General features: G+C 42.6%; 1 protein-coding gene and 1 pseudogene across 1 annotated transcript; both read right to left on the bottom strand.

The window, feature by feature from the left end:
* Positions 1-19220: 19220 nt before the first annotated feature.
* On the bottom strand, positions 19221-54197 carry ABCI15 (trigalactosyldiacylglycerol2). Its single transcript, XM_087373100.1, has 4 exons — positions 52987-54197; positions 20663-20992; positions 20274-20480; positions 19221-20014 (listed from the first exon to the last, which is right to left on the bottom strand). The coding sequence occupies exons 1-4, from the start codon at positions 53686-53688 to the stop codon at positions 19916-19918; spliced, it is 1338 nt and encodes a 445-aa protein (XP_087229226.1). The 5' UTR covers positions 53689-54197; the 3' UTR covers positions 19221-19915.
* Positions 54198-63477: 9280 nt separating this feature from the next.
* LOC147903349 (putative fucosyltransferase 8 pseudogene) lies at positions 63478-65654 on the bottom strand (annotated as a pseudogene).
* Between the last annotated feature and the right edge of the window lie 6435 nt (positions 65655-72089).

Below are 72089 nucleotides of genomic sequence, written 5' to 3'. Positions count from 1 at the left end.
ACATCATTTGCCATCTGCTGTGAATGTAGCTTTGCAAGAGCTCTATAATTGAAATGACCCATTCTCTCATGCCAAAGATGAGTTTCAGCAAGCTGTGAATCTGAAATAGCAAATGCTTCAATAGAAAGTGCAGCTGATTGATAAAGCCCTTTTTGCAAAGTGCCAGTGAGAACTATGGCATTGTCATCATGAAGATCATAAACTAGGCATCTGTAGCCATCAAAAATAACTTTGAGACTTGAAGTGGCAATTGCTGAAATTGAAATCAAGTTGACTTCAACTCCAGGCACAAAAAGAACATTTGTCAGAGTGACAGGATGGCTTGAAATGGATGTGAGTTGCACATCTCCAATTACTTTTACAGCATATGAAGCATTATTACCACATGTGACAGTCCCCCCTCGAGGTGCATCAGCTAAAGAATGAAACAACTATCTGCAAGATGTGACATGCTTGGAAGCACCACTATCAAAGTACCGGAACTGACCATCATTAGCAGTAAAGAATGCATCAGCTTTGGAGGGATCAAATGAGCAATGGACAGCCCATGCCCAATCATCTTGAAGAGCATGTGCATGTGAAGCATCTTCCGGCTCATGGGATTCAATAGCATGAGAGGCATTAACTGTCAATCTTTCTTTCTTTTTCTCCGAAGCAATTCGCTTCTTGCATTCTGAAATGTCATGTCCAAGCTTGCGACAATAGTTGCATCTTTTCTTCTTTGACTTATCTGCTGTATTTTTAGATGCATGGGAGGAATTGCAGCTGCTATGCGTAGATTTTGGCTTGCCCATAGGCTTGGAAGCCTTGCTTCTTCTTGTCTGCTGTGAAGCAAATGCATGATCAGGAATAATGGCTTGTCTATTAGCTCTACTTTGCTCTTCCTGCAAAAGCAAAGTAACTAGCTGATCAAAAGAATAGTGGCCTGAATTACCCATGGCCACTAATCGAAGGGTTGTAGCAAACCCTTGATATGTATCTGGCAGTCCATTCAATGTGGTACTGACAACTGTGAATTTGGCACCAGCTCATCAATGTTGGCAAGTCGTTCCAAGAGGTCCTTGACCTTTGTCAGGTATGCATCCATAGAGTCACCTTCATTCATGCTGACTTCCTGTAATTGCCTTCTCAAATATGCAACACGTGCCTCATTGCAAATCTGATAGAGAGAAGCCAATTTATCCCAAGGATCCTTTGCTGTCCTGCAAGACCGAATGTGTGGAATAATGATTCTCTTGCATGATAAAGCAATACATGAATGTGCATTTGCATCTCTTGCATCCCACCTTGTCTGTTCCTGAGTTGGAAGAGTATAGTAAGAGTGTTAGAAGATGAGGCATCAAGAGGAGTACCCCCTACAGAAGGACCAGTAGTAGAGGCAACCACTGTAGCATTGGCTGGCCTCAGATCGACCCCAGAAACAATATTCCACTTCAATCACTAACTCTCTCGTGGAACCTCACGCTCATAATTTACTGTAGAAACACTCTCATAAGAGCTCTCTCTCTCTCTCTCTCTCTCTCTCTCTCTCTCTCTCTCTCTCTCTCTCTACACACACAACTAGGGCCCAGGACAACATGTCGGGCTGGACCCTCCCAAAGGTATTTTATTTCTTGAAGAGAGAATCTGTTACAAGAGTTCAGCATAGAGCTGCCTAATATAAAATCCAACGTGAAATCCATATTAGAAGAGCTTCAAGCTCATTTCAAATTGGCAACATGCCACTTGTCTAAAATCTAGACTAAGTCCTACTGCATGCCACTAAGGGCAACTCTGGAGTCTTCGAAGCACTTGGTCACGCGAACTGCCTCCCAGACTTTGATTAGGCTCCCGTAGCGCTTAGCAAAATAACTCTTCCTAGTACCTGCAATGCTTAATTAAAGCCCACCACCATGGCATCCATTAATTGTTAGCACTTTGCATGCAAACAACACATTGTGGACTAGTTCTAGTCATGGTGAGCGTCCCCACTGAACACGTGTGCACACATAACAAATATAATAAATAAATTTATATATATATATATATATATCTATTCTCTCGTTGACCGAAGTCAATGCCCTTGATCATAATTAAGGGGCTTTGACCAAGGGTCGAGGCGCCTTAATTTAGCCAAGTCTCTCCAACCGAAGTTGGCACAACTCTCCATTCGAAGTTGGCACATCTTGGTTAATCGTGGTTAACCCTCTTGGCGCATGCCAAGTCTCGTTGATCGAAGTCAACACTCTCTGACCGTAGTCAGCTCTGTAGTTCTCTGGTTAACCGTATTTAACCCTCTTGGTAATAAACCAAGTCTCCCCGACCGAAGTCAGGTTTACTTGACTAGAGTCAAGTATCTTTGACTGTAGTCAATTCTTTGACCATTAAAAGAACTCTTTGACCATAATTAACACATATAAAACTCTTTAATTACGATCAAATAAATGGTCAACTATACTTTGACTTAGGATATTTACATTGTGGTGACATCCCCTCGGCTTCTATTCAGTTGACCTCAACTGAAAAGCTTCCTTGTAAACATCCAAAAGTTGTGGATGATCGGATAACATGTCTTCGTCCATCCACTTGGCATCTAATGCCCTATAATTATTGAATTTTATAAGATACCTGTAAAACTCCTTGCCCTGAGGGCCTTTGCGTACAGTATGGTACACAATTTGCTCTGGCTGAAGTACCTCCTCCAGCTCATCCACTGCTGGTGGATCCTCTGATACTGGCTCTGTAGGCTCTGGCCCCTGGAATTTCTTTAGAAGACTCACATGGAATGCATTGTGAATCCTCCAATGCTCTAGCAATGATAACCTGTATGCAACGTCATTTATTCTTTCTGTAACCCTGAAAGGGCCATAGTATCTGGGAGATAACGTTGCATACACTTTGTGTTTGCCTTTAAACTTGCGGAGCCTAGCTTTTTCAAACTTCAAAAGTACCCAATCCCCTTCCTTGAGATCTAACTGTCTTCTATGCTTATCTGCAGCTCTTTTATGTTTCTCTTGAGACCTTTTGATTGCTGTCCCCGGACTTGGCTGTAAGCTATCTGGAGGTCTCTCACAAACTGATCAGTTGCAAATATTTCATCCTTGGTCCTCAGGATAGGTGGCAGAATCACCTTCCCATAAATGACCTTAAAGGGGGCTTTCCCTGTAGAGTTGTGTACTATATTATTGTAAGCAAACTCTACCAATGGTAGGTACTTTTCCCAGTCTGAACCTTGATCACCCACATAGCATTTCAACATATCCAATGCTGTAGAATTTGCTACTTCACTTTGACCAGCCGTTTGGGGATGGAAAGAAGAAGAAAAATTCATATTCGTCCCCATGTTATCAAATAAATCTCTCCAGAATAGACTGATCATTCTGGGATCTCGATCACTAACAATGGACTTAGGCATACCATGATGCTTAAAGATCTGTGCCATGAAAAGCTTAGCCATATGATCTGCCTTTATGGTTTTGCGAACCGGAATGAAATGAGCTTGCTTGTTGAATCTATCAATGATAGTCCAAATCCCAGCATTCCCTGACGTTGATCTTGGAAATAAAAAATAAAGTCCATTGTAATACTTTCCCATGGTGCCTAAGGCACGGGAAGAGGCATAAGCAGGCCAGGTGCCTTTCATCTATCATACTTCACTTTCTGACACGTAAGGCATTTAGTAACAAACTGATGTATATCTTTCCGCATCCCTGGCCAAAAGAAATACCTCTCTAGTGCTAGAGTTGTTGGTGTAATTCCTCTATGTCCAGCATAGGGAGGTGCATGGCATTCCTCCAAAATCTTTTTCCTCATCTCCTGGGTGATGCATAGGCAATCATCATTAGATACCCATCTTTCAGGGAATAGTGACTGGTGGATTTCCCCTCTTGCATTTGCTATAAAATCTCACCAAAATCTGCATCACTAGCATATTGCTCCCTCATGCCTTCTAGGTCCTAATGATATGCAATAGTCACATTATTGACCTGGGGTCTTCGGGACAAGGCATTTGCCACTGTTACGAATTCCTGGGGTATGGACAATCTGAAAATGATACATTGACAGCATGTTTGCCCATTTCATATGCTTCTCGGAAAGCTTGGTCTGAGTCAAAAAGTATCTCAGACTTTGGTGATCTATTTTAATAGTTAAATCTGTACCCAAAAGATAGTGCTTCCATGTATGGATGGCATGAATTACATCCAATAACTCTTTCTCATAGATTCCAAGATATCTTTCTGCATCTCGGAGTCTCTTGCTCTCATAAGTCACTACATGACCATTCTGATGCAATGCAGCCCCAACACATTCCCCACAAGTGTCACAATCCACATCAAATGGTTGATGCAAATCTGGAACGATTAAGATTGGCTCTGTAGTCAGTCTCTTCTTGAGTGTGGTGAAGGCTGTCTTTTGAGGGATTCCCCATCTAAAAGCTGCATTTTTCTTAGTAAGATCATGGAGTGGAGTGGCTATATCCACAAAATGCCTGATAAACCTTATGTAGTAAGAACACAGGCCTAGGAAACTTCGAACTTCATGCATAGTTTTCAGCTCTGGCCATTCCTGAATGGCACGGATCTTTACTGGATCCATCTGTATCCCATTCTTGGATATTATATGCCCCAGATAATGGGTTTCTTCCAGGAAGAATTCACTTTTCTTGCTGTTTGCATAGAGCTAATGATTTCTCAACTCTTAAAACACTATAGCAAGATGTTCCTTGTGCTCTTCTTCGGACTTAGAAAAGACAATTATGTTATCGAAGAAGGTACTAGTGAACTGTTTGTAAGGTCGAAAGATACGATCCATCATCCTATTGAAGGTAGCTGGGGCATTGGTCAATCCAAAAGGCATCACCAGATATTCATACAACCCAAAAGTAGTGCGGAACGCTGTTTTGTGCACATCCTGAGGTTGTATCCTCACTTGGTGATAGCCACTCTTTAAGTCTATCCTACTGAAAACTGAAGCTCCATTTAACCGAACCTACACATCATCAATGCGCGGAATAGGGAATCTATTCTTGATGGTCATTTTGTTCAGTGCGCGGTAATCGACGCACATATGGAATGAACCATCTTTCTTCTATACTAGCGGTACAGGGGAACAAAAAGGAGAAGAATTGGGCTGAATCAACCCCTTGGACAACAAGTCGTGCACCTGAGTCATAATCTCTTCTCGTTGAGTTGCACTGACTCTGTATGGGGGTGTATTAGGTGGCTCGCTTCCAGGAATGAGTTCTACGCCATGATCCTTAGGTCTCTCATTGTATATGCTTTTGTTGCTCATCATTTCACAAGAGCGATTTTGTATCACCCTTTTCGCAAGGGAAATTTTGTTAGGGGTAGCTCCCCTGGCAAAGCGTCAGAAAAACAATCTTTAAAATCTTCAATAAACTGAAATTGATTCTGATCTGCCTCACTTGTTTCAGCATGCATTTCCACATCTCTCCCTCTTACAAAAATCATGTAAGCTGAAACTACAGACTTTATTTCTTTTCCAACAGAACTATTTAATACAATGGGAATAGTTTCCCCTCTATTCCTAGCAACCACACGATATTCTTTGCCCCTATGTACAAACTCCAGCACTCTTTCAAGAAGGGTCAACTTCACTGCCTTGCGGTGAAACCAAGGCATACCCAAGACTACATCATGATGTTTCAGTGGAGAAATGAAGAAGTCTTCCTGATCCACATAACTCTGTATATGAAGACAGAGCTTCCCTATCAAGGGAGTGACTGGCACAGGGTTTCCACAGAACATCTGATTGGCATCCAAAGCCCTGCCCAACTCCTCCGTCTTTATTCCCAGCCTCAGGGATAGGTCCTCTAATATGAAATTATCAGTAGCCCCTGGATCAAATAAAATTAGCGCTTGCTGGTCTCTGACTTTGCCCCATGATAGCAGCAATTCTCGTTCTTCTAGGTTTGAAACATGACCCAGTATGTCAGGAATTCCTCCTGCCATTGGCTTTTGTGGTCCCCATGGCTTCTCTGCCTCTTTTCCCTTCGAAGTTGAAGGCTTTTCTGGGCACTGGGCAGCCACATGCCCCTCTTTCCCAACGTAAAGGATTTCCCATCTCTACGAAACTCAGCTATTTGTTCAGGAGTGAATGGAGATTTGCCTTTATAAGTCTTTGAAAACTGAGTACCCCTCGGATTCTGAGGTTGAAACCCTTTCTTTTCAATCTTGGGGTACTCTCTCTTTTCTGATTTTGAAAAATCAGTTTTCTTTCTTTCAGCACGTCTTGCATGCAAGGATAGTATTGTAGATGGATCTTGTAACGGCACAAGACTAGCTACTGAAGCTGAATGCATAAGGTCTTGAATGTTCTTTGCCCCCAAAGCATTTACTACTGCTTGGATTCTTGGAGTGAGACCTGCTCTATACTTTCTCATTTGGGTTCCTTTGGAGATCTTTTTGAAAGGTGCAACCTGCAAATAAGCATCCCAAAACTTTTGGTTGTACACATCCACTGTATCTCGTGCATCCATATGCAAATGTGATACCCTGAAAGAGACTTGAAAACCCAAAAGCCTCAAAGCTATCACTGCAAAAAAGCTAGCTGTCCAAAAATAACAGCAAATATCTACAAATTTCCAACCCACATCAAAGGGCAAATGTAGATTTGACCCAAATGTGACTATGGCAGGTAATGTTCACTGCAAAAACAGCAAATCTGGCAAATGGCCCAAATTTATTCAGGGCAAATAGGCCAAAAAGAGGGCATAAGCAGAAAAGCCCCAAATTTTGCTGAAATTTTGCAAATGTGACCCAATGTATGTGAATCTGACTTAATGTCTTGCAGAAAAGACTCAATGTCCTGCAAATGTGACTCAATGTCTTGCAAATGCGACTCAATGTTCTCCAATCTGACCAAATGTGTTGCAATCAACCAAATGTGTTGCAATCAAACAATAAATTGCATATCAAATCCCAAAAGAAATAGCCTCAAGGCTTGCAACTGCAAAATTAAGACTTGCTGTCCACAAATTGACTGCAAAAGTATACCTGTCCCAAAGTATGGACCTCAAAATGTAGGCTTTCCAAGCTGTTGAAATGGCTTGAGATGATTTCAAACGGTAGAAGGAAGATAAGGATAACAAAATTCCTCAAGAGCCCCAAATTTTGAGAAGGTCCTGAATATAGCTTTCACATGTGCCAAACCTGTACGGTGCAGGTACGGAGTGCAGTGTACGGAAGCAAGTACATTGTTGTACGGATACAAGTACACTGTATGGAACAGTGAGTAGCGTAGTACGGAGTCCAATGTACAGCACGGGTACAATGCACAGAGACTGTATGAAGCATGTACTTCTACTGTATGGAAGCTTGGTGTACAAAATCACAAGTACGGTTGTACTGATCCAAGTACGAGGCAAGTGACTGTATGGCGGCGCATGTACAGAGCACGATGTACGGGCTGTACAGAGGATGCACGATGACAGTACAGAGCAGGTACGGGATGTTTCGTACGGCGAGTGTCTAATGTATGGACATCTGATGTAGATTGTACGACGCAAGTGAGTACGAAAGCCGCGGGTGGAGGACGTACAGATTCTAATGCAGGATCTGTACGGATGTCCATATGACTTACTATACGAATGAAGGTATAGGAGCAGATGCAAATGCGGGGGCAGGAGACGAGTCGAACATGGCTTTGATACTGTAGGATTGATTGAGAGAGAGAGTACAAGTAGCAAAGCATGGCACAAGTCTTAGCCAGCACGTCAAACTTGGATAATGAAAAAGGAGTACAAGGTACAAGTACCTAGACCTAGGACTAAGTGTCCTAGGTGTCACATAGGACAAAGTGTCCTATGTGGCCTAAAATTCACTAACACTACAAGTGCCTATATTTATGCCTACAAGGCACATACCATGGCCTATAGGGCATCACTAGAACCACCAGGAGATGGCCTACATTTTGGCCAATTGCAAAAGGGACATCCATCCTTTCTAGATCGTCTCTTGCTTGCTGATTCCCACAACCTTGTTTGCTACTAGGAAGGTATCCTAACTTGGCATCTATATATTGTCTCAAATTAGCTCATTCAGTAGATAAATGCTTGGTACTATTATAACAAAATTCAGCAAGTCCCCATTTGCCCTAAGACCTCCGAGCAGTGAATCCCAATAAACCATTTGTGGTTGAAACAAACGCTAATGACTTTTCTATTGTAGTGGTGCTTTTATAGAAGGGTAGACCAGTTGCTTTTAAAAGCAAAAAGTTAGACCGTGCTCAATAGGATTACTTGGCATATGAGAAGGAACTGTTTGATATAATTTATGCTTTAAAGAAATAGAGACACTATTTGTATGATGCTAAGTTTTAGTCTTTACATTAGTTTTAATCAGGAAATTATTAAATGGATTTGCAATCAGCTAGAGCTTAATGGAAGAAAAGCTAGGTGGGCTGAATTAATATAATACTTTGATATCCAATTGACATATTGGTAATGTGGTAACAGATTCTCTAAGCCGAATGCCAATGGTTAATGAATTGAGTTTTACTCGATTCCAATTGAACTTCCTAAAGTCCTTAAAAGAAAAATGTGAGTTTGATTCTCTTTTTTGAAATATGGAAAGCAATTATGAGTAGGGATCCCAATAAGTCGAGGAGCTTATATTGAGGAGTCACATGGAATGGTGACACACCATAGGTTGGTGATAAAGGACTCGAGTGGAAAAAATAAATATGTAAATTCTCATCTGAGGATAAGTGGTGATCTACTCGCTCACAAAAGGGGGAACATTGCGCATAAAGAGACAATGTTTGCTTAGTGACACAGCATTGTTTTCTAAACAAGATGCTCCAAAGTTGAAGAGTAGGAGCTATGATTTAAAGCTACAAGATTTGATTTTAACTTGTCACTAACAGATTGAAATAGAGGATTTGTACTCTTGGGGTGGATAGTTTTCTTCAAGACTAATAATTTATGACTTTAAGGGTGACGGTATTAGAGGTGATCAAATCATTCAAATATATTGTACATACAAATGTGAATTGATGGAAAATGAACGTAGTATAAAAAACTTAGTACGAGATTCTCATATGATGCTATAAAGGTCATAGAGAACACAAGTCCACTATCACTCCCCAATCTCTATCCTTATTCTAGTCTCCCAAGCGATGGCCCAAACGGAAAAGCCCCCTCTCTGTTAAGGGTCCATTTTGCATCTATAGCCTCCTAATTTGTTCGAACCATGTTTCCTCCTCTCCTTTCTAAAGGTTTCAAGAATTTTTAAAAGTATAGAAAGATCCTCCAAAAAGTTGTTCACGGGCTAAAAGCTCTTTAAGGTTGTTTTTAAGTCAAATTTCATAGAACTTTAAAAGTCTGTCTTTAAAAAAAAGTCTCCATTTATTCAAACCATGCTCAAATATGTGATTAAAAGTTCTCTAGGTTATCTAAGACCATTTTCCAGCAAAATGGAGGCAATATTTTGAGGAAAATTGAAGAGTAAATTGAGGTGAAGGCTTAATAGAATGTGATGCGCTTCACATGAATAGCACACGTAGAATTTGTAATGCATACATTGATTTGGTGCAATAAAGAAATGCTAATCACTCAATACAAGCTCTCTTGAGTTGTTTACATATGATTCCATACAGTGAGGAGGTGTGAGGGTGAAACCACCCTTTGACCTCTTAGAAAGGTTAGGGTCTAACCTCTCATGTGGCAATGACAAAGTGTGCGCCCAATGAGATTACACTTACACATTTGCATGGATGCAATACTAACAATTGGTTGGTTATCATAGTGTGTTAGATGTGGTGGGTGCTTGCTTGTGTGAAATGTGGAAAAGCCACATGAACTAGATCAATGATATGGTACCATGTGGCAGCCATCCCCTATATGATGAATGCATGTTAAGGTATGCAACCGCTTGTGGTTCCTTAAAAATCTTAATCCACTTACCAATGACATGAAGTCATAGTGGCCTAACCTAGGACCTACAGTCTAACACCATTCTCTTAGAACCTTTAAGGATCCTAAATGCAAACCATGACAAGAGTGAATTAATGAACTAAACGCATAGTTCATCACTCAATGTTTTTTAGTAAGACCAATATCATTTAAGATTCTCCTTTACAGATAATCTTACAAATGGCATTTATGGTGGCTTTATATTTAGTTTTCATTGATGATAGAGCAATAGTGTATTGTTTCTTGTTAGTCACATGACACCATCCCTAATCCAAAATTGAAGCAATATCTCAAAATAGATCTTTTGTCATCCAGATATCCCTTTTAGTGAATCTTGACAATTCAAAATTATTGCTTCTCTTATAATCTATTCCAAAATTTTGGGTTCCCTTGACATATTTGAGTATTCCCTTAGATTCTTTATGATGTCTTTCTTTCAAATTAGTCATACATTTGGACAATGTATTGGAAAGCAATGTCTAGTTTAGATGAGCTCAGATATAACAAGCTTCCAACTAGTAGACTATATAAAGTTCCATCTACCCTATTACTATCCATATTCTTCAATTTCAAGGATGCCCCTTTTGTTTGAGCCTTTTTTGGGAATTTTCACGACTATGATTTCCCTGATACATCCTTTGGATATCATCTTCTTGTGTTGAAGATGAGGTAGATCACTTATAAAGCCTTTCTTGTTTATAAGAACAAGGCTTTGCAGGGTCAAATGACCAAAATTTTTATATGCCACATGACTTTTTTTATGTTTAATTGAGAGTTGCAAGCTTTAAGATGTTAAGTTGTACAAGCCTTCTTCCTCGACTATTTATTAACAACACTTATATACAAAAGGTTCTAAAGGCCTAGAAGGAGAACAAGACAATGTCTGCATCCAATATGTATTTATTTAGCACTTGTATCAATGCCTTTCATTTAATGAAGTCATGAGTCTCCTAGCCCAACACATCACCAGCAATACCCCTCTTCTCAATGTGGAGAACCACTCTTTATGAGGAGTGAAATAGCTAGAAGGTCGTAAGTCAATGATCCATGACCGCCACCATGGCTAGACTTAATCTTTTTAATACTAGATGTTTTGTGTGTTGTAATGTTTGTAGAGTCTTTATTGTTTTGTATATCTCTTTCATATCCATTTTGCATTTTTTAAATATATTTTGAGGCAAAATGATTGAGTTTCCCATGATAATAACGACGACACTTTTTCTTGGGTTCCTTGTGTTCATGATTCTCCTTGCCACTTATGTTAACATTTTGAACTATCATGTTAATTATTCTTAGCCATCAAGGTTGTATCATCTGATTTTCTAGTTTCTTCATTGTACCTTTTGGCTTCCTCAATAAGGATGTGCTGAGTCAGTATATGTATGAGAGTGTGGTGACAAAATCATCCCATGAGTTAGGTAGACCATGAAGAAGAAGATCAACCACTTGTTGATCTAGTATCTTCTCATTAAGCATAAGCAGATGGCCTAGCAAGTCCTTGAGTTGATTTAAATGGTCATTAACCTTTTGACCTTCTCATGTTCTTAGCTTGCTAAGCTGTCTTTTTAGGCCTTCTACATATTGGCATCCTTGTATGTGCTTTGTAGTGTCTTTCATGATTTAGTTGGACTTTCAAGGTTTCTAACTACATATATAATATAGGTCCTTTGCCAAAATGAAAGAAGGCCTTGCAGTATACAGAAAGCAAAGTTGTAGAAAACGTACTATTGCAAGAACATAACTTCAAAAAAAGCATACATCATTGATATATCATGTCTACATAGCTTCAAAGGAAGCGTACATCATAGATGTATCACATATACATAAGCATCAACAAAGAGTAATGATGTTATGCAAGCATTGAAGCTCAAAATAGACTTGGGTTTAGCAAACATGGATAAGCAGCAACAACAACGACTACTAGACGACACAATAGAAGGATAACTGAAGCCACTTCAATGTAGAAAAGCAAAGCATATCAGATGCCAATGACAAATACCACCAGTGGGATCCTAAGTATAGCATCATGACGATGTTCATTCATAACTAGCAGCCCATCATCAACTATCGGGTGGACATGCAAGATGAAGGTAGTTAGTGCTCAATTTTGACATAATCTCTAGGTGATGTAATGGTGTAGTTGCATTAATGACATCAAAGCGTAGATCTAGCAACAAAACCTAGATGGGAGCACCTCTAAACAACACAACATCTTCCACTCCAAGCTACAAGTGCCACATGGTTGATGTGCAATAGAGTAAACGCAAAAAAAAAAGTCAACACAAAGGGACAAAAGCCCACACAAATTGCAAGGTAAGAATTTGAAGATGATCTACAAAATCTATCAGAATCACAACATAGCACACCACATCTGGTTGGAAAGGATGCTATAGAAGAGATCCCTTACAGAGCTCTAATTGAAGAGCTCATCACCTCTCCATATCTTGATAGGGCTATTTTCAAGAAAGATACCAAAGGCCTTGGGTAGGGATAGGGGAGGTACCTGTAACAAATAGAGGAAGAGTTAGATATTTGGTATATGATTTTGCATTCCTTTGTAATCCACAACTACCAATGAGGGTTTGTCAAGAGTATAATTATTGTGTGCTATCAACTCTACATTGAGGATTGTCCCATAACCTCTCCATGAAGATGTATCATCAATCTTACAATCCGCAAAGCATTGTGAAGAGGACGTGTGTTGTGAGCTACTTATTGCATAATCGAGAAATCTCCAATGTAATCTCTCACCCTTGACATCCTCTCATATTGAGAGAAGAGCATGTGTTTGCCAACAGGTGATTGTGAGATCAAGAGGAAGCATCATCATTACTTGATGGCTTTGCAAAGAGGCAAGAGTTCATGCTTCATTCTCTTTGGTTTTTTGCCTTTGGTGTGATTTAATGGAAATGCATTAATCACTGGCTTAGTTGTTATACTTTCATTATTGGCATGCCCTTGTGAAAGTTCAAAGCACACACATCACCCATATACTTTGTGTGAAACACCATATAAGACAGTACATGTCAGACCAAATTAGTTGGAACCAATTATGGCATCCAAGAAATTCAAGCTTGAGAATATTCTCAAAGATTAGAGGTTATAGAGATAGTAGAAGGAACAAAAAAGAGGGCAAAGGAAAATTTATGATGAGAAGTACTAATAGGTAAAACTCTCATAAACCTATGTATATGTCAATCACCTTTCTAGGTCCCCTTTGTAGATAGTTTCTCCATTGCTTCTTCTCTCTTCTGTCTATCGATCTATTGGTTCTTTTTCCCTCTTTGCTTGTTACAAAGGCCTTTCCAATTATCTCATCTATGTCTCAGACTGTAAGAAATTTCTATCATGCTTTGTGCGTAGCTTTCTTTGCAATCTATGTTCGCTTTGTAAAGATTTTCTTGAGTGTTATAAAGGATCCTTAAGCTGATCAAACCTCATGCTTGTGTTGTGTGCACTCTTCTTGGAATATGAGTTCCCTCTTGGGGTCTTCACAAAGATAGCCTTGATACCATGAAAGAAAATGAAGGTCGAAGCTCACTAGATTGTGATGCCCTTCACACGAATAGCACAGGTAGAATCTAAAAATGCACGCACACTAAATTGTGCAATTAAGAAATACTAATCACTAAATACAAGCTCTCCTATAATGGAGAGATGCACACATGAAAATTGCATCAACTAAACTACCCACTACATAAAAAACTTTGAGTGAGGAGGTGTGATTGATAGCTCAGAATGGTTAGGACCTTCTATGTGGCATTGATAAAGTGTGAATAATCAGATTGCAACACACATTCGTGGATTCAATACTAATATCTAATTGGTTGTCCTAGAGTGTGACATGATTATTGTTTGCTTGTGTGACATATGGCTGAGATACATCAATTACACCAATTATATGGTGCCATGTTGTACCAATCCCCCATGATGAAAACATGTAGAGTTTTGCCACATCACATGGCCCATTAATACCTACCAATCCTAACCCCAAATCCCCCCCAAGGGTGAATTAATGAGCTACATTCATAGTTCATCACTCAATCTTCCAACAAAGGGGGAATTTTTTGAAGTTCTTGTTCAAGCAAGGAAGTTCCTTCTATTTGAATCATATCTGAATAGACTACCATCACTCAACGGTTAAAGATTTTATAGCACCAAGTTTGCTCTACATATGGCATCTTGCAATTTTCAGGTGTTCCAAGAGCAATTATAGCATTATCATTCGAATCGTGTTATAGAAGGCTAGCCTCAACTTTGAAAAAATATAATGTTTATTGGAGCCATGTTTGAGTAACTAACGTGATAAATTGCATGTTGCAACTAGTCGGGTGAAATTTCTCATCTTCAACTATTCACGGAACGAACATGTTAAGGCTGAAATGTCACCCAAATCTAAGCACAAGCAGATTAAGATTTTGATGGAATCGCATCCTCTAGTGAATCATATTGTTGGCTGATTTGATGTGCACCACTCTTCTTGGGAGGAGGTGTCAAATGAACATGAAGAAAACTTATAGGATCATCATGAGATCCATGCTTCCTTCTTTGTCCTTGTTCTTTATCTCTACCAACAAGAGGTGAGTCAATATCCTCAGCCACCTGAAAATTGAGCCCTCTTTTAAGATCTTCCCTTCTTACCAAGAGGTGAATCAAATTCATCATGAGGCTTCCTTCCTTGCAATTGATCTCTCCCCCAATTCGATGAAGGTAGCAAACGAGAAGATGTGTGTTTTACTGCAAATGGGCTTTCAAGTTTTGGTGATTTGATCCTTATCCTTATTTGTGGTAGGATTTTTGAATTTGAACTTAAGAGAAGATTGTTGGTTGCATGAAGAATTAGAAAATCATTAGAAGAAGTCATACCAATATATTAAAAAATCATTACAAGAAGTCATACCAGTATATTCATAAAGAAGTCAAGAAGATTCTTGTAATACATTCATCAAAGGCAACTTGAAAGTGACCTAAAAGAGAGATGATAACTTGAAGAGAAGTGATAATAAGTAGGGAAACCCTTTACACAAACGTATAGACACAAGTCTTTTGCAAATTTTTCATACAACTTATGACAAAAGTCAATGCTATTATAGGTTAGTTTTTCAAGAAAGGGGGCATTTATGGCTCTGGACGCTATTTGAATATCAGTAATCCACAAAAACAACCCCTTGATAGATGTAGAACTTGAGGCAACTGGACTTCTCTTTAAGAAAGGTCTTCAAAGTTGGGATCAACTATGGGACAAAGATAATCTAAGATGGAAGACCTAGCCTACTCTATAAGGAGAGAATTTACCTTGAACAACAATCTACAAGCGTTAGTTATGAGAAAAATAGAGTTGTGGAATGGTGACAGACAGTGGAAAGGGAGAAGTTGTCTTAATTATAGCAAAGAGTTCAGTTGGATAGGTAGCACATAGATCCTTCCTATACCTACATCCTCTCTATCCATAGATGAGTTATTTAGAGTACTGACAAATAGGTGGAACCTTCATGATAGCAGAGAAAAATGGAAAAGCAGGTATGAAAGCTCATGCTACACATGGTAGTCTGGACCAATGCAAGAAGCCTTCAAATAGGCAAAGGAATGGACTTTGCAGAAGATGTAACAGTAAAGAAGATATTTCCATTTTTTTGTGGCATGCCCTTGCTCAAGAGGAGTATGGAAATACATTCAAATTAGTATAGGAGAACCACTCAATTGGAAGGCAAGTCTTTTGGGAGATGCATGCAAAATCAAGTAGGAAGAATGGAAAATGATTAGAGCAAATGCCTTGTGGTGCATTTAGATAGCTAGATATAATTTATAGTTCAACCAAGCGCATTCTAATCCAGACGTGGCTTTTGTATCTTGGTGGTCTAGGAACGGGACTCAGCAATGTGGTAAACATCTTTAACAAATATGTGGACCAACCACAAGATGAGATGGAAGAATTCTCTAGAGATGGATCAATAATCACTGTACCCCCTCCCTTTGTTACTCCTGAGAGAGCAACATGCCCTACTGTTGTAGCTAATGGGAATAATGTGGATATTCCTCCCCCTTCTATACAGATGGATAGATGGGCAGAATACTGAAGTCAACGAAGAACCACTTTGAGCTCATGTTCACTTTATGGTTTCTGCATGTGATCTTGTCACATGAGATGCACCTCCCTCATTCCAACTCATGCCAAACATGCTCTACAAAAACACTTGAGATCCCACGAATGATGACATTACTTTCAAAGCCAAAGGAGGAAGAGGGTTCCATACAGGGAAAGGCAAGAACATCAGTCACCCCAACAATCAAGGCAAAATACATAACCAAGGCAAACAAGCTCAGTCTTCATCACAACAAAATGAAAACTATAAGAATTCTAGAGGAGAAGGAAACTCGAGAAGAGGAGGAAACCAGAGAAGTACTCCTAAAATGGTACCCTAGGCCATTGGGAAGTAGAATGCAAACTCACTCAGCTCATTAAGGTTTTGTTAATTTACATTGTGTATTTACAAGTTTCCAATATGACATTCTGTACCTCTTTCATAGAACGTGTGAGTTGTGTTCAAATCATTCTGATAGATGAGAGCGATAAGAGGGCAATGAGTGAAAGTGTGTCAATTTGAAAGTCTTAGAAGGCATGCGTTTTACATGGTATTGCAAGTGAAGGCTCCTGAGTCTAGTCACTTTAGATTATTGATTTCTCAACACTACCTTGTAACCTCGTTAAGTCGAGGTTCCCCCATTGATAGTTTATCATTCCTAGACATGAGTACAATTGAGACTCAAAAGGATGAAAATTTTTCCACGAGTGACAAAAAAACCCTTTGCCTTTGTAAGAAGTTCTATCAATGGATCTTTAATAAATGCAGAGATATTGACAAACTTCCTACAAAAGATACATAACCCCAAAAAATATCTCAACATGTGTATATTTTAATGTCTCAACCATGTAAGAATACATTCTATTTCCTTTGTATCTACATGAATTCCATAAGAAAATATAATGTGGCCCAAATATTTAATTTGGTCTTTCAAGAAAGTACTATTTTCACAATTAAGATACAATTCTCAAAAGTAGATACAATATGGCCCAAATCTTCTTGGAAGAAACGTCTCTTTAGGATGAAGATAAAGTTGGTCCTCCTTTAAGAGTGTAAAGATTGGTTTTGGGTGTTTCTTGCATTCGTCTATGTCTTTACCAATGACTAGTATGTCATCAAAAAATACTAAAATGCAATCTTGATGTATGAGGAAGTTTTGATTCATCATCTAGTAAAGGTTGTTAAAGAATTGGTCAACCCAAAAGCCATAACTATGAACACATGATGCCTCGATCGAGTCTTAAATGTCTTCCTTTTCCATACCAACTTGGCGATATCCAGATCTAAGTTCAAATTTACTAAATACCTTGTCCCCTCTTAATTTGCCCAGCAAACCATCAACTCTATGGTTGAAGTACTTATTCTTTGCTGTAATTTGATTTAGTGCTCTACAATCAGTGCACATACGATCAATACTATTCTTCTTTTTTACCCAAAAAAAGGGTGCTCCATATGGAGAATCGCTAGGTTGTATCGACCCTCTATCTAATAACTTCTCCACTTGTCTCTATTTCTTTTTTGTTTAATCATGTTTAATCTTAACAATGCTTTGCACGATGGCATGTTACTTAGTAAATTCTCTATCCTACAATCTTTAGGATTTGGATAAGGTGGTATTATTTCTTGAAAAGAAATCAAAAAATTAAAAAAAATTTACCAAAATTAAGAAACTCTCCTCCCTTTTCTTGGTGCTCTCTTAGCCTAACTGTGGTTCAATAGAGCGCTATCCCTAAAATCCACATTTGATGAGAATCATAGTCTTAGGATTGTACTAGTGTCTCCAAGGCATACCCAAAATAATATCAACTCCTTGTAAGGATGCCACTAGGGTATCCCATTTATCCTTCTCTAATTAGCCTTCGTGAATGCATCTTTTAACTTATAATGTAAGGGAGATGACTCTAAGTTCAATAGGTTTAATGCTCTTTTCAAAAAAAAATCATGCATAGTACCACGTAGAGCTACTTTTTAAATTATAAAACCTGTCATTTTCAAAAGCACATGACAATCATATTTACCACCACCATTAAAGATTGATTCTCCTGTTACACTCTTGCTTATTAGCTAATTCGTCCTCAAACATAAGAATTTTTGAACCATGTCTTCCTTTCTGGATAGTTTGCTACTTTGTCACTCCTTGTTGCACCTAAACACTTGATCACAATTTTCTAGGATCCTTCACTATAAACTTTCATAGTATCTATTCTTTTGCTACCAAATCCAAATGTAGGTTTCATAGATAGTTTGCATCCAAACTCTTTGTTTTTGTGAGATAGCACCTCCTCTTATAGACCTTACCCTATTTTGGAATATCATTCTCCCTCTCACAATTCATGGGCAATTCTTAGCTACTGAAATGGCAAAGCTACATGAGTATGGATAAAACATGTTAATTTCTACTCTAATTTTTATTTCAACCTAACTACATATTTTCATTGTGAACAAAATGACTATAAGCCGCAGTACGAATTTTGGGTAGGCTCTTTTATGTGAGCCAAGGTAAACATACTATCTAAGAAAAAAAGCACCACAGTCTTTCCAAATGAAAATTGAAATGCAAAGTACATGTTGAAAATAGCAGACCAACAACAAAAAATGCACCAAAACAAGACAAAAGAAAAAAAAAAGGAAAAATGTGAAGGGAACATGTGGCAAGGGAAAAAGACCCCTCTAAAGAAAGAGAAAAAGACCCTTTGCATTGCAAAAATCTCAAAAGGTGCGAAGTCCACTTACGTTGCGACTTGAACTTGAAGGAGATTTTGGAGCTACAAAACAACTAAGCAAGGGTTAAAAGAGTGTGTAAGCATGAAGGCGAAAGAATGTAGCACATGCTAAAGACAAAAGTCTCCCTGTTTAGTGCAACGCCTATGTGAGATAGAAAATATATTTCTATCTTCCTTTATTCCATAAACTTCAAAACCATTCATCATTCGTCTTCTCATTTTTCTTTACTTTGTCATACATCGAAATATATATATATATATATATAACCATTCATCATTCGTCTTCCCTACTTTGTCATACATTGAAAAAAAAAAAAAAAAATATATATATATATATATATATATATATATATATAGAGAGAGAGAGAGAGAGAGAGAGAGAGAGAGTCAAAGTTCGACGCCAAGAGTGGATTGTTCCATAGATCCGAATGCTTAAGGCTTATCAACAAATAAAGATTGTAAATGATATACTAGACACGGTGAAGCCAGGGCCCAGCATTTAGTTCAGATAAGTAGATTCAATTGAAATTCCACCAACATATACCTAGAGGAGTCCAAGAACATGCCCAAACTGATCCTCTAAAAACATAACCATGCAGTTTCAATCTCATGATAGTCACTCATAAGGTTGAAAACCATAAAATCCATCACATAGCAGGGACTAGCTGCTATGACATCCCCACATACGTCATCAGCACCCAACAGTGGGTGTAGACCATTATAAACATGATAATATATCGACACACCCACACATACTTGAGCATCCATTTATACAAAGTCTCCATACTGAGTTTCTGTCGGCACTCCGGAGGGAAGGGTAGACTCAGCCATGACGAAGGCTAGCACTAAAGGAGAAGGCTAATCAAAACATAATTAAATCTCAGTTGTCCTGCACAGGCACCCCAAGTAAAAAATTGCAATTTGAAACTCCTCTTTATGGACATCAAGACAAGCCATTGAATTGCACGAGGCACTTCCACAACCACGATAACCTCAAACTACATTTGCTTCACAGAGAAATAAACCATAAAACTGTGTCTGCCTTCTAGTTTGAAAGACTGCAAGTGATTCAATCTAACAAATCTGCCATCCAATAATCATGTTGGATGTACAAAGCTCTTCTTCCCAATAATTGTGTCAGTATACTTGTACCTCCTGTTGAGGAAAAAAATCTCAATCCAAGAGCTTATAATGAGTTAGTCTGCCACTAGTCGGCTCAAGGACTCAATTAAATGCTTTAAATTATGTCTAGTGGCTGCATCCCCAGTAAGGCCACTTACATCTCCACTGATGCTCTGCAAGATCATATGACAAAACTTCAGACTGTCTTTACAATTCAAGCAGCAGTGATGCATGAAAATTCGCACACAGCAGGCAGGAACAACAGTACATTCACGCTCTGCAAGTCTTAAGCCCAAAAACAGTAACAAGAAGGTCTTGGGCAGGCAGCAAGCACAATACAACATAGAAGCAGCAATGCAAGTCAAACCTCCTTAAAGCCATTGGTTGTCACACAGAAATCCAAATTACATCTATGACATTAAAGGCATGTACCTCAACATTCTTCAGTGTCTTAGTAAGTGTTGTTACAGACTGGCGGAGCAGCTCTGTGTTCTCTGGAGTCAAAACTGAATCATTTAATCTCTTCAAATCTATGCTTGCATCAGTGAGGGCTTTTGCAAGCTGCTCAACTTCTTTTATGAGGCCACCACCCTGTACCTCTTTAAGTAGAGGCTCAAGCTCTTGTGCCAATGCTTCAACCTACAATGGCAGCTTTAACATTGTAATAAGCAGTATTAACAAGCCACAAAAGATTTCAACAGCAACATATTCACTGTGAGCAGCTGCTTGCTGCTTACGAACTCAGATGATGAGTAGATATCCCAAACCACATTTACGCTTCTTGATTGTGAATTGAAGTCTACAGAGAAGATGATATATACCCTGTTGAGCAGAGGCTTGGCATCTTCCACAGATTTCCCTATACGATCTGCCAAGTTGTAAACTTGACTGATGCCTATTGCATCGACTTCTCTAGCAAGCTTGGTGAATATACCCACCATCTCATCAAGATTCACACCTTGCTCCCCTTTGATTTTTTGCCTGTCACACACGATAAGGCCTTCCTCAGAGCAGCGTGGATCAAGTGGGCCCACTGTGGGCTGTGGGAGGGGACTGCGGGGTGTAATGTCTATGAGTGTTTCCATTAAAAGACCAGACTGATTGACCTCCACCAATGAGTTCCGGGGAATCACAACATTTGCATCTAGTACCTGCACTCATCCACTGAATAAGTTACAAACCGAAGCACCACCTAAGTTTGAACAGTTCATGCATGCCTTACTGTAGCTTCAGTCCCAAACCTCCACTCTTCACACCCACTAAAAATTCTCCTTAAATGATTACTGAGTCTAGAAATTATGCACTGTACATTATCACAATTATCACTGCATTAAAGAGACAATCCCAGCAAACATGCACTGTATATTTTCACAAGCCAAAAGTGTCACCTGAACTTGAAATGGAAAGCTGTCTCATGGTCTGGTCACTCTTGACTGCCTCATTCAGAACTCCTCCCGTTTTTATTCCAATTTCTTGCTCCCACTTCAAACCATCCTTAAAGGTGCTCTCATTTTTGTCTCAGTTTCTAATTTGTCAAGAACAATTATTCAACCTATACTCTTTGTCACATACAAGAAAGCCTTCTAAAGAGATAAAACTACAAAAGGCATAAAGGCCCAGCACCTAGACGTACGTCATAGGGATGAAGTGTGCTTGTGTATGGCCAAAATCCTATCCTCCAAGAGTCCACAAGGTCCAATGCTTGCATTGCAAGCCACATTTTTTTCATCCTTTCAAAAAAGAAGCTTAACGAAAAGTTACTTCTTACAGCACCACGAGATGAAGGCCAAACAAAGATTTCAAAAGAATTGTCCAAAACTCTCACAAAGGAAATTACATCTAGTGCACAATGATGTCTGTGGCCCAATGAAGACAAATGCCATTGGGAGGTACAAATATTTCATGTATTGATGACTTCACAAGATATTGCTGGATATATCCTTTAAAAGCCAAATCTGAAGTTTTCTTATGCTTTCAGAGGTGGCTGAATATGGTTGAGAATGAATCAGGATGCAAGCTTGTCACCCTCAACACAGATAGGGGGGGAGAGTATATGTCTAAGGAGTTTGATGCATTTATGTCTTCACGGGGAATTATTCACTCATGCACTACTCCTTACACTCCTCAGCAGAATCCTGTTTCTGAAAGGAAAAACAGGTCCACAATGGAGATGGCCAGATGCATGCCAGTGAGGTTGTTGAGGTGTCCGGTGGAGCTCTTAAGGCCAAGTCTTTACCCAATAAATTTTGGCTTGATGCAGTGATGTGTGTTAGATATCAATGCTCCACTCTCGTGTAACTACACGGGAACCAGCTAACTCTACTTGTAAGCCCCCCATATGAGGAGAAGGCATTTGAGTAGCTCAGTTATCCGGTAGGTCCTGGTTTGGACACCAGATGGGAGCCATGTGCGGCCTGATGGCTGGACGGCTTCAGATAGAGTTGGCACACTACCAACTAGGCTACATGCAAGTGCGGGAAGGCATCCCATGACTGATCGCACTGAGGGTAGACGGAGCATTTCCCGAGGTAGCCCACTCGGGCTGCGGGGCCCATTTGGAGCCCCAGATGATCTCGGATGGCTCTGGGCCGAACGGTTCTAACGTGTGGTCGGTGGCCTATTTCAGGACTGACCTCCAATCGGCCGTTTTGGGCCAATTGGGTCGGTCTCCCAATTGAGTCTAACCGACTACGACTGGTGGCTATATAAGAGCAAGCCCGTGAAGCTCATCATAATCACTCGCTACAGCAACCTTAATTCCTTAGCATCCAGCCTCCGTCCTCTACTGTTTCCAGCACGCCATCGAAGCTTCTCACACAGAAGCGCACGGCTAGGAGACAACGCCATCTATTGTATCAGTTTTACAGTAATCAAATTTTTTATTCTCCATGCTATCTACTTTTCTCTCTTGCATACGAGATCGTGTTATTTGTTTAGCACAGACATTGTATTGTTTTCTTACATGGTATCAGAGCTTGGGCTCTAGCAAGAAGATTTGGTAGTGTGTTTCTGTTTGTGAGCAGATTGTGAGAGATGGCCCAGCCCGCAAGACTGTGAATCCCACCGTTCGGTGAAAGCGGAAAGTTGGACGGCACTAACTATCCACTCTAGAAGTTCAAGATAAAGACTATCCTAAGCGCATACGAGCTTTGGGATACTACTACTGGGGTGGACGTGAAACCGGTTGCGAGACCGAATCCAGCCAATGCAGGACAATAGATAGTACCAACTGCGAATCAGATTCTCGTGTGGACAAGAAGAAATGCACATTGATCGGTGAAAACTCAATTCAACGTGATTGTATCAGTAGGTGGACGCAGAAGTCCCACGTGCTTGGATGCTTTTGTGGAGGTGGATGTCCTCCGGACCCCAAAAGTTTTGTAGGATGAGAAGGTATTAACGACTGATCTAGCCGTTGAATTGGAACATGGTGGGAAATGCATGAGGCTTCCCCTCCTGCTGTGATCCTCAATCATGTTAATGACAACCAACGTCGTCCTTGCTAGGAGAAGTAGTTGGGCCAACTAGTGTGACTGTCTCCTCAGAAGTTGGGCAATAATGCTTCTTGTGGCTTTGCTCATGATAATAACAGCAATGGTGAGTACAAATGCACAAGACGCCAACATTGTCCATGGGAATTTGTTAGGCATACAAAAAGCACGTCATGGACCTAGCCAAGATTGTGGTACCGATCACCAATTTGTTGGAGCAAAGAACATGTCATCCGCTTCACTCACATTCTTTGACCTACTAAAGAAAGTAATTACAATTCTAAAACTAGTTAGTCATATGGTCTGTGGTTTTTCTTACCGGAATGAAGTGGGCCTGCTTATTGAACCTGTCAATTATTATCCATACCCCATACTTGGATTTGGGAATGTCAAAGATGAAGTCCATAGCAATACTCTCCCATGGTCCCTGCGGAATGGGCAGTGGCATGACAAGTCTTGGGGCCTTGTGTCTGTCGTACTTCATCTTTTGGCAAGTGAGACATTCCGTCACAAACTGGTGTATATCCTTTGCAATTCTAGCCAAAAGAAATATATTTCAATGGCTTGTGTGGTAGATGATATACCCTGATGACTTGATTAAGGAGGGGCATGACATTCTTCTAAAACTTTGGTGCGCATATCTTGAGTCACCCAAAGGGGGTCATCTTTTCACAAGGAAAGCATCCTTCAGTGTATACGGACTGGATGATTGTCCCAGCTGAATATTTCTCGTGATCTCTCCAAACTCTAGATCCTGTAAGTAAAGCTCTTTCAAGGCCTTTAGGTCCCTATGGTGAGCTATGGTAACATTGTTCACATGGGGCCTTTTTGATAAAGCATCTGCTACCCTGTTTTGGTCTTCTGGAGTATAGACAATCTGAAAACAAGAAATGTGCCCATTTCATTCGCTTTTCGGAGATTTTTGTTTGGGTCAAGAAATACATGAGGCTTTTGCGGTCGGTCTTGACTATCAAGTCAGCTCCAAGAAGATAATGCTTCCAAATGGTTAGAGCATGAATGGCAGCCAACATCTCTTTTTCGTAGATATCCATGTATCTCTACGCATCACGTAGCCTGCAGCTCTCATAGGCTCTCACTCGACCATCCTGGTGAAGGGCAGCTCCCACACATTCTCCACACACATCATAGTCTACATCAAATTGCTTGCGTAGATATGGAACAACGAGGATTGGCTCGGCTGTTAACTTTTCTTTGAGGATCTTGAAAGCTGTCCTTTGAGGTTCTCCCCACCTAAAGACTACATATTTCTCAGTTAAATCATGTAATGGGGCTGCTATATCAGCAAAGTGGCTGATGAAGTGTGTGATAAGAACAGAGTCCAAGAAAGCTGCATACTTAATGTACTGACGTGAGTTCTAGCCATTCTCGGATAGCTCTTATCTTGTCGGGGTCCATCCAAATCCCTTCTTTAGGGATGATGTGTTCGAGACGGTGAGGAAAAATTCACTCTTCTTACCATTGGTAAAAAGCTTGTTGTTTTGCAGTTCTTGAAACACAATGGCCAAGTATTCCTTATGTTCTTCCTCCGTCTTTGAAAAGATTAAAATGTCATCAAGGAAGTTACCTGTAGTGCCTATAGGTCCTAAAAATCCGGTCCATCATGTGGTTGAAAGTGGCTGGTGCATTAATTAAGCCAAAAGGCATCACCACAAACTCATAGAGCCCGAAAGTAGTTTGAAAAGCTGTCTTACGAATATTCGAGGATGGATCCTTATTTGATGGTACCCGCTTTTCAAATCAATGTGACTAAGATCGTGGCCCCTTTTAGTTTGTCCAATATATCATCCATGCATGGGATTGGAAACCTGTTCATGACCATCGTTTTGTTAAGGGCTGTATAATCCACACACATATGATAGGAGCCATCTTTTGTTCTTCCCAACATATTTGGGGCTCCTCCCGGCAATGGCTTTGGCAGTTCTATTGGCATTTTTTTCTCTCTCAAACCTAAAGGCTTTTCGGGGCACTAGGCAGCTATATGCCCCTTCTTTTCCAAAATGGAAACATTACCCTCCTTTCGGAAGGCCTTGATCTGTTTTGGTGTAAACTTCGGCCTCCCTTTATAGGGCCTCAATGGACCCCTCGTCTTTTGAAATTGGAGCTGTTTTTTACCTTGAAGTGTCGGGGCCATATTCCTTTTTATGGTGTCCCCATCCTTGCCTTTTGAGGCATCCATCATCCATAGAAAATCTGCCTTAGTTGGCTTCAACCACTGAGGCATCAAATCTCGTAGTTTTGTCTTACGCTCAATGCTTACTTGGGTACGAACACTTGGATGCAGACCAACCCTGTACTTCCAAAGCTTTGACTTTTTTGAGATTACCTTGAAGGGGGTAATCTGGAGACAATCTTAAAAGAAGTAAGTCTCAACCGTATCCGTGGCTGTAATGGACACACTTTCCCAAGCTATATGGACATCATCATAAAAGTTCTTTAGCAAGAATTGCTCAAAAAGCTGCTTCTTGAAGCTTTGCTTGATCTGCTACTAGAAGAGCTCCCCACCATGCACTGGCATTGTTTGTGAGGTAGAGACTCACAATCTTTCCATCAAAAGTAGTAAATTTGATGGATTTGCCTCATTCTTTAAAGTCACTTCTTCTCGATTTGGATTTCCTGCTTTTGTGTCCATGAGATGAATGGTCTCTGGATGTAGAAGAAGAAGAAGAAGAACTGGAAGAGGATGGGTTGGAATTGGGGGATCAGCATCGGTACTTCTCTTATGGGGTTTTGGACTCCTTCCTCTTTTCTTCGAATCCGAATATCTTTGAATTAAAGGGGAGCTTCGAGAACGCTTTCTTGAAGCATGGTGTTGCCTAGTGGATTCTTTAGAAGCGTTAGAAGGCTTACGACCAGTTTCTTCTTTGTGGGGAGAAGAAACTTGCTTAGTCATCATCTCCTCAAACAGGTGCTGAAATCAAGGCATGTGCTTCAGGGATTGGTACTCTTGGATTCTTTCGCTCACAAAATTTTCATTGAGATCTTCATCAAGTCCAACAGGACGTCACTTACTGGGTCGTCTAATAGCTGAAGTGCCTTCCTCCATAGCCATAATTGGGGCTGCTCGTGGATAAACTTGCCTTGTGCTGGATGACTATAACCTTCCTTCGAATAGTTGATTGGATGGGCCTTCCCAAGGAACACAGCAAGCCTAGGCTCCGATACCACTGAAAACCATTCTAGGCACTACCAAAACCTCTCCTTTAATCAAATCGTAGCCAACCAAGGGCTGTGGAGTGAATTGCAGCAGATATTTGAAAACCTGGATCAATTTGCACCAGGTCTAGAACAATTTGGCAGGCTGGAAGTTCAATTCACAGCAAGATCTCTCCTCTTGGTACAATTCACAATTGGGCTAGAGTGTAGGATCGAATGAAAAAAGAGAGAGTGCAAGTTGCGAAGGAGTCCATAGATTAGCCGTTACGTCAACTAGGATCAAATGAAAAAGAGAGTACAAGGTACTTGTACCTAGACCCTACGACTTAGTGTCCTAAGTGACCTAAAAGGCACAAAATAATCTAAGTGCCTAAACTTATGCCTACAAGGCACATACCATGGCCTATAGGGCATCACTAGAACCACCAGAAGATGGCCTACAAACGCCCCTCCATGGGATGGGCTGAAGTATTCTGGAAACGTGTCAGAATACCTGGTATTTTCTGATCATGGTGGCACATGTTCATCCAAAAGGATATAGCCACCTATGAATGTACAAGGGATGTCAGATCATGTAACAAAGGGAACCAAGTGTAAAGCTTGTTGGAAGACTTTGAACTTGGGACGAGGAAGTGCCTTTGTAAACATATCTGCTAGCAAAAAACAATTGCCAGTATGTGACACTCTGGTGTCGAAACATCCTGCCTAGTCACTATCCGTGTAAGCATGCATGGTAAGTGAACCCTGATCACCATAGAAGAGGGCTAAATCCTGAGTGCCTTTGAGATATCTGAAGACTCTCTTCACTGCCTGCCAATGCTATGAACTGGGCATGTGCATGAATCTGCTGAGCTGAGATACTGCATACTGTAAGTTAGGTCTTGTGTGACATAAATAAATAAGGCATCCAACAGCCTGCTGATAAAGAGTGATATCACATGGTGGGCTCCCATCATGAGCTGAGAATTTGAAGCCAGGGTCCACTGGAGTAGAGATTGGCTTGCAATCCTCAAACTGAAAACGATCAAGGAGCTGTCCAATATAATTGGACTGAGACATCATGATACCCCCCTCAACATGAGCAAACTAGATGCCCAAATAATAGTGGAGCTGTCCCATGTCTGACATTTCAAAAACCTGCTGCAAATCAGCCTTGAAAGCTGCAATATGCTGAGTATCTAGGCCCGTGATGAGCATATCATCCACATATAAAATCAGCACTAAAAAATCAGATCCACTCCCACAGGCATAAAGTGGGTTCTGTGTGACTATTCTGAAAACCAAGGGATAGTAAGTGTGCATGAATTTTGGCATACCATGCCTTGGGTGTCTGCTTCAAACCATAAAGGGATTTTCTAAGCCGGCATACCTTATTGCCAATGATGATGGGCTGCAATGGCAATGACACATCTAATGGTGGTAATCCTGGATGTGGGAGCAAAGGTCTCCTCAAAGTCAATGCCTTGTTGTTGGGCATACCCTTTTGCAACAAGACGGGCTTTGTATCGAAAGCATCGTGATGGCACAAAGGCTCTTCATTGCAAGCTGTAGCAAGGAGTGCAAACTCAAGAAAGTGACCATGCGTCTGTCTATTCCCTGATCTTGTCCGCGCAGCAAAAGGCTGATCTTGTTTGTTGTCCCTCAATGTATCAAGAAGCCATCTGGAAACTTGCCTTTGCTGTCTATTGACAGCTCTTTCTTCAATGACTGCATCATGAATAGTGGGATCATTTTGTGTTGGAAGAGAAACCTGCAAATCAGCATGGGGTAGTGGCTGATTATTGCTTGGTGGAGGGCTTGCAGGAGGCTCATGTTGCTGGTCAAAGTCCTCTTCTGAGGATGGCAGAGGTAACCAAGATTCAAAGGCATCAAACATGTCAACATCTGGCTTAGCTTTGCAGTCCACAAGAGGAGAAGCTGAATGTCAAAGATTACATCTCTACTGACAATAATCTTCCCAGTATTTGGTTGGTATAACCGATACCCTCTACTCTCCTGGCTGTAACCAATAAATATGCATTTGATTGCCTTGTCATCAAGCTTATGTTTCAGTTGAGATGGTACATGAACATATGCAAGGGACCCAAAAACTCTCATGTGTGAAAGTGAAGGCTTCCTGCCTTTCCATGCTTCATAAGGTGTAACAGTCTTCAATGCCCGTATAGGTGATCTATTCAGCACATGGTTGGCACACATTGTAAGAAAACAATACAACGTTTGTGCTCAACAGATAACAGGATCTCGTATGCAAGAGAGAAAAGCAGATAGTATGGAGAATCAAAAATTTGATTACTGTAAAACTGATATAATAGATGACGCTGCCTCCCAGCCGTGTGCTCCTGTGTGAGAAGCTTCGATGGCGTGTTGGAAACACTAGAGGACATAGGCTGGATGCTAAGGAATCAGGGTTGCTATAGCCAGTGATTATGATGGGCTTCACGGGCTTGCCCTTATATACCCACCAGTCGTAGTTGGTTAGACCCAATTGGGAGACCGACCCAGTCGGCCCAAAACCGCCGATTGGAGATCGGTCCTGAAATAGGCCACCGACCACACGTTAGAACCGTGGCGCAGAATAGAGCAACTTACCAACGGTGTCCGTTCAACCCAGATCCATCCGGGATCATCTGGTGCTCCAAACGGGCCCCACAGTCGGAGAGTGGGCTGCCTCGGAAAATGCTCCGTCTACCCTCAATGCGGTCAATCATGGGATGCCTTCCCGCACTTGCATGTAGCCTAGTTCACAGTGTGCCAACTCTATCTGAAGTCGTCCAGCCATCAGGCCACACATGGCCCCCATCTGGTGTCCAAACCAGGACCTACCGGATAACCGAGCTACTCAAATGCCTTCTCCTCATATGGGGGGCTTACAAATAGAGTTAGCTGGTTCCCGCGTAGTTACACAAGAGTGGACTATTGATATCTAACACCCCCCCTCAATGTCCACCTGTAAGTGAACTACTTTTTCGGCCCAATGCCAAGTCGATGAAGATGCCGCTTTAGCAAGTCTCTTCCAAGAGCCTTCGTGAAGATGTCCGCAGTATTCTCTGTAGTCGGACAGTACACCAAGTTGACCTCTCCATCCATGATGAGCTCGCGTACAAAGTGATATTGAATCTCAATGTGTTTTGTGCGAGCGTGGTACATAGGGTTCTTGGCAATTGCCATGCGACTCTGATTATCACATGATAACTGCGTAGGGGCTTGTTCTGCACTGCACCCATGTTCCCTAAAATCCTCCTCAACCACACTGTCTCACAAGAAGCAAAACATGCTGATTTGTACTCAGCCTCGAAAGAAGGAAGAGCAACTGTGGGTTGCTTCTTGCTGACCCATGACACAGCTCCAGATCCAAGTGAGAAATAGTAACCTGTCACTGATCTCCTGCTGTCCACGTCTCCTGCCCAATCCGAGTCACAGAATCCGGTCAAGGTGTTGCCCTTGGTATAGGTGATGCCATAATCAAGTGTGCCTTTGATGTATTTCAGCACCCGCATCCTTGCCCTTCAATGGTTCTCCCGAGGCTTATTGAAAAACCTGCTTAGTACATCGGTCGCAAAGCTGATGTCCGGCCGCGTGTTGCACAAGTAAATCAAACTGCCCACAAGCCTTTTGTACTTCACTTCGTCCACCAGTGGTGATGAATCCTCGTTTGAGAGCTTCACGTCAACCTCCATAGGAGTGCCAACTATCTTGCACTCAGCCATGCCAAATGCCTTCAGCATCTCTCCAGCATACTTCAACTGTGAGATGAAGATCTGTTTTGGCTCTTACTAAACTTCAATCCCTAAATAGAAATGCATCAGTCCGAGGTCTGTCATTTCAAACTCTCTTCTTAGCAACTACTTTGTCTGCGAGATCTTTTCTCAAGGTCGTCCACACAAAGGACCATGATCATACACATGTCTCCTTCTCTGTAGATATACAAATTTGCATCAGATGGACTCCTCCTGAACCCGTTTTGCAAAAAGTAGGCATCAATCCGTTGGTACCACGCTCATGGAACCTGTTTCAGCCCGTAAAGTGCCTTCTTTAGTTTACAGACTTTACCTTCTGAACCAGGGATCACAAAACCTAGTGGTTGTTCCACGTATATCTCCTCCTTGAGATCTCCATTTAGAAAGGCAGATTTTACATCCATTTGAAACCCGGGTCAACTTTCCTATGCTGCTAAAGCCAAAACACTGCAAATTGTGGTTAGTTGAGCTGTGGGAGCAAAAGTATCCTGATAATCAAAACCATGTACCTGTGCGAATTCTTTTGCCACGAGCCGAGCCTTGTACTTATCCAACGTGCCGTCGAACTTGTACTTGATCTTGTACACCCACTTAGTGCCGATCACCTTGCGTTTTGATGGTCGATCCACAAGGTCCCAAGTGTTGTTCTTCATTATGGAGCCATACTCCGACTGCATAGCCTCCATCTACCTACCATCACCCTGTGTCTCTTCAAGACACTTGGGTTCTTCAGCACGAATCACCTCTGTCATCAAAGCGTAGTTGACCAAGTGTTCGTGCGCCCTTCTTTGCTCCTCTAATCTCTTGGACCGACGGTGTTCGGATGATTCCTCCTCAATGGCTGGAGGTTCTCTGCCGTCCAAAAGTTGCTTTACCCACTTCGAAAATGGCCGTTGCCGTTGTGGTTCTGTAGGCTCTTCTTCCTCTTCTTTATCTTGAATCCTCCCAAGCATCGTTGGGGGAGTTCGGTCTGCTGTTGATGATTTGTACTAGATGGATTGTCTGGGAAGGAAACATCCTCCTCCAATTGATGCGGCTGTTCTGAGAAGACCACATCACGACTTACTATTACCTTTTTGGTAACAGGATTATAGAGACGGTAACCCTTCGCCTCTTCACTGTAGCTCAAGAAAATACACTTCCGGCTCTTCGGTTCCCATTTGGTCCTGTTAGCATCAGAGACATGCACAAAATAGTCACGTCCAAAAACTCTGAAATTTGCAGTTGAAGGTTTCTTACTAGAAAAGTCCTGCAGTGGAGTCATTCCGTTCACAGCCTTTGTGTAGCTACGATTCATAATGTAAATTGCCGTGTTACATGCTTCAGCCCAGAAAGTCTTTGGTAAATCTTTCCCTTTCATCATACTTCAATGTCATGAAGTAGTAGGAACCACCCAAAGCTTCCGTCTCCATCTTTCCACAGAGATCCATGTGAACGAGCTCTAGAGGAGCCTTTGCCCTGCTGGCCTCTTTAGAAAAGGACTACCGATGCTGCTTGCCCATCATGCAAGCTTCACATACATCGGGCAGATCTGTAATTTTTGGTAGGTCTGCAATCATTCCACTTTTATGCATCTCCTTTAAAGAACTAAGGTTTAGATGACCAAACCTCTCATGCCACAGCTTAGTGTTGCTCACATCGGCTCGAGCACTGAAAGCTGAGAGTTCATAGATGTTATTGCGCCGTATACCTTTACCAATGACCTTCCCTTGAAGATCCAAAATCTGTGCGCCATTCTTATCGAAGTAAACTTTGAGGTCCCCGATCCGTGATTGCAGAAACGGACAACAAGTTCCTCTTGATATCTGGCACATAAAGAACATCGTACAATTGTTTTACAACTCCATCTAACTTGAGAGCAATCGTACCTTTTCCTTTTGCTAGACATTTTGCATCATTGCCGACTGCTACCAGGATGTCATTCCCTACCGGATGTAGAGAGGTATACCAATCCTTCCAACTGGTCATGTGGTGCGATGCACCACTGTCAATAATCCAAGGTTCATCCGCAAGTACATGAACTGCCTCCATGCAAATCTCCTCAATTGCTACGAACAGCTCTACTAGTACTACCTGCGCGTTGTTGCTGGACGTTCTTTACTCCATTCTTCTCATCTGCAATCTTCTTCTGGCACTCATTCTGCTTGTGCCCTGCCTTGTTGCAATAGAAGCACTTGATTTTCTTCTTTCTCTTTTTATCATCAGAAGAAGATGGGTTACCAGAGTCCTTACCCTTACCTTTCTTTGATCCAGCCGAGAAAGCCGAATCTTCTCCAGTCCTCGTCTTTTGACGCATCTCCTTCTCCAGAAGCATCGCGCTGAAATCCTCAAAGTTGAGGGGCAGATTTTTGTTCTGCGTATTCAGCGCCGTAACAAGACCGTCGTACTTTGGTGAGGGAATCTGCATGCACCTTCGTGCTAGATTCTTGTTGGTAATGGTGATGCCAATCGCAGTCATCTGATCGCGCAGATTCTTCACCCTGGTGATGAACTTCTCTGCCGTTTCAAACTCAGAAAGTTTCTCGTTTGCGAGTTGAGTCTCCAGATTCTGAATCCGCGTCTGATTCGTGGTCTCGTATTGATTTTTCAAGACCGTCCATGCCTCCTCCGCTATAGTGACATGTTGAATTAACGCCATGACAGAATTACTTACACTGCAGACAATAGAACACAGCGCATTTGCATTTGTGGCATAGAGGCCAAATCAGCCATCTTGAAGATTTCTGCAAGGGTCAACAGTCGTCCACTCAACGTCATAGGCAACAGATATCATCTTGGGAGCTCCATGGTGGCACTAGCTTGAATTCCAACACAACTATTAGGAAGGGCTGAATCCCAACATTCTAGCCATTGGTGTGAAGTTTATACCTTGGCTTCAAGACGTTTCCCAACATTCATCTTAACCATCCAACAGACCAAGGAGCTTTGTCAAGGTGAAGAAATTTTTATGATCTCCGCCAACACTACCGCAAAATCATCAGTCACAAACCTACACCCAGAATTCTTACTATAGGAATTTCAAGAGATGTTTCTCACATCTAGTTTACCACCATCCCCACCACTAGTTTGAGGAGAGAATTATTGGATGATCGACTACATCTTGGAATGGCTCAATGGATTCAAGATGTTTTCAAAGATTGATTTGAAAAGAAGGTACCCACATCTCTAGTACCTATAATTCAATCAAAGACAACTATAGATCCCAATCCCGTTCTTCTTTTGCCTCCTCGAGCCTTGTGTTCTCTATCTTCTCTTGCTTCCTCTGTTGCTCGGTGCCACGAGTTGTTAACATCCGGGTGGAAATTTTCAGACTGCTGTTGTTGCTGCATCTACATCATGGCTTGTATCAGTGCTACCACGGCAGATGGGATCATAGGTGCCTCTGGTGGTATGGGTGGGACTCCCACCTAGTGTGGAAACTCATCCTCCATGCCTGGGTTGGGAAAATGTCTCAGTGATCATCGTTGATTTACCGAAGGGTGTCTCTACCATAAACTAGTACACCCTCCCTATACTGTCCCCCACAAACTTAAGGGGAGGGGGAATACCAATATGCTGAGAAAAAAAGTTCTAAGTGGAGGGCTGTTCCTTCCTGTAGCATCATGGAGATGTAAAGAGGCAGACTGCTCCTCTTCTCCCTCTCCTAACTGATGTACAAGGCCTGCTGGTACTCCTGTAGGCTGCTGAAGGCTGAACGCTGTTGCTGAGGGATGAACTGCTGCAAGAGCTGATGCTGGATTAAGGGGAAAAGAACCCCTCATATGAGGTTTTAGGCGTGGCTGCTGTGGGCTGTCTGCTGCATGGCTGCCATGTACCTAGCCATACCATGGGCCTTGGATACACATGATAGGGCTGCATTGACTTCTCCAAGTGCATCAACATGGAGGCTTACATAGAGAGAGAAATAACAAATTGCAGAGATCTATCTCTGTTGGCAATCAAAAAAGATGATGGAGCTCATTATTTGAAAGTCAGTGGGTAAGTTCAATAATCGCTTGTGCAAAACATTTATGTATACCTTCGTACAACTAGAATATATCCAATCATACAAATTTAGAAATTTTTAATCTAAAATCAAAAAAATCTACACATAAAATAAAAGAGAGAGAAGAAAAACAAAGATGTAACAAAAAAATTTATAAATCAGAAGGAAGACATACTTAGCAAGCAAAGCAACACTTATGTCGTCATTAGTGCCCAAGCATAAGCAGCTATACTTGGTTTCTAAGAACACATGTTGAAACATCCTAAATAAGGCTTCCTTAACTCATCCCATGTGGTGAAATGATAATATAGATACTAATCAAACCATTAAATGACTTTGTCTACTATGAACATGATAGAGATGTACATTAAGTACTCCTCCCTATCAACCTGCAATATTTCCTCCTTTTGCAAAAAACCCACAAGGGATCAAGGATTCTCATCCCATGTATTTTTGAAATTGTAACATATCTTTGGTCCCCTCTTGCTTTTACATCTCTTTGTGGATAGATTTCCACATATATCCACTTTGGCTTGTACTAGTGAACTTGGAGTTCTTTGCCTTAGTGAGGTTGGTGGAATGAAATTCTTAATTCTTTCCAAAGTCTACCCAATTCTTCTTAAGAGGTGAAATCTCAATGTTAGAAATGACCCAACAGAGGGTACGCACAGTGAAAGACTTATAGTAATGCCCAAGAGCTCACACAGTGTGGTGTGGGTGTGGAATCACAAACTTCTTTACTTATTGTGCATACTATAGATGTGCAGACTCATCAATAGACAATGAACCAGCCAGATAGAGAAACCACCAAAATATATATTTCCGTCCAAAACTATGGACACAATACAAAATAGATAGATCCAGAGTCCCACCAATGGTGTGGTCCTCTGATCTAACCACAAGGTCCTTCTCCAATCTGCTGGCTATCTCTAGACTCGAGCCCGAGTGCTCCACCTCAAGCATCTGTAGATTTTCCGTCCAGTGTGTTCTTCTCCACCTTACCGCCTGTGAATCAGCCTAGGTGGGCAGCCCCTGCCAAGCTTTGTCTGCAGCACACAGGTCCCTGTTCCACTGCTCCAACCTGCTTGTGAATGGCTGCTCCAGAAGGTATGATGATCTCAGCACCTTGCTGCCCTAGAAGACAGCCAAGGTCCAGCCTCTCCCTAGAGCTAAGTCTGCAGCACCTGTTGCACTCTCTCACCTCTTGTAGATAGGCCCAGAGAGTAGGCTTCCTGCTGCTCCTTTCTGCCCTGGAACTGCTGCCTATGCTGGATATTAAATAAGGCCAAGAGCCTCTCCTTATATAGGCCCTAAGGCCTGCTGAGAAAACCGACCAGCCAGCCTCATACTGGCCGACCAGTCTGCTGCTGGTCCAGCCCTTTAAGGGCTCACAAAACTAGGCCTTTATGGCCCACACTTTTAGGGCTTTTGACCCTCCAATCTAGGCAAGGGCCCAGCCCCTAGGTCAGCCCTATATAAGGCCTGGTCGACCCATGTGCTGGTCTGTCCCGCCTCTGCTGCGCCACTCTGATCTGCCCACTTGCAGGCCCGCTCCATCACTTGGATGCCCCGCCATCTGCACTGTAGTTTGCGCCATCTGTTGCAGCCCTCTTCTCTTGTGAGGTGCTGCCCATGTGGCAGCCCCCTCTCTCTCTCTTCTCTGGGCATCTTCTGCCCTAGGTCTCCCTCCCCCATGCTCTCCTCATTTGGGGGCTTACAGATGGGGAGGTGACCTTTCCAACACTCAACTCTTTTAGTTAGCCCCTTCTTTGTACTAAACCTCAGTTTTCATTGAACAATGGAACTCTGGGCATTTTAGCCGTCAGCCCACCTCGCCCCGCTACCATGTTCGATTTCCCCCATTGCTTGTCAGCATAGCCTCTCCCACCCACCGCAAAAAAAAGAAGCCATGTGGTGTTTTGGTCGTCAAAATACCACGTGTATTTTTTTGGGGGGAGGGACCCTTTTGTATATACATAGACAAAATTCCAAAGGGTCATAGATTTTGATGCATAACTCATATCGAGGCGGTCTAGAAAGGAAATTACTCAAATTTTCAAGCTCTTTCTCTATGTTTGGGATTTGGGAAAATCTTAAAGGTCTATTTTAAGTACATGTATGGGAATAATGCAAGAGCATTTAAAAGGGGGGTTTGTGTTTCACACATTTGTTTTTTCGGGACCAATTTAACTAGTCCCTCTTTCCATACGCACATCCCCCTCCACACACACGTCTCTTGGGCAAACCCAGTGCTTACTTAAACATGTCAAATAAACAAAAGAGAAAGAAAACAACAAGAAATAAAAAAGAAAGGAAGAAGGTGACTAAGCAAAAATAAACAAGCAAATCAAGAAACAAAATCAATCCAAAAACAGGAATAAAATCTCTCTCTCTCTCTCTCTCTCTCTCTCTCTCTCTCTCTCTCGCATTAAAAAAAGAAAGAATTTACAAAATGAATGTGAGAGTTTGGGGAGAGAGAGAGACAGAGCAAGAGAGAGTGAGCTTGAGAGCTGAGTTGCAATAGAAGAGTGTAAAAGAGTACAACTGAAAAAGTTAGAGATAAGGTTTTGTCCTTGTGACAAAACCACTAACCATAGTTAGTGAACTAACTACGGTTAGGGGGAAAAACCTCTTAAAGAGGGAAAAGTGCCCCTAACTAGCTTATTAAATTACATTGGTCACTGCTGAATTATATCTATAATTCTAACACCCCCCTGCAGTGCCAATGTCATGTACAAGGCTGATCAATCACCAAACGGATATAAGTTCAAGGCACTGCGAAATGCCTCAAACTTTTCACGTGGTAGTGCTTTGGTGAAAATATCTGCAACGTTGTCATGTGTGGACACAAAGATCATACTGATCTCTCCTGCATGCAACTTCTCTCTGACGTAGTGATAGTGAACCTCAATGTGCTTCGTGCGAGCATGAAACACTGGATTCTTTGCCACTGCAATGGCACTCTGACTATCAATGAGAATTGGAGAAGAACCCTCCAAAGACAGATGAAGATCAGCAAATAGAAGTCGCAGCCAGACACATTCAACTGTTGCTGTGAAAGCTGCCCTGTACTCAGCTTCACATGATGAGATAGCCACTGTAAATTGTTTCTTGCTCAGCCAGGAAATGCAAGATTTACCCAAAAAGAAACAATTGCCACTAGTGGACTGCCTAGTATCATAATCACCAGCCCAATCTGAATCACTGTAGGCATGCATCTGCAAGTCAACCCCCCTGGGAAATAACAAGCCAAAAGACTTCGTGCCCTGCAAATAACGGAAGATGCGCTGCCTGCCAATGCATAGTTTTTGGGCTGTGCATATACCTACTCACCAGAGATACTGCAAACTGAATATCAGGTCTAGTGTTGCAAAGATATATGAGGCATCCAACAGCCTGACTGTAAGATGTGGCATCAATTGATTCTCTTGCATCATGCATTGTGAGTTTCAGCCCCGGCTCCATGGGAGTGGCTATGGGCTTACAATCATGCATGTTAAATCTGTCCAAGAGTTTCTGCACATACTTGGACTGAGACATAACAGTGCCACGTCTCTCTTGAGAGAACTGGATCCCCAAATAAAAGTGAAGCAGCCCCAAATCTGACATGTCAAAGGTGGTCTGCAAATCAGCTTTGAAATCTGCAATTTTATCTTCATTGGACCCTGTGAGCAGTAAGTCATCAACATAAAGAAGGATGACTAAAATTTCCCCCCCATCCATCTTGATGTAGAGGGTGCTCTCAGTAGGACTATTGTGCAGCCCCTTGCTGGTCAAAAAGGCATGAATCTTGGCATACCATGCACGAGGGGCCTGTTTCAGCCCATACAAAGCTTTGTTTAGCTTGCATACCTGAAGTGCATTTGCTGTAATTTCAAAGCCTGGAGGTTGTTTGACATACACCTCTTCCAGCAAGTCTCCATTTAAGAAGGCTGTTTTTATGTCCAACTGATGAACATTCCACTCAAAATGTGCAGCCATTGCAATAACAGATCGGATGGTGGTCATCCGGGATGTAGGAGTAAATTTCTCCTCATAATCTATGCCCTTTTTCTGAGCATAGCCTTTAGCAACCAGCCTTGCCTTGTATCTGTCAATGGAGCCATCTGGCTTCCGTTTGACCTTGAAAACCCATCGTGTGCCAATGGCATGTTTACCTAGTGGCAAGTCTACAACATCCCAAGGCTGATTTTTGTCAATGGATTGCAACTCATCGTGCATGGCATTCATCCAATGCACATTGTCCTTTGCTTCTTCGAATGTTGCAGGCTCTTCCTCATCAAGAAGAGTACCTGCATATGCTGATTCCACTGAATTAGCACCTTCCATGTGCCTTGCTGCACTGCGAGTCCTGCCAGGTAATGGAGCATCAATTTTACTCTCCCTGAGAGTCTGTAACAGCCAGTTTGGGACTGTTTTTGCTGTATGTATGTCTGCAATTCCTTGCTGCACCACCTGTTCCACTGCCTATGGAGGTAGCAAAACATCCTGTGGCTGAACTGAAGCATCGAGAGGTGGCTGTAAATTCTGATTTGCATCAGAAATATCAGCAGGGAAACCCAAGGCAATGGGTAGCAACCCCTCAAAAACATCCTCTGAAGAAGAAGGCATATGAAATTCAGCCTGAGTGTGAGCTGAATTTTCTGCAAATATCACATCTCTACTGACAATGATCTTGCGTGTAGCAGGATTGTAGAGACGGTACCCCTTGCTTTCTGCACTGTACCCAACAAATATGCACTTAATTGCCTTATCTGACAACTTGTGCCTAAATTCAACTGGCACATGAGCATAAGCAAGGCAGCCAAAGACTCGGAAATGATCCACTGAAGGCTTTCTCCCATTCCAGACCTCATAGGGAGTTTTTGTTTTCAAAGCCTTAGTGGGAGCCCGATTTAAAATGTAGTTGGCACACATCAGACCTTCAAGCCAGAATTTGTGAGGCATGTGTTTGCTTTTCAGCATACATCTGTCCATCTTCATAAGAGTTCTATTTTTCCTCTCAGCTTTGCCATTTTGCTGAGGGGTCAGCCTCACTGTGATCTGATGCACAATACCCTTGCCTTTCAGAAAAGCATCAAAATCTGCAGACAAGTATTCCCCACCTCTATCTGTGCGCAATGTCTGTATCTTGAGTCCGGTTTCATTTTCAACCATGGCTGAAAAGTGTTTAAACACCATGAACACTTCTGATTTGCGCTTCAGCCCAAAGACCCAAGTGAAATTGGAGTAATCATCAATAAAGGTAACAAAGTAGAGATGACCACCCAATGATGGAGTCCTCATGGGACCACAGACATCACTGTGTATAAGCTGTAATTTGCGGACAGCTTTAATTGAACCATCCTTTTTGAAGGGGAATCTATGCATCTTGCCTAAAATGCACCCTTCACAGGCATGTGGAGGAGGTATCTCAAGAGGTGGCAATGCATCAACCATAGAGTGCTTCTGAAGTGTCATCAAGCTGTTGTAATGCATGTGGCCATATCGGGCATGCCATAATTCTGCATTCTGCATGGCAGCAGTAGGGGTAGAAACTGCAAGAGCATGGGCTGCTCTTTTCTCAAAAAGATCAAGCTGAAAAAGCCCACGCAGCAAAGTAGTCTTAAGGCATAATCATTTTCCCTGTCTCGGACAGCACATTTGTCATCCTCAAAGATGACCTAAAATCCAGCTCTGTTAAGAGTGGACACTAAAAGAAGATTCTTGGTGATACCAGGTACATATAAGACATCTCAAAGTCTGAAAACTGAGCCATCAATGGCAGTAAGCTCAACCTCTCATGTGCCACGTACTGAATATGACGAGTTATTGGCACAAGTGACTTTCTTACGAACGGGAGGTGGATGCAAGGAAGTAAAAAGACACTTCCTAGAAGTGATATGCTTGGATGCACCGCTGTCAAAATACCAAGTGTTCAGTGTTTCATTGACACTGAAAGCAAATGCATCCGTAGAGGAGTCATAACTGCAAGTCAAAAATGCATATGTATCATCATTACAAGTGGCTGTACTATCCCGAGCATCTGGAGCAGCCAGCCTAGAATCTGAAATGCAAGATAAAAAGGCATAATCCTGTCCAACAAAGTTGGCTGCAGCATCCCCACTGTCAGATGCATGTGGGGTTGAATCTGAAACAGCCATACCGGAACTGTTTTTCTTCTCTTTTGCAAGCCTTTTCTTGCATTCTGCAATGTGATGACCTAGCTTTTTGCAGTAATGACAAAAACCCTTCTTCTTGGGCTTACTTGCATCATTTTTAGCCTTTTGTGAAGGCTGTCCTGACCCACTGGAAGGCTGGTTTACTGATGTCTTTGCCTGTCCCTTTGTTTTTGACTTAAACTTTGAAAGCATAGCTTGTTCACCTGCACGTGAAGCCAAGTTTTTCCTGGTCTGCTCTTCCTGAAGCAAAAGTCCTATCAACTCATGAAAAGTGAGAGGATTTGCACCCCCCCTCAATGATAAGTTCAGCGAGGTATGAAAGCTGAGATAAGACTCCAGAAGAGAATTTAGAGTGGTAGTAATCATCTCTGAATCAGGAATAATCTCATCTATGTTCAATAATTGCTCTCTGAGATCCTATAGCTTTGTGAGGTGGACTGACATGGAGTCACCCTCTTCCATATGTGTATTACTTAACTCTCTTTTCAAGAAAGATACCCTTGCATCATTCCGGGCTGCATACATGCTTTCTAAGATATCCCACGCTACCTTCGAGGTCTTACACGACTAGATATGCGGAATGATAAATCTTTTCACTGAAAGAGAGATGCATGACAAAGCTAAGGCATCCCGTGAATCCCATCTCTTCTGCTCTGTAGTAGTGGCTATAGCTGCACCACCAACTTGTTCTGCAGCTGCACCCTGTGCACGACCTCTTCCACCTCCTTGCTGAGGAGGAGTATTAGGTGCCATAACTGCTGGTCGGATCTCACCCATTCACATAATCCCATAAATTGCGAGAAATCAGAATATTGCGTACCATAAAACTCCAGAGGGAGTAGTTGGTACCATCCAACTTGTCTTCTTGTGAAAGACCACCGAACTAGAAGTCATTCTGATTTTGCTGGGCCATATCTGAGAAAGGGATTTAAGCAGATACAAAACTGAATTCCCTTACTGGGAATGAAATGCACAACTCCCAAAAAACACAGCCAAGCACTGGCTGTAAATGCAACTCAGATTTCTGCACTTGCACTGTCAGAAATCTGTCCAAGCATCAAAAAACTCTCCAGAATCTGCCAAAAGTGCTAGTATGAACTGAAAACTCCAAAATTGCTCTCCCAACTCAAAAGCCCCAAAATAGACCCGAAATTGCAACCAAAAAGGGGCAAATTGATCAAAAGCCCCAAATGTTGCAAGAATTGCGCTCTATCTGCAAAAGCCCCAAATTTCACTGCGAAATTGCAGTGTAATCACAAAATCCCCAAATTTCTGCAAGAAATTGTACTGCAAAACTGAAAGCCCCAAATTTCGAGGTCGAAATTGCAACCGGAAAGGGGCAAAAGCACAGAAAGTCCCAAATTTTGCAATTTCAGCAGAAAGCCCCAAATTTTTGGGCTAAACCTCTGCATCTGCCTACAATGTCTGCTTCACAAGAAACTATGAACCCGAAAATACCCAAATGACTGCAAAAGACTGCAACTGTCTGCACAAATACCACCAGATTTGCTGGTACAATGAGTATGGATGACCAGGTAAGGATATACGACAGAGTACAGATGAGCAGATACAGATCTGCCACACGTGCGAATGAGCAGGTACTGATTGTACGGACAAGCAGATCGTACGGTCACATGTACAAACAGGGCTGCAGAATGTACGGCGACGGCAGGCTGTACGACGACGAGTTGTACAGCCGTACAGTCGACGATGTACTGCTGACGCAAGCTGATAGTACAAATAGAGCGCTGTACGGACGACGAGATTGCACATACGGAAGCAGGTACGGCAAGCACTGAAGCAGGTACGCACATGTGCGTACGGCGAACTCAGACTGTACGTCGACGATAGTACGACGCTGTACTGGCGCTGATGCAGGAAGGTACGGTAAGTATGAATGGCAATGACACAGGTACGTGCAGGGTACGGATTCCGTACATTCGTACGAACTGTACGGACAGTCTTTTTCTTGCTTCAAGTTGTACGGACAGGATGTAGCAGCAGGAGCGGCAGTAGGAGTGTGGGCTGTAGGCTGGAGCTGAACGAGGAAGGAGTAGGGAGCAGAATCAACCTGCTCTAATACCAAATGTGAGAGTTTGGGAAGAGAGAGAGAGAGCAAGAGAGAGTGAGCTTGAGAGCTAAAAGCTTGAGAGCTGAGTTGCAATAGAAGAGAGTAAAAGAGTACAACTGAAAAAGTTAGAGATAAGGTTGTCCTAGTGACAAAACCTTAGTAGTCACTAACCATAGTTAATGAACTAACTGCGGTTAGGGGGAAAAACCTCTTAAAGAGGGAAAAGTGCCCCTAACTAGCTTATTAAATTATTGGTCACTGCTGAATTATATCTATAATTCTAACAATGAATGAATTATTTAAAACATTAAAAAATAACAAACCCCTTACACTTATATATCACTTCCTACAAAGATGCAAAATTGCATTCCTAACTTAGAAAGCACAAGCATACTCAATCAAACTCTCCTTGAAACTAAAAGAAAAACGGGCTATTCAGCTCCCCGCTTTTTGTTTTCAGCTTATGTTCAAACATGCCGAAGGCCAATACACCATAGATCAAAGACTTTAGATCTAAGATTGTGCGTACTTTTTTCATTATTTTTCTTGGATCATACCTCTTGTGAATTAGTAAAGTGATCAAATTACTACATTAAGTGATAAAAGACTCCTTAGTACTCCATATTTGCCAAATCAAGAATGTTTGAGTCAATGTGAGGCATTTTTATAATGTGTAAACTACTATATTCAGGTTGTTCACGTTTATCATATACATCAACCTCTAACCCTACAGAAGATTGAGAAAGTCTAAGATCTAAGAAAACACAAGAATCCCCTCTTGAAGTGCAGTTCAGTACGCAAGAGTCACGAGGGTAGATTCCTTCCCCAAAAGCACAAGCGTCTTTGTACACATAGTCTTGAAAGTCAAGAACATCTAAGAAAACACAAGAAACCCCTCTTGAAGTGCAGTTCAGTACGCAAGAGTCACGAGGGTAGATTCCTTCTCCAAAAGCACAAGCGTCTTTGTACATAAAGTCTTGAAAGTCAGGAACATTTGGTACAAATAAATCGTCTATAAAACGTCTAACTTGGCTAAGCTTATGTAAAATGATAGGGCGGGTATTGATAGAAATAAGACATTGCATAAACTCAAATTCATAAGTGAAAAGATAAAGTTTGCTAAAAAGACAGCACAATTAGTGCCCATAGGGATTCCTATAATTTGTTGAAACAAAGAATCACCTATTGTGATGTAAAGATTATCTAAAAGAAAATCTATCCAAGGGCAAACATCTTCAACACTTACTACCTTTGTGTATCTTTTCCTTTTAAAATCGATGTCATGATCTTTATTATTTAGCCACAAAAAGTCAAAATATAAAGCTGTTTTCTCAACTTTTAGTGCTTTGCATCTATCTTTGTCAAATCTCAGCTTAAAAACTTCAGCCATTATATACCTAGATGAATCCACGAACATTCCCAAACTCATCCTCTAAAAACACAACATAGTGCAGTTTCAATCTCACGAGAGTCACTCATAAGATTGAGAACCATAAACTCCATCATGCATAGCAGGGACTAGCTACTATGACATCCCCACTGACGTCATCAGCGCCCAACAGTGGGTGTAGACCATAGTATAAAAGTATGCTCTCACACATACAAATCCACACACCCACACATACTTGAGCATCCATTTATACAAAGTCTTCGTACTGAGTTTCTGTCGGCACTCCGGAGGTGAAGGGCAAACTCAACCATGACAAAGGCTAGCACTAAAGGAGAAGGCTAATCAAAAAGTAGTCCAAATCTCTTCATTCAAGCTACACCTGCTTGTGAAGTCTAAACAATTAATTATCGCAATACCAACAGGCCGCAACTTGGACGAAAACTTCACAAGGTGAAATTTGCATGTCCAGTAATATGGCAAAAGCATATACCTAGATGAATCCAAGAACATTTCCAAACTCATCCTCTAAAAACACAACATAGTGCAGTTTCAATCTCACGAGAGTCACTCATAAGATTGAGAACCATAAACTCCATCATGCATAGCAGGGACTAGCTACTATGACATCCCCACTGACGTCATCAGCGCCGAACAGGGGGTGTAGACCATAGTATAAAAGTATGCTCTCACACATACAAATCCACACACCCACACATACTTGAGCATCCATTTATACAAAGTCTTCGTACTGAGTTTCTATCGGCACTCTGGAGGTGAAGGGCAAACTCAACCAAGCACTAAAGAAGAAGGCTAATCAAAAAGTAGTCCAAATCTCTTCATTCAAGCTACAACTGCTTGTGAAGTCTAAACGATTTCATTTTAGTCTCTCCCAAACGAGCATCTAAAAACTTCAGCCATCAGCTTTTTTATTCTAAACTTCAGATCTTCCAGCTCGATCTTTGTATAAAGTGTAGTAAAATCATAAATTTGAAGGAGAATAGAAGACTCTTTTTCCTGAAAGCTTTGAGAGGAATTAGAAAATTTTGCAATAGGAATCACTCCTACGGAGTCATTTAAAATCCAACTTGAATGCAACGGGACATCTTCCTCCTTTGATAAGTCCCTCCAAAGTTCACGGACACTAGGCAACATGGCTTTGAAGCAGTAGCTTAGCCACTTAGAGACATCTGTCAAAGCAGTCTCACAAGCAGCTGCAATAAATCTTGGCTTTTTTGGAGCTTGTGAGGATTGCAAACAAACCCTAAAGACTTGCAAAAACTATGGTGTTTTGAGATCAAATCCTTTTGAGAAACCAAGGCAAAGGCCTAAGTTTTGGCAGATGAGTTCACTTCTCTCAGAAGACATTCTAAGTAAAACTTTTTGCAAATAAAAACAAAGTTATTTAAACATTAGTGTTGTGGACTACATCATGGGATCCCCTGCCTTCACATCTCGCATCACTAACTTTACTGTATCACCTCTCCCTCCAAGGGCTGATCATACCTATCTTTTCTTTAGCATCTCTAACCCCCGCCGCACAGCACTTTCTACCCCGTTGAGTTCTTACTCCACCTACCATGATATACGCTTTGATCGCGATCACTCACCTACTTACTCTAGCTGTCTGTACATACTTCTCGCATACATTGACTTTTATACCCCTATTAGAGAACCATGCTGCCCTAGTCACCCGCTCACTACACGAGGTTGTTCTTCATGCCTCCCTACACCACCCACCCACCACCACCTGGGACCGTACCCTGTAATAGCTGGTACGATGATGAGTGTAAGGCTTTACGTTGTCAGCTCAGATTCAAAACCAAAAACAATCTTCTGAGCGAACCAGAGACGCTACGCGAGTACCATCGACTGGTACGTAGGAAGAAACTTGACTTTGTGCGTTGGAACGAGGAGGAGCTACTGAACATTCTGTTCAGTAACAACTCTAAGGACTTTTGGCGGAGAGAGATTTCTAGAGGGACGGTCCCCCTCACCACTCACTAACACTCATGTGTGGTTTGATTATGCACCCACACTCTATGATATCCCAAATCAGCCAATGCCTAACCTATCACACATGTGACATGCCACGCCCCACATCCTGCACCCTCTTCACTAGGGGGGGGAGGGGGTAAAGGATGCCGTAATAAAACTTCATAATGGCCGAGCGAAGGATCATGAGGGACTATGCACTGAGTTCATTGCATATGGGATTAACCTCCTAGCCCCGATCTTAGCAACGCTATTCAATGAAGCTGTTTGCTTGGGGTTTCCACACACCTTGACCATTAACACTATCTCACCCATTCACAAGGCTGGGGATCCCATGAGCCCGAAGAACTACAGGACCATTATGATTGGACATGTCATGCCCAAGATTTATGCATCAGTACTTGATTCTGAGGTCAACAGATTTGCGAAGTGTCGAGGACTTAGAGCAGTAGGACAGGCCGGTTTCAGGCGGGATCATGGGACCATGGACCACATTCTCGCGCTCAGATGTATCATCGAGGAGGTGAGGGCACGGAAGCAGAGGGTTTATTGTTGCTTTGTGGATTTCCGCAAGGCATTTGACACGGTTCCAAGAGCCCGCCTCATACGACGCCTACAGGATTTGGGTTACGACCAGGAGATCATTTGGGCTGTCATGGTACTTTATGAGCGAGTTTCAGGCAGAGTCCAGACAGGATCTGGATGGACAGACGAGATCATGAGCACTATCGGGGTCAAACAAGGGTGTCCATTATCACCTACCTTGTTTGGCCTCTACATTGATGAGCTCGAGATAGTGATGCAGGCACAGGGGAGTACGTTGCTCTCTCACGGGCACGCTGATCCAGATACTGCTTTACACAGATGACGTGGCTCTCTTGTCTTCCTTAACAGAGGGGCTCCAGAGACACCTTGACGCACTACAGTCCTTATGTGAGTCTCATGATTTAAAGGTAACCTGGGTAAAACCAAGGTTATGATCTTCAATATGTCTCGAACCGTCATGCGCCAGGAGCAGTTCGCATTTGATGGGTCCCCTGTTGAGGTAGTTTCATCATACACTTATCTTCGGGTCATCTTTTCCGGACCCATCTTCACTATGAGACCCGCGATGCATGCACGTCTAAGCAGAGGATATGCTTCATTGGCTAGACTAGAGAGGCAATGCTTCCGCTCTCACTTTCAGGATCCACGGACCAAAGGGTTGCGGACGTATGGCAATCCATGCTGGGGGCCAGACTTGTCGGATACAAAGTGGGTCAGGGTGGAGCGGCTATAGGTTCTCATGTTAACACGGATGATCCGTGGTAAGCCATCCGTTCCTCACCAAATCATTCGGGTGGAGTTTGGGGCACCCCCATTACAGCTAGATGCTATATTTCAGGTCATCACGTCTCTGTACCGAGTCAGGGAATATGGGGATTACACCTCTGGGCATAGCAAGATACCATGGCTCGCACTGTCCTCTTCTATGGCACTTGCAGCAGTGGGATATACAACGTCATAAATTCTATCACGGAGTTCTATCAACCAAATCACATAGACCCCCATGAGACGAGACCTCGACATGACCATGACCCGGAGCCTGTGACCCAACAACTCAGACAGAGGGTTGACACACACATCATACTTGGGGACATCCCCTCCTTGTTTAGGGTCGGAGCCCAACTGACAGGGGTCACAATGGCCCTGGTTAGACACACAGCTACGACCAAGAGACGTACCAAGACTGCACCCTTGAGGGGCCGACAGTGCTCTATTGTTGACCTCATGCCTCCACTGCCTCATCCATCCTAATGTCCTGCTGCTGATGATGAGGATGATGATGATTATGATGATGTTGATGATGACAATGATGCTGAGATTGATATATAGTCGACTATCGACATGACTATGTTGTACTATGTTGTACTTAGGACTTAGTACTGCCATTTTGCATTTTTTGCATTTTGCATTGGTGTGGATGCTCGTTTAGTAGCTCCACTACCACAGCTCATTGTATCAGGTTTTTCACAGTCTCATAGACCCATCGGTCTTCCGAAGACTTTAATAAAATCTCTCTCTCTCTCTCTCTCTCTCTCTCCAGGCTATGACAACAAAAGCAAGAGACATAAGAATACATGAGAAAAAGATAGACATCCTGTATAAACCTAAAAGGCTTGAAAAGTGGCCTTTGAAGCTCCCCATTTATCTTCAACATTTTTGTTCAATAATTTTAAACATGCCGAAGGCTGAAATTCCAAAGGTATAACACCTGCTATGCAGGCTTCACCATTAGTTTTCTTGAATTATAGCCCCCTTTTTTGAAGGCACTCTTGTATAAAGAGGATAACTCAAAATTGAAAAGCAATTGCTCCATATTAGCTATGTCAGGTATGCTCAAGTGAATTTGAGGATTTCTTATGATATACAACGTCATAAATTCAGATTGCTGCCACTTTTTGAGATATGTTCACCCCTAAACCTTTAGATTGAGAGCTGAGGCTCCCTTCAGCTCGCAACTGCTGTGACAGATCCAGGGTGTGCAGGGTCATTTGTGCTTGCCCCCAGCCTCTTGTACGGCTGCCACATGGCCGCCTTCATGGCACCTTGGTTGGGGGGTCACCCAGGCCCTCAACCAGGGTCAACCGGGGTCACGTGACCTGACCAACTGGTCGGGTAGACCAGACCCTGCGTCAGCCCCTGGTCGGCCACACCATATGCCCCTCCAATAGGTTCTCTAGGGCAGGAGGTGACCCTATATATAGGGCCCCATCCCCTCATTGTTTCCATCTCAGTGTACAGCAACTAATCCACTTTGGAGTTGAGGTTTTCCCCCAGCAGTGGAGGGGTTTTCTCCTGAGATCCTTGTGCAAGTCTCTCTTGTTCTCTCTGTTTTCCAGTTCAGTCTTGTGAGTAGTTCTCTCTCTCTCTCTCTCTCTCTCTCTCTCTCTCTCTCTCTCTCCATTGTTGTTCAGTTTCGCTACACATGGAATCAAAGCCCAAAGGTTGGCGAAGAAGACCTGTGCTGTGGAGAGGGCTTGGAACCAGCAAGCTACGAACGATTTTTGGGCAGCACTTTGGAGGAGAATAAGAAGGTACGGGCTGTTTTTGGAGTATAAAAAGGGGCACCTACTTTGAAAAGTGTTTTCAGATCTGAGAGGTGGTGTGTGTGAAGGCCAGACTGAAGGAGCTTGAAGGAAGAGGTCTCTCCAAGCCTCTCTGCCTTGTCTTGTGCTCTCCCCTCCTATACCTCTTTCTCTTACCCTCCCCCCCGACTTTCGCTGTTCATTCCACTTCTGTCCAAATGGCTTCCCTGACAGTGATGGCAGAGAATAAGGTGAAGATTCCGGTATTACCCACGTTCCCTATAGATCGTCAACTAGACGGGAACAACTATGGTGTTTGGCATGTCATGATGGAGTCCATACTGCAGTCCTATGACTTAGTAAACTTCATTCTGGTGGGTGTCAAAACAGCCTGACCCCCTTGCAGAGAATTTAGGGATCCCAGATCAAAAGGAGGCTGAGAATTTGGCTCTGCTCTGGGACAGAGTCAACGCAAGGGTACGTTCTTTCATTTTACTAAATTGTACTCCTCATATTATAAATCATGTAAAGCATATGACGATAGTCAAAAGTATCTGGCAGCACCTGGCAACCTTATATAACAGAACTTCCCCCATGAAAAGGGTTTCTCTCGAAGTTCAGAGGCGGCTGTTGGCTACTGCCAAGTCTTCATCGATGCAAGAGCATATCAATAAGCTTCAAGAACTTCAACAGGATATTCTTCACACAGGGAAGGAGATTTCCTCTGAAGATATGGCCATTACCCTGCTCTCTCCCTTGACTTCTCAGTACTCTACCTTCCATTCATCATTAATCACTAGTGGCAGGATGAACACATTTGACTTGGGAAGAATTGGTAACAATGGTGCTAGATCTAGAGGAGAGATTTCAGAGTTCCTCCCATGGCGGTGGCTCCGATGCTTTGGCAGCTCCACAGCAAGGAAAGAATCGAGGATGCCGAACCCCTGATACGAGGACAAAAGCAGAGAAGGAAGCACTCATGCAATCCCCATGGCCACAAAGGCCACTATTGGAGGAAGTGCCCTCTATAGACCACCACTAAGGGTACCAGTTCCTCCTCTGCAGCCATTACTCAGCCTTTGTTTACTTTGAGATTATTGATTCTCTGGCTTCCTCTGTTGGAGAGGGGGTAGTGGCTCTTCAAGCTAAAGATTCAAGGTTTTGGATCGTCGATAGTGGGGCATCCCGTAACATGAGCCCCTCTCCATCCAAACTCAAGGATTTTGTGATTTCGAGAGGACATGTTTGTATCGACAACAATTTTGTCATCCGCACTATCCTCGATCGTGTCCTCCCTTCAAGGAAAGCTGTAGCATTTTCATTTTGGTCACCTGAATGTCAAAGCGCTACGTTGAGCTGCACGGGAACAGATGGTCCTTGATCTACCTGATGTGCTTTATAAAGCATGGTCAATGCCGATTGTGTATTCGAGGGAAGCAGCATCGAGATGTGTTCCGAAGTAGGCCTCATGGCGGGCTTCTCTTCCTCTAGAGTTGGTCCATGTAGACCTTTGTGGACCTAGGACCGTTCCCAGCCTTGGAGGTGCGCTTTATTTGATGCTGCTAGTGGGTGATTTTAGCAGGTTCATGTGGATCTATTTCCTGGCTCAGAAGTCTTTGGCTTACTCCCACTTTCAGGACTTGTTGAAAATGAATCTAGCTTCCATGGTAAAGCCCTACGATCTGATAAAGTTCTGTTCCCACCCCTTTGAGGAATTCTGTGTAACAAAGGGCGTTCGGAGGGAATTTGCAAATACTGGCCTTGCCTCTGAAGCAGGCGTTGTTGAGCGAAGAACCAAACTATGGTAGAAATGTCTCAGCCCATGCTTGCACACCGAGAGGTTCCTCGGTTTCTCTGGGCCGAGGCCACAGCCACCGCAGTACATATCCTTAACCGTTCTCCAACTTCTGCTGTTCCTAAAGTTACTCCCTTTGAGGCTTATTTTGGGAAGAAACCTGATGTATCTTATTTTCGCATATTCGGGTGTGATGTTTTTATTCACATTCCCAAGAAACAAAGGGGGAAGTTGGATGTTAAGTCCACCCAAATGATATTTATGGGGTACAATTCTAAGTCAACAGGTTACAGGTTGTATGACCCCTCGAGGCGGGAGATTGGGCTGGAATAACTGAGTTCGTTCATGGAGACACCTAAGAAGACTCACTGGGATGCTGGCATGAGGATCCTCCGGTACCTTCAAGGTTCTCGCAATCGAGGGTTATTCTGTCAGTCAGGGAAGCAGTCCAACCAGCTACTAGGCTGGAGTGATTCAGATTGGGGATAAGAGTCAGACACTCGTCGTTCAACCACTGGTTATTGCTTTACCCTTGGCTCACCTGCGGCAACCCATTGTAGCCTTGTCTTCAACCAAGGCTGAGTATCGTGCTGCTTGTTTAACTACTTGTCAGACCGTTGGGCTAGCCATTTACTTGGGAGATTGGGTTCCCGGCAAACACCATTCATAGTGACAATCAGAGTTGCATTGCACTTGCTCGAAACCTAGCGTTCCACGACCGGGCCAGATCCAGTACCATTATGTCCAGGAGAAGGTGCTCGCTGATGTGATACAGCTTACCTACTGCAAGACAGAGAGGACAACAAGGCAGACCTCTTCACCAAGCCTTTTGCACAGCAATTGCTTGGACACCATTCCAGCTCCCTCAAGATGATCCATGATCAAGGAGCTGAGAGGGGGTGTTAGAGGTGGCATCTCCTAAATGACTAAGTCAGGACCTTGGTTGTTGGGTCTCCCCGCCCATGTGAGGGAGAGTGAGGGCCTTGCTTGTGGATTTGCCCGCCTAGGAGAGGTAGAGGGGGATCACCTTGATGGCTGCTCAGTCCAGCACACGTGTGGGGGTGTACGGAGTAGGTGTGGGGGTGTACGGAGCCCGTACCAGGCTGTCTTCAGCCCGCGACTGCTGCGGACAGATCCAGGGGTGGTGCCCGCCCCGGGCCTGTTATACGGCTGCCACCAGGCCGCCTTTATGGCGCCTGGTCAACCAGGCCTCCAACCAAGGTCACATTGACCCCACCAGCTGGTCGGGTAGAGCCAACCCTGGGTTGGCTCCTGGTCGGCCACCATAGCACCAGCTCGTCCAATACATAATGAATGTTGTTCTCATGCATACACAAGACAACTTCTGAGTGTGGCACTACATCGAAAGAATGGAGCGATATGGATTGCTTACACAGCAAATGCTAGAAATATGTGCTACCCAATGCAATTTTAGCAGCTCCGCCAATACGTAATGAATGTTGCTCTCATGCATACACAAGACGGCACCCGAGTGTGGCACTACATCAAAAGAATGGAGCGATATGGATTGTTACACAGAAAATGCCAGAAATATCAGATACAGACTGGGCTAGAGGCATCAATCCAGAAAAGTCTATCTGCAGATTATCTAAATGTTTGCAATCATTATGCACCAAAGACATTCTACTACCTGGCCACTTCTCCAGGTAAGGAAAAATACAGGACGGTGGGTAGTGCTATTAAGCTTTACAACTTTCAAAAGCAGATCACAATCCAATAGTAGCAACATTAGAAATGGAGTCGTGGACCTTTAAGAGTGCTGATATCATGACCAAGATCCTACCATGGTCTGGTTTCATAGGATTGCAAAGATCCAGGAGTCGTTAGATTGTAGACTGTGGAGAAGAAGTCGCTACATTCCACAAGAATGAAGGCCTTTCTTAATGGCATGTCTAGTACCTAATCATGTTTGCATTTGTCTCTTTTGTCTTGTTGCATTCGTTCGTCTTTCTCTGCCCTATTGCAAAACATAATAAGCTAATCAAATCCAATAGGACATTTGGTGAGATCTAGCAGAGTCGACCCATTTCCGTTACAATTTTATCCAGGGAGGCGTCAAGCGACAAGCTGCAGCAAAATAGAAGACATAAATCCTGCAAGCTATTCTTGATTAGCATGATACATGCGCAAATAAGGTCTCACGTCACAAGATGCATGCAATTTTAGCTTGGATGGCAGAGCTATCTGACACTGCTTTATGTCACCCGTGTTCATGGTAAGACCCCAATACAGGCACACAAGCCAAAGGAAACAGACATACCTGAACTACAACATCAATGCTGTCCATACTCGACTTAACACTAACAACGCTCCCCACATCCACTCCTCGAATTCGCATTGGAGTTCCCACACAAATTCCGTTTGCTTTGGAGAACTCGACGATGGTCTGATACTTCTGCGTTCGCGAACGCAGCTGATAGTCTTTCAGCCAGCCCACGGTCAGTGATAAAAGTACGGCACCAGAGATCACAAAGAGACCAACTCCGCCTTCCCAAACACTCCGCTTCCCAAATCCGAAATTGCTCAATGGGGTCACCACCTGCCTCCATAGCGATCGAGGAATGCCCAGCACCACAGAGAAAACGCCCTTTTGTTTCCGAGGGCCGGTTGAGGAAGGAGCAGACGTCTGCTCCGTTCCTGCTCTTACTTTCAATCGCCCTTTGATGGGCTGCCTGCAGACAAGAACTAGATCATCCAAATTGCAAAGATGATGCCCATTGGTCAAACGATCTCTGTGCCAGTTGGGACCAAGGCTCGTGCTTGGAGATGCATGAATCCATCTGGCGGATGGCTGAGGGGAGAAATTCACAGTGGTGCAATGTCTGACTGGGTTTTGAAGGGGAGGGAGGGCAATGGGTTCCAAACGGAGGCAAAACACGGCCGTGTGAGGGCATTCGGTCGCCATAAGGATGCCATCAGGACGCATGGAGGAGAGGCAACAGGTTCCACCACTTCCAATCATGGTGTCATGGGAAGGAACACATCGAGCTGCAACACAACCCACCAAGCCTCTCTCTCTCTCTCTCTCTCTCTCTCTCTGTCTCTCTCTCACACACACACACTTTTTTTTGTGAAGTTCTCTCTCTCTCTCTCACACACACACGCAGGCACTCGCCCTCTCCCTCTCTCTCTCCCCCACCCGTTCACACCTCTCTCTCTCCCTTTTGTCTCTCTCTCTCACACACACACACAGTCACACACAGGCACAAGCGCTCTCTCTCTCTCTCTCACACCGCTCTCTCTCTCAAACCACCCTCCAAATTTTGTATAGTTCACACGTCTTGAAGACACGTGCAGTCTTTAAGTACTAGATTCCATGAGGGCCAATAGCACCCTCTCTCCGTGCCACAAAGGCTAGGATGAAAAACCAAGAGGAGCATTGCCACTGCGGTTGGAAGTCCAGCGATGCAGCGTTTTGCAGAAACGAGTCTCCATGGAGGATTATCTAAATTAGCATTGCTGCGCCCTTCATTCCAATCTAACACATTGCTTCGCCAGCTAAATGAGCTCTTCAGCTGGCGATGCAACGATGAGAAAAGGGACATGGTTTATAGTGGCCGGTGTTGCTCAATTAGAACCACTAACGAGCACGTCGATACAAGATGGTGGGGGAGAATGCCAACTCCTACATGAGGGACAATCAATGTTTGCAAGGGACTAAAACATCTATTACATTATGGGATCACCTCAACGCCAGTGGAATCCCACAATGTCCCATGCACAATGCCATTTCAGCTTTCGGCACTGTAATGCTCCCCTTCCTCCAATAAGAATTTCGAGGCCCCTTACAAGGAGGTGTTCTCAATCGTTGGGTGCATTACCCAATGATCACTCTCTTTTGTGCTAGTAATGTGATAATTTACAATCATTAAGACATGCATATGGGAGATCTCTCTAAGGGATACGATGCTTTTAAATGATGCCATTGATGTTGTTGTTAAGTAAGTAGCTCTCTCTCTCTCTCTCTCTCCCTCTCTCAACATTCTTTCTATTTTGTAGTGTCTATATTGATGTAGACCGAATAATTTCTTTTCTAATTTTTCAGTATTTGTTTAAAATTTTCCATTAGAGGGATGGAGGAGAAAGCTTCTCCCATGGGCTCGTAAGAGCTAGAATGAGGTTATTTCACATCCAACCTCACAATTGTAAAGAACTGCTTTCATGTCATAGACTTTGAGGAGGTGCATTGGGTCGTATTCCTAATTACGTCAAGGTAACTCTTTTCTTTTGTAATAAATTATCTTGTTGTTATTTATATTACCCATTATGATTGATGATGAATAATTTGAGTGTCCTAGAAACCACTTGTGCTTGAGCTATCACAAAGACAAGTATATGAGAAGGGTTTGTTAGACAGTTTTTGAACTAGCTCCACCATTTGGCAATTACTGTGAGCTAAAGTGCTTTCATCCAGAGGTAAGAACTTTTGTAGTCTTGTGTTTAATGTAGAACTACAAGACAATTGAGTCTCCTATTGACAATTATATCCTTTGTAGGTTCCATAATAAAAAGATGGATTCAGCTATCTCTAGTACATGATGACCTTTGCACAAATTCTTTCTCAAAACATTATCACAGAACTTCTATGACTGGTACTCTTCTTTACATTTCTTATGTTGTCCTACTTCATAATGAGCTTAACCCTTTTCTTTTGTTTTCTAGGCTGAATCCCTCGTAAAAACGCGCTTACTTCAAAACAAGATAACTCAAGCTCTAGTCATAGAATGTCGATCATTTTAAAGCAAATCCGGGAGAAACATAACCCCCACATAACCAACATCCAAGGACTTTCTTTAAGAATATATGGGCATCCATTTATCTCCTTAATAAAAAATATTCATTCAATGTGTTATGAATGGGTCAAAGGGAGGGCTTGAATTCATGCAAGGAGTAGGAGCACCATAGGCTCTAATATGGTGTTGCAGATGATGGACAAACTAAGAGAGGCTTAGTACATAAGACCTGACTAACTCTCTTTAACCTATTAACCCCCAACACTAGGAAAACAAATGAGGACACGTGGCAGCTTGGATGAGAAGAGCCTGCCACATGTCACAAAGAAAGAGCTCTTGAATGGAGGCTTGGAGAGGGGAGAAGGTGGAAAGACAAGAGGCAAGCTTTCAATGGGGAGGACGTGGAAAGACAAGAGGCAGCCTTGGGAGGAAGGAGGAGATAGAAGGTCAATGGAATTAAGGAGACAGAAGTTCAGATTTGGCAAGAAGGAGGAGATGAAAGGTCAATGGAATGAAAGGAGGAGATGGAAGGTCTCATAGCCATGGGTTAACACTTAGCTAAAAATTCAAAAGCCAATCCAAGTACGCAAGGTGAATTGATTAGCAAGTTAAGAACCGATCAATGCATGTGCCAAAAGCAGCTTCAAGTGTTTAAAACATGCATTTAATTTGGCCTTAGCCATTTCTCAATTACCTTTGGTTGAACCGTTTCCTTGATTCCAGCAAAGTAGACAAACGAGAGCTCCATTGGATCCAAAAATTCTTGAATCTAGCATTGATGAAAGAAGCTAGCACAAAATCATTCAATATCTAGGGGAAAAAAAGGGGCCTACCTTGCGGCATTTAATTCACAAACCACCATTGTTGGATTACTGGGAACTTTTCTACTTAAGTAATAGTATAATTTGTAGAAGAATAGAGTTGCATTTACATATGGAGCTAAATGGAGCGATCATATGCATGCTTTTGCACAAAGTGCTTGATGCGCTCCACCTAATGTTGAGATGATGGTTACAAAGTGAATCTCTTGCAACCACTTACGTCACTCTTAAGCTATAGCCAGTTATGAGATCATTCACATAAAAAACTAATCGTACGATGCTTTCTGCTGGTTGGCTGAGGGAAGATCCACCTTCATATGGGGAGTGGTTGAGGATGGTCATGTATCTTTGCTCGTGCAAAGCACGGGTTTAGTACTCGTACACTATATGGAGAGACTAACAGGGAGGGTACATAACACATGACTAACTGTACACTCTACTGAAATGAAATAGATCGTGTAAGCCCCTTGCTTAGGGTTAGGGTTTGTCCATGAACCTTTTGTCGTTTTGTTTAGATAGGTGCAACAAGAAAAAGAAATTGGCTACTAACTAGCCAGTTCATTGGCTAGGAATCTCTTAGATAGGGGCACAACCAACATGGGAGGGTGTACAACCAACAAATGCCATGCTTTGTGAAGATGTAGAAGAAACCTACAAGCCAAGCATTTTAGAAACGTGTGTGCCTCTCAATGGTTGCTCAAGATCCCATGGTCCCTTGCTTCCATATGACATGCAAGGTATCAATGCTATCCTACCAAGTGGCACGAAGGGTGGCTCTTGGGGGGACCTGCTGGCCACCCATCACCAAGCTGCAAAACAGGTGCCCAAATGTTCCAAGCTATGATGTTGGACACTGCCTTTTGGAGAGGATCTTGACTGCTGACACAAAGGAGGCATTGCATCCTAAGCCTCAATTAGGAGACAACTAGTCCTTGAATCTTATCTACTCCTACTAGGGTGATCATAGAAGGCATGGCCCCCCTCCAATAACTCATTGCCATGCCCCAGGTGAAGTCCCTCTTATCTCTCCACAAAAAAAAAAGGAGTCCCTCTCATCCTCTACTACGTAGCCATGATCTAAAGGGCTACCTTCCAGCTCTTGAGCCATAGGCTAGCTCCAGAGGTAGTGCAAAATCATCTCAAGTCTCTGTCCACACAATGAATGCGCCATCCATCCACTCGAATCTACTCCAAACCATGGGCCTATATGGAAATCCCCCATGAACCACAATGTATGCACCATCCATCCACTCGAATCTACTCCAAACCATGGGCCTATATGGAAATCCCCTATGAACCACCATCTAGAAGTAGTATAAATCTTCTGTTGGTAGAGGCTAGTCCATAGTCATGACCAAAATCTAGAAATGACCTCCTATGGCACCATTGCTCCACCCAATGAAGCTCTCTCAAGGGGATCCATGCGACTACCTTCAAGTAAAGATGTGAGTAGCATACCAGAAGAAGGGACCTCCATAATCCTCTCTCAGGGGGACCCACGTGACTACCTCCAACTAAATAGGACAAGCAATGAAGCTCTCTCAAGGGGATCCACGCGACTTCCTCCAACTAAAGATGACAACCAATGCAAGTAGCATATCAGAAGAAAGGGACCTCCATAATCCTCTCTAAGTGTCTCACTCTAGAGGATCAATACCACTCTCTTTGATCCCATTAGACTCTTGAAGAGGGTGGTCCTCCCACAACCAAAATCACCAATGCAATCAATCCTACCCCACAATGGCTAGTGCTAAGCCAATGGACTATCTCTTGCCCATACAACCCACTGCCACTCAAACATCTCTAGGGACCCATCCATCTCTAGATCCCCCTCTATCTCTAGCTACAAAAAACGCTAGAGACACACTCTACAATTCATAGGGTGGAAGGCATAAGGGGCTTCGTGCAGATCCTGTATCCTCAAGGGAGGCCCTATCCTAAAGAGTTATCCTAAAGAGCTACCCATACCATTTTAGGGCCGCGGGGGGGGGGGTGTTTGACGATCCATGTAAGACATCTCACTAGGACTCGGGTATGGTAGCATATCTCCTACATCCTTGTACCCACCCCTCCCAAGTGAGAGAAGCATCTCGCATGTTTTTCTATCTCTCGACTCCATGCTCCAAAAAACTAGCTAGGCCAATGTGCCATTGTGATCAGCCAATGTGCATGTGATGTCCCAACCTGTGTCCCTCTTGGTTAGAATCTAAGGGGCTATCGCTCCCACTCCTCCCGGCATCGTGGATTGGCACGGATGCGTCTCTTAGACAATTGCTACCAAACCTATGTAGGCTCCTCATTAGGGGTTAGCCCTTCCCTATTATGGGGGTCTCTGAGAAAATCCATCAATGTGACTACTACCACCAGCCCGCCGTACAAGGGGTGTTCCCAAGAAGCCCTCTTTGAAGCAACACCTTCTAGGGCTTTGAACTTAGGGTGAGACCACATACTGCTCGCTTGCCCAATAGGTCTTTGCTCTACATTTCTAGATCAATGATGCTAATGCCTTCCTCCATCAGAGGCAGGATAACCATCTACCAAGCAACTTACCAAGCGCATGAGTTGCCCCATGCCCCCCTATGAAATTGCCAACACCTAGCTATGTACAAAGATGTGTCCAAGAGGACCTGATTGGCGATGAGGACTTGCCCTACTGAGTAGAGTTTGGTCAAGCTCCGATATAGTAGCTTGCACTAAACAGCCACTTGATAGTAGCTAAATGCTAATCCCCACTTGATATCCCAAGCAACTCATGATTTGACCATGTGGAATCCAACAAAAACTCAAAGTTGTCCCCAGTCTATGATCCCCTAAACCTCCATCACTCTGAGAAAGCCAATGGATGTGGCCCAATTGATCTTAGCCCTGGATACCAAACAACACAACTCAAGGGCTCCCCGAACTCCCTGTAGACATGTTGTTGTGCACTCCACAAGAAGGGCCATGTCATTTGCAAACTTTGGCACTAATAATTCCTCCTCCTAGCATATCGAAAGATGCATCCCAGTGAGGCCTGTGACTTGGGAGCGTAGAAAATAGCCAAAATAGTATACCACAAAAGAATTGAGGAATGGAGCCAGAGGGTAGCCTTGGCTTACAGAGCGAGAAAGGGAAAAGGCCTCCCCTATGTAAACCCCAATAAGAATCAACACATCTTGGTGAGGCCGATGACTTAGGAGTATACAAATAGCCCAAAGCCTCAACCACAAAAAGATGGAGGAATGGAGCTAGAGGGTAGCCCTAGCATACAAAGCGAGAAAGGGAAAAGTCCTTCCCCATGTGAACCCCAATTAAGAATCTAGATGGCACTCCCCGTATATAGGGTTGAGATCCCTTGATCCCATTTGTTTGAGAAGTTCATCCTCCCTCCCAAAAAAGGCCACTCCACTATGTTATAAGACTTCTAGATCCAAGAGAAGGACTACTATAGGCTGAGTGAGACTCCTCCTCCTACCACTCCACTCCGTCATAATACTTCTAGATCCAAGAGAAGGACTAGTATAGACTACGTGAGACTCCTCCTAGGCCAAATCTTACTACATTCCAAAAGGTGAAGATGTTGTCTAGGATGCTACATTCCTGAACAAAGCTTGTCTAAGTGTCACGAATGATATTTGCAAGATTGGGCCACAATTGCAGACTCAATATCTTGGCCAAGGTCTTAAATGAAATATCTTTCCCCCTTTCAAGATCAAACAAATCCACCCTCGATTGAGTGACTATAGAAGCAAAATATTGGAGTCAAAGATCTCTTAGAAGGCCAAACACGAGGGAGTGTGAATGCACTCCCAAAAGTACACAAAGTCAATCCATGATCACCTAGGCACTCCTATTGGGGAGGGCCTCCAATATCTCCTCATCGACATCCACTTGTGTGCTCATGCTTGGAGAGACTTGGTATGTGTGCTCATGCTCGAAGAGACCAGGTATGTGGTTCTAGACTAACTCCTGTGCTTGCAAGAATGTGAGGGGACTTCTCCTCAAATTGGAACAACTATAGTTAGAAGGTAGTGCCCATCAATAAAATATGTTGAGGATTTGAGCAAATGTGGCTACTCTCATCTTGTAAGATCTGTACTTGGCCACTCTCATCTTGTAAAGCATTGTAACTACAGCCTTGCTGATTGAGGTCTAGCAGTCTAGAATACCTAATCCCTAGCCCCTTGCTGGACCCAATGAGCCTTAGAGGACTAATAGGAGAAATCAACCCTATAGGCCCCTATGGCTTCAAGGTCAAGCCGTGTGCTCTTATACTTGTTGCAAGCCACTAAGAGGCAAGGCCTAGCTCCTTGACACGCTCTTTGGAAGCTAAAGCGCATCTCAAAGCTCTCTCCAGATCATGAAGAGGGTGTCATCTCTAAAGTGCCTACGACTTCGTGCTACTCCTCTACCCAATTGGCCCATCCATGCTCAAGAGACCTCTATGACTGCTACCAAATCAATTCTATGACCTATTATACCTCATCCTCCTATAATAGAGCATTGAAGATGTGCATCTTCTTCTAAGGGATGCCATGATGGGGCTACTCAAGCTGCATCACAATTAGGGAATGATGTGACATTACCATGCTAGTAGAATGCTTGTGGCTCCACTTCTATGAATTGCCCATTCTCCCTTATAGAATCTATCAAGTCTTTCAAGTAGTCCATCATGCCTCTGCTAGCCAAAGGTTCACCAAGCTACTCAAGAGTGAAACTTTGACTCCTGCTAGAGGTTACGACCATTGACTACAAAGATGAATTGCTCCTAAGTGCTATGCCTTGATGAAGGAATTGATGAGAAGGAGGCTCTACCCTATATTGTTCAAGTCTCCTCCAACAATCCACAAGTCAACATCTAAGAGGCCCTCAATGAGTCGTCTCTAGAAAGAGGTCGTTGTTGTCAAGCAGTGGCATAAGCATTTAGGATCCCAATCCTAGAGTCTCCATCTTTAAGCCTATCCATAACACCCGTCCTTCTATGAGATCTCCTAGGATTGAGCTATTGAGATACCAACACCCCCACTCCTTCTCATTGCTGGGCACCAAACCTATATCTCTCTCCCAGGATGGAGATAACACATTTGTCTAATGTCTATGGCTGAGAACATGTGCTCTTAAATTAAGATAATGTCTACCATCCATCCCATGAGAGCCCATTAGATGCTTCTATAGACTCATCATTCTTTAGAAATTGAGGTATCCAAAATATCTATGGAACTCCACATTCTTGATCATGCAGCAAAGTTCAACTAAAATAAAAAAGAAGAGCACATTTGTCTCCTAGAAGCACATGGATTCCTTTCTTGTCCTCCTCGTAAGGCATTCATGATTATTAACTTCAAGGAGACAAAGGTATCACCTTCTTGAAGTAGAATTTTAAGGTCATCAAGAAACTAACTTGACTCGACATTTTGCTAATGCCTTAGGATATCATCCTTGCCTGATGACACTTTTTGCATTTGTAGCATCTCATTTAGCCCCTCTAGAGGCACCCATAGTCCAACAGTCCTTTTGAATCTAAGATATCCAAAAATCATATGTAGCTCCACCTACTTGATCATATTGCAAAGTTCAAGGCTAGTTGACAGCCAGCCTTTCTCCATTTGTTTTCTTCCACAATTAGTGCCGCATGGATGGCTATTTTGTATGGTTGATTTTTTTTCAAGCATTAATAGAAATTTATTTTCTTTGGGAAAGAAATATAGCAAAGTTCTAGGATTAAGGAGGATAATAGTTTATAATCTTCCAAGACAAGCTCAATAATTTTGTCATTCCATCGTAATAAAGAGTTCTTCTAAAACTTTAATGAGGGGGTTTTGCACATGAACATTGCTTTGGTCTTATGATGAGGTTCTTTGCTTGCAAAGGAGTATCAAAAAAGATATAGAGCTTGCATAGAAGCATATCATTTCCCTTTGGAACAATGTCTTGGTAGTTGTAAAAATAAATATTTTTCTATATAAATTTTTCCCTTGATTCATTTCCTCTCTTATGTTAGCATGGCGTGATTCAAGGAGCTCAATGACACTCTCCAATCAAGGTCCAATGAAGATAGTTTGATGGAAGGATATCAATCTCAAGAAATCTTTCAATACCTTCCTCTTAAGGTTTTACATTCTCTTAGAAATTCCTTGAACATATTCAAGGATGATAATTCCATTCTTATTGGATGACATTTTAGAGAATTGGAGGAAGATTTGTTGACTTTAGGACCGAAACAAGAAAGTATGTGAGGTAGGGCTACCTTTCAAACGATATAGTTGCATAAAAGAATATATATTCCCTATCGGAACAATGTACTTGCAAAAACAAATATTTTTGCCCTCGATACATTTCCTTTGTGACACAACTTAGTTTGTAATATTTTGTTCTCTATACTTTTCCTCTCCAATGACAATCCCATGAGTTTCATGGTACTCTCTACCAAGATCCAAATCAAGATGGTTAAATAGAAAGACATCATCACGTATAAGCAATGTCAAGAAATCTTGAATTGCATTCCCTAAGGTTTTAGTTTCAACCATGTTGCTTATAAATGTTTGGAGCCCTTGTGTACTTTTTTTAGGGGTCCCAAAGTTAACAATTCTTCCTCTCCAATGCTTTAAAATGTGGGCTAGATTGTAATCCATGAACATATATATGCTTATCTTTAAAGGAATCTAGTTATTAAGATCATTGCAAGCATTATGTACAATCAAGGGATCAAAGGAGTTCTTGGCCATCCTCATCTAAATATTTCTAGAGTGTTGGCTAACCCAATCAAGAAACTAAAATTAAACCTTAGAAATATTTCTCTAAGGATTGATAATTATGTCATCAATATATCCTTTCTTTCTTGTAATATTGCAAAATTGTTACTTTTCCTTGAATATCACGTATGTAAGTCACATTCTTGAAACTTTCTAACTCTTTTCATTTTTTTGAACCATTCCTTCTACCATGTAAAAAGAATCACCAATATCAACATACCATGGATCTTAACTTTCATATTATGCATTACAATTACATTCACCTAGTGAACTTTAACAATTATTGGATCACCCTTACGGAGCTACTTACAATATGCTTAGGAGGAGGCCAAGCATTCTATTTTGCATTCTATTTTTTTAAAATTATAAATTTAAAGGTAAATGTTGTATTAAAACAGCACATGAGGAGGGAATTGACGAGGGAATCCCTGTGCAACTCCCGCAGGAGAGATGTGCTATACCACCGTCAAGAATGAAAGAGTTGGAGGCCCCAAGGCCAATCGTGGCAATGTTGGACGAAAGGGAGGACGTTGCCGGTATCAGCACCGTGGTTGAGGGCGCAGTCGAAGACAGGAGGGTGATGGAAACAAGGATCCAACGACGGCGCCCTCGAACACCCTCCCTCCTTCTCCTCCATCACCCACCCCTTCATCCCTCCCAACCCTCTCCCTACATACCCGAACGTCGACCTCCCACTCGTTATCACTTCCTCGCTGAATGATAGTAAACACATCTCCCCCCACGCCTTCACATTGTGCTCATGCTTCTCTGTCTCTTGCTTCCTCTCCTGACTCGCCTGATACACCCCTACCACCTCCCCACCCTCCGTCGCATTATCTGTATACACCTCCCTCATCCTCTCAGCGTACTCCGGATCTAGTGATGTCACCAGCACGGCTGTGTTGGACTCCCTGATCGGCCCCCGCCTTGCTGCTCTCGTTAATTGATCGGGAGCTCCGATAATATCGTTATTCATGACCCTCGGAAGCACACCCTTCTCCATGGCGCATGTTAGGATCCTATCTACATCGTGGGCGATCGGGTTTGACGTGAACATGCGCACCTGTATGCCGATCTTCACCGACGCCTTGGCCAGGTACGCATTGTAGAACCGGGTGATCCAGCTCCACACATGGTCCGTAGGGTAGAAGAGGTAGCGCCCGATGTGATGGAAGATTGCCTCCCGCTGCGGGAAGAGCCGCTCCAACTCCTCTCGGAAATGAGGAAGGTAGAGATAGAGGCCAGGAACGAAATACTGATTGGTTTTGAAGATCAACCAAGGGATGCGGTCCAGGAGAGCATGTTCCTGATTACAAAAGGCCAATTTGTCGTAGAGATCGGAGCTGTGAGTGAGGCGGACGAACGCAAAGGGAGCAACAGGGAGGGGTGAAGGGGGGGCGGTGGAGAGGAGGGGACCCGTCTCAGGGATACGGAAGGAAGCTTGTTGGAGGAGGTGGCCGAATCGGTGCGGGGAGGAACTGTTAAAGAAGAGGGAAGTGAGGAGTTCAAAATCAGGGGGCAAGAGCCAGGAGGATGAGGGGAAAGGCTCGCAGAGAAGCTGACCGAGGTCGGATCTACCGTCAAGCAACAGAACTCGGTCCGTGAGCAGAGCGTAGACGAACGTGGAGGCAATGGAGACAAGCCTGTTGCCGAGACCGCTGTAGGCGATCCAAACGACATATCGGCAAGAAGAAGGTGAAGGGTCCTCGCTTGCCTTGGAGCCACCTTGTTTCAGCAGAAGATCCGCGACGCTCTGGTTGAAGCTTGCAGTTCCGGGACCGCATTTCTTGTGCAGGATCTCGTAGCTTCTGAGCTTAGCCAGCAGATATGGCGATGGAGTATACGTAGATCTCTGCCGGAAGCGATGGATGAGACCCCTGCTCTTGCATTGCACGCGATCGACCTCCTTTGATAGTAGTCCGCCCACCAACTGATCGTTGTCGTCATCGTGCTCACTCGCATCGTCACGCACTGCAAAACAAGATAGATCAGACGCGAATCACAGGTTTCGACATAGATTGACTGCTACGGCGCTGCAAATGATTTGCTTGTCGTGGTGCACATCCTTCCGCGCTCGATCCGCATTGTTATCACCCGGTGCAAACAAGAAGAAAGTTTCTGCTGCATTCATGTCGTTACTGTAATAAGCAAACGCCGCAAGCTTGCAGAACACAGCTGAGACAGCTGCATACTCTTCCAAGGACGTAGTCGACCTTATTAATGTCTAACAATGTTAAATTTTAATCTTGCACGGATGGACAGAACCTTGCAGAGATGATTGTCTGTAAAATGTAAAGTCACGTGGCAGTGGAAAAGGCTCGGCCAAAGAATGGAGGGATTAATTTCTACATAGGATACCGTCGTAGCTTACAGAACGACGAATTACTGACCTTGTGAAACTGGAAGGTGAGCAAACTGAGCTGTGGCAAGGTGGGAGCTGCGAGGAGGAGAGGGCGAAGGAGGGAAGCTGTGGAGGAAGCTCCGACAGAAGATGAAGGCACCCAAAAGGAGCAGCACCATGACCCAAAACCAAGAGCTTGGACGTTTCGAAGAACCAGGAAAACCGTGCTTGTCGTGAAGCAGGAGCTGCAGCCTGGGCAGCATTAGGAAGGGCCTAATTCTGGAGCGATTAGCCATATCCATTGCGATGAAGTGACAAGCACCGTAACAATCAAACACCTATAGATCCTTCCTACGTCCACAAAAGAACTCGTCTTCCTCCTCTTCATGATTTTCTCTCTCACAATCGCAATTTTCTTTGTTCCTCCCGATACGTTTGCTGTTTTTTTTTCCACAAAGCTTCACCAATTTTATGCGCCGTTCCCGTATGCTTCCCAAACTCCAAAATGCCAGCCACCCGTGACCGCTCACATCCCACTGTCACCAAAATCTCCGCTTATATATCTGCGCACGAAATTCCATCCCGGGCTCCTAACACAACGATTCACCAACCCGGCCCTCATGGGCAGCGTGGAGCGTTCGTTATTTTGCAATCATTTTGACTTCTAGCATCACGCGACGCTTCCTGATGATGCGCAAAAATGCAGCTCCGTCTGTCCGTTCTCGGGGGACAGTTTGCGTGCGATCTCTCCCTCGCGCGCGCACTCTCTCTCTCTCGTGTCGGGCGGCTAAATCACGTTCTCAACGCCGATTGTCCCGTTTCTCTCGGCACTGCATCTGGTTAAGTTCCATCAATCCTCAATAGATCCTCGATCACAATTACAGATGGCTGGTTTTCTGTCCACGGTTGGAGTTCGAGTAGCTAAGGTTGGTTTCACGAACGTCCATCGGACTCACAAAACCGCGGCGCCATTGTCCGTCTGTTCTGAATGATGTTCCATGTCTTCATTCATCTCATGGACATTCAACTAGAAAAGCAGACCCCTAGCGCCTTGAGGGTCCCCGACTCAATTCATTCCTGGGCAAGGGTTTCCTAGTCAACTTCCAATGCGCAATTCGTCCGGATGCCTGTGACGTTACAAGCAAGCCGACGAATGGTGCAAATAGGAGCTACTTTTTTCCTAATCGCATTCTCACCTATTTAATCACTCTATCGTGGGAACCTATTCTCATTCTCACCTATCTTTTCTTTAACCTATTAACCACGGACAAGGAAACTAATTCCGGGAAGCACTTGTATTGAGCTAGAATATATTTCAATGAATTTGTTGTGATTTCCCATAAATTAGAATTTTGTTAAGTTTATATGTTTTACTGCATAATTTGATTCTTATTGAATTTGTAAAATGAAGTGAGCAAAATATGACACTAGAAGTACCTTTTTTGGTTTAATGGATGAGGGTTTAACTAGCACACTTCCTATCTTAAAATTATAACACCAACTAATGTCCCCTTCTTTGGAGTTATTGCAACTTGCATTTTAGCATATAGTATTTTGCAAATATGCAATTTGTATCTTACAAATAATCACACATTAGGGTGGAAGGAGAGTTTGCATGCTTTCTCTTCTAAATTTTATAAGATCATATAGCATTTTGTATCACATAACTACACGTTTTTGTGATGACAGAGTTTGCACAGTTTCTATAAGACGAAGGAGGGTGTAATTTTTAAGGTTAATTTAAATCGCATTCAAGACTTATGAATTTAAATTTAGTACATAGGAATTTAAATTTAGCACATAAGAATTTTCATCTAGCTCATATAATGTTTCATTTAACATAAAATTATATATTTGTGTGGGAGGAAGTAGGACACTTCCTGTTAAATTATAAGACCAAGGAATGTCCTTTTCTTTGGGCTCACATCAGTTTGTATTTAGTAAACATCATTTTTCATATAGCATGTAGCAAAACGAATTTAACACTTTATATTTCACACACAAAATTTATAAGATCTCTAGTTTATGTTGATAGCTATTTGAATATAGCATATAGTAATTTGAATGTAGCACATAGCATTTTGAATATAGCACATGGTAAATAGCTCTTTACATTTTGCACATAGAAGTTTGTGTTTAGTAGATATCATTTTGTATATATTTTATAGCAATTTGAATTTGGGATATAGCACTTTTTATTTAGCACTTTGTATAAATTTGGTAGCAATTTGAATTTGGGATATAGTACTTTTCATTTAGCACATATTACTTTCAACTTACACTTAGCATAAAGCAGTTTTAATTTAGCACTTAGCAATTTGAATTTTGCACATATTACTTTCAACTTACACATATAGTACTTTTCATTTAGCACATATTACTTTCAACTTACACTTAGCACAAAGCAGTTTTAATTTAGCACTTAGCAATTTGAATTTTGCACATAGCTCTTTGCATTTTCCACATGGTACTTCGCATTTAGCAGATAACCACACGTATAGTGTGGGGGGAGAGTTGGCACACTTCCTCTCCAAAAATTATAAGACCAAGGAACGTGCCCTTGCTTGGGTTCATATCATTTTGCATTTATCAAAATATTTTGGCATATAGGGCTTTTCATTTAGCACATAGTACTTTAAACTTGCAATTAGCACAAAGCAGTTTCAATTTGGCACTTAGCAATTTGAATTTTACACATAGCACTTCGCATTTTGCACAATGATGGTACTTTGCATTTAGCACATAACCACATGTATACTGTGAGGGGAGAGTTGGCACACTTCCTCTCCAAAAATTATAAGACCAAGGAACGTGTCCTTCCTTGGGTTCATATCATTTTGCATTTAGCACATAGTATTTTGACATATAAGACTTTTCATTTAGCACATAGTACTTTAAACTTGCAATGAGCACAAAGACACTTAGTAATTTGAATTTTGCACATAGCACTTTGTATTTTGCACATGGTACTTCACATTTAGCACATAACCACATGTATAGTATGGGGGGAGAGTTGGCACACTTCCTCTCCAAAAATTATAAGACCAAGGAACGTGCCCTTCCTTGGGTTCATATCGTTTTGCATTTTGCACATAGTATTTTGCATATAGCAAGTAGTGATTTGAGTTTGAGATACTCTCTTTTCTTTCCCTTTCCTCACTCTTCTTTTCCTCTTTTCCCTTTCCACTCCTCTCCTCTATAATTTCCCCTTTCCTCTCTTCTTTCTCTCTCTTTCATTTCCCTTTCCTCTCCTCTGGACTCTCCTCTCTTCTTTTTCATATTTTCCTCTTACTTTCCTCTCCTCTTTTCTCTCTTTTTTCCCTCTCTTTCTCTCTTCTCCTCCCTCTTTTTAGCATTCTTTTCTTGCATTTCTACTCTCTTTTCCACATTTTTTAGTTCTTTCCACATTTCCCCATTCTTCTCCTTTCCTTTTTCCATTAGTATTTCCACATTTTTGCAATCTATTTATTGAGTTTTCTTTTTTGTTTGTGTTTGTGTTTTGCCTATCAAATGTAATAAAGCAAGGATTCATCGCTCATCTTCTGATTCAGAGCATTCCACCCATGAGGGGAGGCCATGGACTGATGAGTCTAGAGAGGACTTTGTCTCGCAGATGATCCCAATCGAGCTGGATAGATATCAGTCTCTTATCCAGTCTAGAATTGCCTCATCTCATGCTGTGTAGCACATGGAGGTGCATTGACTCTTCCTAGTCCAAGGCCATTGACTATGCCTACCCGATAGGGGTCACCTACCCTAGTTAGTGAGACATCATTACCTAGGGCCCATTGCCTAGGGCCCAATGGTGTCTCTCTAGGAAGAGTAGGAACAGTAGTTGTGGTTGTTTAGGTGCAAGTACATTTGTAGATGAATTTGCACATTCTTAGCTCCTTACCCACCCCTGCCACACAAAGCGCTTTGCCACCCCTCACTCTAGGAAGAGTAGGAAGGATGGTTGTTGTGATTTAGGTGCAAGTGCATATGTAGATGAATCTGCACATTCTTGCCTCCCTCCCTACGATGAGATGTAGCTTGCCCCACTAGCCCCTTGCCCACCCTTGTCATGGAGCACTCTACCACCCCTCGCTCCACCACCCCTGGCTCCAGCCCAGCTTGTTTTTCAACCCCTTGCTCCACCACCACCCCATCGAGCATCTCAGACTTTAGCTAGGGAGAGTTTATTGCACCCAAGGACCTTCTCTATAATATCAATAGCATGCATGATATTGTTGAGGATGAGAAGGTGCTTAAAGTTATCTATCATAGAGGCACTTGATGAGCATATATGTATTCTTCCAAAGGTATATTCATAGATTGGCACTCTTAGGATGATACAACGAAGGATGCTCTCATAGCACAACTCAAGGACAAATTTCCAAACCCCTTAGAATATGAATCTGATGATGATGACATGCGCAGATGCATGGGCCTCGGAGGGGACTCATACCCAGACATTGTAGGTCAGAGATGAGAGATGGGATCAAGGAGGATAAGCCTAGGCCCGCCGTTGTGTGGGCACATAAAGAGGATTGGAAGGCCACTAAGAGAGAGATCAGACAAATGCCAGTCACAAGTGGGTGGATCGAAGGAGGGTGGCGAGGAGACGTCAAGAACGACAAAAGGCTATGCAATGAGGCATGGGTGGTTTAATTACTCATATATGACACTTCAGCTAGCTCTCTTAATTTTGGTCACACGAATTTGTTATTGGCTGATGTCTTAATGAGGAGCACAGACAGGCATGGAGAGTAGGAGCAAAGCCATTCTTCAAAGAGATGGAGTGTTGAGGACACACCATCGATTGGGAAATGGCGGTCGCTTGTCATGTAAGTCTACTAAAATCATCTTTTCTCTCAAGCATGTGTGATCATACCATTGATCTTACAATTAAGCTGTAATCTCATTTTTGAATTGTTTCATTATTAGGGTGGCAATTTTGATGCAACCAAAGCTATCTGTGATGCAAAAGAGGAGGAGCTTGCAAGTGGGGATGTGCGGGAGAGAGACGTAAAGGGATCAAGCAGAGGTGGGGATGTGGACCAAGATATTCAAGGCAAGGATGAGTAAAGTGGTTCGGAGGATGAGAAAGAGCAGTAGGAGTATTACTAGTTTACCTTGCCTTTGATGTACCTTCGGTAATTTTTCCATTTTGTATCTCATATTCAAATTTTGTGCTACCCTCTTTGGAAGGGAAGTTTAAATTTTAATTTCCATCCCATGACAAAGGCATCTATAGGTCATAAGGAAAGTTAATGTTATTATGAGAACTTATGATATGTCTACATAATAGCATCGAGTAAACTCATAACTCATGACAAAAGTTGATGATGTTATCAAGCTATGTCATAAGTTGAAACAACATAGCAATGAGCCATAATATGAGTTTAACATGGTCAATTAGAGCTATGTTTATGCTAAGATTATTGCTTGGTCTTGTAGGGTATATGTGTTGGTTGGATGGAATTTCCTTCTATAAGGAATTTTGTAGTAGATAAGGAACCCCTAACCTTGAACCCAAATTTTGAGTGCCTTCCGCTTTGAATTTGAACAAAGTGCTAAGGCAAAATGATGCAACTTTTTTCTTAGCAATTATTGTAGAGCCACTTCTGCTCTAAATTTTGATCTAGAAAGCTCCCAAAATGGAATCTTGGTTCAAAAGTTATAACCGTTTTACTATTTCTATATTTGTTATGATAAAATTCGATGATGTTATCAACTTCTATCAGAACTTATGATAAAATTTGATGACATCATCGAGCTTTTTCACAACCATGCCAAAATTTGATGATATCATCGACTTTCATCCATAATATTTGCTAGGAATCTATGCTGTCATCGAATTTAGGGTTAACTTTATGACATGGCTCGATGATATCATCAAATTATGTCATAATTTGTGAAATTTTTTAGGGTTTAGGGTACCATTTGGGCAAAAAGTGAACTGCAAGACCATGCTCAAAATTAGCTTTTTCATAAGTTTTTCTTTAATTGCCTCTCTTTTTCACAAGGTTTTTCCCTAGTCCCCTCTCTTAGAGAGTCGCCTAAGATCTTCCAAGCCTGATTTTTATCTCAGCCACATAAAAATTGCCTATGATCTTCTATGCCTCTCTTAGAGAGCCGCCTATGATCTTCCAAGCCTGATTTTTTATCTCAGCCACATAAAAATTGCCTTCTTTCCCTCAAACTTTGACTTTCATCTCTTCATCTATTTCAAATCCCCTTACTCATAGAAGCTACCTTCTTCCATGCACACATTTCCTATCTCATAAGAACAAAGAGAAAAAAATTTGTCTCAGTGTTGTTTGTTAACAACCATTGAGCATGTTGATGGATCTAGCCCACCCAAATCCTATGAGTTTTGAGCCACAAATGGCTCAAGATCGAGGTAGTCCTATGGGTTTTGAGTCTTGACAAATGGTTTCGGACCGAGGTAGTCATCGAGATCACCCAAATTGGCAAGGATAACACAAGAGCCATTTGGATCCCATATATGGATAACACAAGAGCCATTTGAAGACAGAGGGGAGGTTGAGAGACTCAACATCTGCCTTGGTGCCATATGGGCCCAAGTGATTGTAACGAGAGAGAGAGAAAGAGAGAGAGGGTGTGGTATAAGAAATAGGGTTTGGCCCTCCCTTCAAAAGGTGACATGTATAAAAGGCCAAGTGGTTGACTTTGGTCTTCATTATTGTATGTAACCTTTGAGAAATACATGCTCTCATCTTGCTCATGTTGAG

This window comes from Dipteris shenzhenensis, chromosome 3 (genome assembly GCF_047967505.1).
Source record: "Dipteris shenzhenensis isolate YYH24624 ecotype China chromosome 3, Dip_SZ_1.0, whole genome shotgun sequence".
NCBI lineage: Eukaryota > Viridiplantae > Streptophyta > Polypodiopsida > Gleicheniales > Dipteridaceae > Dipteris > Dipteris shenzhenensis.
This window is presented reverse-complemented; position numbering and strand designations above follow the sequence as displayed.

What these genes read in the sequence shown, in the direction of transcription:
- ABCI15 (XM_087373100.1), bottom strand. Translation starts at nt 53,688, where the DNA reads ATGATTGGAAGTGGTGGAACCTGTTGCCTCTCCTCCATGCGTCCTGAT. An exon ending in GCATTGATGTTGTAGTTCAG is followed by an intron (nt 20,993 to 52,986) that starts GTATGTCTGTTT and finishes GGATGAGTGCAG; the next exon opens with GTACTAGATGCAAATGTTGT. An exon ending in AGACACTGAAGAATGTTGAG is followed by an intron (nt 20,015 to 20,273) that starts GTACATGCCTTT and finishes ATGATCTTGCAG; the next exon opens with AGCATCAGTGGAGATGTAAG.